Here is a 72,089-nt window from a genome sequence, read left to right as displayed (position 1 = left end):
GTTAAAATACTCTACATAAGCAAATTTCCAGTATGTAACCACACTAATGATTTCACTAAACACATTGGAAATGTCCTTTAAATACCTTCTACTTATATCCAAATACATCCAATATAAAGTGATCAACAATATTTTTGTTGATATGGGTCATTTTTTCCTTCTAAATAGATACATTTAAAAATCATATTTAAGCTAAAAAAAAATTAATTTTCAACACTTCAAATAAGCCTGTAAATATTTTTGTTTGGCTCCTTAAAAAAACTTTCAAAACTATATTATAAGCCATAAAAATAGTTCTTCAATTTTTTTAGAACTATATTTAAAGTCATGAAATTTAAATTAAATTAAATTTAAAAATTTCCATACTCTCTCAGAGTTGAGGGAAGAATCTAGTACAAACAAAATACACAAGTTGTATATATCAATTGCTATCGATTCTGCAATTTTATAAGCTTTATTGGTTAATCAATATATTTACTAAAAATGTCTTATAGATTCAAATTAAATTAAAATGTGTATCCTAAAGAATATTAGAAAACAAACAGCATTCGAAGCCACCGAAAAGAGGCAAAAGGTTATCAACGCACAGCTCAAAAACTTCTCTAGTTTTCATTAATAGTTTATGTAAGGACCAAGAATCGACATTTAAGCAGGTATGGCTTATGTACATATTTTCATCGATATTTGAATATTTATAATCTTGCAAAGCTCAGTTCTGCTATGCATTCATTTATTATTGTGATTGATTTATTAAAATATTATTTGAATAATTTTGTTGTCATTAAAGACTTGAAGTCTTAACTTAGAAACAGTTTTGTGAGTGTATTTGGCCGACCTTTTTATATCTAGTTGCTGGACATGGGATACGCACAAGTTGTACTTGTACTTATATACTAGTGTTCAACCCCGAGGGCTGTGTGCTCTACTACTAAACGAAATTGTTGATTGCCTATTGACAAAAATACATGTAGTACTTAGAATACATATCTGGTATATACTTGTACAAGTATATATATAAATCCTAGGTACGTACCTGCCGGTCAGGTATGCGCATTTCAATTTATTGAAACATGGCAATTTTCAGACTTGGCTGGCACTTTGAGGCGAACTTTGGGATTTATGATTAATAGCTGAGACAGAGCGAAGAACAGACATACAAACCAGACATACACACCAGGCGAGGCGAGAAGATGAATGGGTAGAGCTAGTCGTACAAATGGCATGCAAGTGTTGTAGGCCGGTTCATTTGATTGATGGTCGCATTTGATTAGCGTAATGAGCGGGTGGGCTTGAAGGTGCTGGCCAGATGTGACGGGTGTTGAGTGTTGTCTGGTGAATGATTGGCATATGTGCATATCTATTACAGCTTGTAAATAAGTCCAGAGACCTAAGACTAACACAACACACACGCGATTGCTGCAAGGCCAAAGAGAACCCGATACTTTGTGAAAATCACTCATTAAAGCAGTCCTTACGGCCTGAAACTTGTATAAATTGAACCCTTTTGAGCGAACATGTCAGTTGTGTGTATGTCAGTTGTCAGATTGGATATAAATTAAATCAAATTATATGTCTACTATATATACAGCAATCATGCGATTGTCAGCTGGCATTTAATTTAAGGTCGTGGCTATTATTTATAGCTTTGCCGTCACAGGAAACGTGATTGTCTAATATTTTTTCACCGTTGAATGATTTAAATAGGTAATATAATCATTTAAAATCGATAAACTAGACAACTTCTACTTAAAGCCCTTTAGTATATCCTTCGGCATCATTAATTGTAGTTCATTTCTAGTTCCTTATTTATTTTCCTTATTATTTTCCCAAGTTTTTTCTTCTAAAAAAAGGATATCTTCAGCATTGAAATTTTCAACAATTATATTTTCTACTATTTTATTATTTTTTACAATTTTTAACTCAAAAGTAATGGGGCCTTAACCTTCTTTTACTGAACTTTAATGTGGGCTATAGTTGTAGGGTCCTTTAAATAATTAAAGCCGTAGCCAAGTCGAGCAATTGCAACTGTCGGCTGTCAGTGCTGGATACAGCAAGTCGGACCAAGCCACTTGTCGATCTAATCCATGCCCCTGTCAAGTTGCTTTTTGTCAGGCCAATTAAGCCGCCAAAAAAAGAAGAATAACATAAATACAAAACTGACAATAAAAACAAGCGGTGAAAATTGTTTTTGCAAACGGCACGCGGTCGTTCGCCAACCAAAACAAATAAACAAACAAACCGACAAATAGACGGATGGGTGGATGGATGGATGGACGAATGGACAGACAAACGAAGAATCGTGCTGGCAAACAGACAATGGTCAACAGAAAATGAAGCAACAACAATAACACAGCAATAGCAACAGCAATCATGGCGACGATGACAATGTTGACAAGCGATGCGTCGATTAACTGTTATTTAGAAGACGCTTAAAATGGCAGCCGCGATTTCCGTTGCGCGTTTAATTTTTTCCTTTTTTTCTGTTGACTTTTCTCTATTGAATGTGAATGACTCGCTCAGTCGTACGTTCGTTTCGTTTCTGTTACACTCTGCAACACATTTTTGCAAACCGAAATGTTGTATATATTTCTAAAGAATAGTTGGGAGTGTCTTTAATGTTGCTTTAAGTGTGGAAAATTATTATTTTCAAAAACATATTGTCTGATACTGTCAGCGCAAATCATAAACTGTCAGAGGGACTTCAGCAATTATTCTGATAAGGCGGTTAGAGTTAAGAGGCGGTACGCGATTCAAGTGACTTGCTGTGATAAACAAAAAGTTCATTTCTTGCTGAAATTCAAACAAAATTTCGTCTGAAAATAAACAAAATTTCAAATATTAGGCAAAGATAAGCAAGAGAATACAAAAGTAAGTCCACAAAGAAGACAAGAAACAGATGAATTTTATTGACACAAGAGAACTTACACTAAATAGAAGAAAATGTAATTTAAAAGCCGATAAAACAATAGACAAACTAAAAAATCAAATGTGCAATTAATGTGCTGCAATATATTTATAAAAGGTAATTTGTTAATGGAAATTAGTTTCAATTATTGAATGGCTACAAAAATGGCGTCAAAAGTTCGCAGGCAACACAAACACAGGATTACTGTTTATTCATTTAGATAGATAGCCTGGCCAAACATCTATTTAAAAATAATACCACCAACAAAAAAACTAAACAGACTCCATCCTTAAGACCTTCCTTCCTTCAGAACATGAAACTAGTTATCCAAAAACTTTTATATTACACAACATTTTAAACACATTTTTAAAACATACCACAAATATAAGATAAATGTGAAGCCGTCAGTGCATATCCAAAAAAAAAACTTAATGATTGTCCCGAGGGACAGATTTTAAATTAGAATTTGGATTCAAAAATCTAGAGAGACATACATATCTTTTTAATAAGAAAATCACTTATTGATAAATCTGATTTAAATAATACTGCCCCGGAGAAAGACGTACTTAGAAGAATTATATTCTATACATTAACCAATGGCTTTAAAGGTCTTCGATTTTTTATATGTAAAAAGGCCATTACTCTTTTGGCAGGAAAAACAGAAAACAATCAAATCAATTGGGCATTAAATAAGTTATTTTTCATGCCAATTCCTAATAAACTAGCAATATAGAAATTTTCTTCTATAAATGATGCTATAGCCAACCCTCCAAGATAAAAGGTAGTATAAATAAATTCACGGACAAAACTGTCGGTTCTGTTGCTTAGTGTTGTTGCTGCTAAGGTTTTTGTTGATGTTGTTGTTGTTGTTGTTGTTGGAGCAACGTAGTGTGTGGAGAGTAAATGAAAGTACTACAAATTGACGATTCGTTTGTTTTTGAAAAAGGAAAATCACAAGTCAGAGCTATATAGAAGATTTTGCTCGCAATTTAATGCTCCAATGGTTTAGTTAAGCGCTGTGAAAACGAAATAACGACAACAAAAACAACAACAGCAACAACAACGGCAAAGAGGGCAAGTCCCATGTAAATGCCATTGGGCACCTCTGACTTACAAATATAAACCCTTGGCGCAAACTTTCTGGGCGGGCCATCTTTTTTCAATTTCGCAAAGCAAAGCTTCTGAGAAAATGGGCTGTCTGTCCCTTTTGGATTTATTTCTGGGTTGCGGCAAACAGGACAACATTTATGAAGTAATAAATGTTGCGCAATTTCTTTGTCATTATGAGCACTGGATGTTTGTGGAGCTTAATGTGCCACCATAGTGAGATTTTGGAATGAGCTTGGTTTGTCGGTTGGTTGGTCCGTTGGTCGGTTGGTCGGTTGCCGACTACTGTGGTTTCTCTCTTTCTTTGTCCAATGAAATATCTGAAAACTTATGGTCGAGATAAATGTCGACACTTGATGCCAGACACAGCAACAGCAGAGACAACAACAACAAATTTCAACCTGTGCCGTAAATTTTGTTTATGACACGCCGCTGGCAACATCAGGTGGCCGCGCTGAACTTTACTCCTGACCCACCTGTCTCGCAAGTGGCCTCAACCTCTGCCTCAGTCTCAGTGCTGCAGCTACACTGGCAGAAGAGAAAACAACAACACAAACACAACATCCATATTTTCCATATTACGTATGAGCTTATCAGTTTCTGGAGGTAATTTGTTTTCCTCAATAACACATTAGACCGACGCGTGGGCGAGGCAACAATCTTCAATTGATCCCTGCTTGCTTATGTGTCCCGCTTAGTCTAGGCTTTAGCTAGGAATACTCCAAACCAATTCTACTTTCTTAGATTATTCTTAATGCAACATTAATGCGTGCAGATATGTATGTGTAAACAATTATGTGTGTATGACGCTTGACGATTTGTTATCTACATACACGTATACTTGTATGTGTGTTGCTTGAAATAGTTTTGTTTTAGAATCTGCAATGCTGCCTAGTTGTAATGAAGTTGTAAAGGTAACTAAAGCTAACTTCTGAGGAAACGTGATAGATTTCAAAATCGTTGTGCATATGTATGTATTCCTATTTATACTTAAATTACATACTCATATGTACAACTAAAACTTGCGTTTTTTTTTGGGAAATTCATTCTTGTTTTTAACCGACTTCATAAAAAGAAAGAGGTTATCAATTCGTCTGCATATTTTTTTTTTATGTTCGTATCCTCAGAGCGTTTTTGTTCATTCTTGTGTTTTTTAGAAGCTAATACTTTCCGTATGGTCATGAAAAAACTACCATAATCATTCCTCATTTAGACCAAATAGCTGAAAGTTCTATTCCTGAACAGACAGCCTGTTACTTCAGAATCATGCTTAAAACATTAAGTCACTTCAAATGACAAAAAAGTATTCACTGAATTAGATCCGAAGTCTGTTTTTGTTTTTGTTAAAATTGTACTTTTTATACCAAAATATGTACTTAAAATAATTGTGAAGCGTTTCTTACACACTAATTGCTTAGATCATTTCAAATTTCGACGATATGTAAATGCAGACCTTCGAATATAATTTAGTTTCATAGATTAAAGACGTAACTTTTTGTTTTAATTGCAGTTAAAATAGGCCTTCGAATATTATTCAGCTCTGCAATTACTTCAATTTGATGACAGGACCAAACAAAATTTCGCACATTTTTCCCAGCAATTTAAAAATTTGCATTATATAAAAGTATTTAATATTTCAACTTACAAAGACTTTAGAAAAGTTACGTACAAAGAGTTCCTTTTCCAGTTTCCTAGAACAACAAATTGAAGAACGCCTTTACATAAGTAGTATGTAATTAAAAGTGTAACTTTTTGTTTTAATTGCAGTTATTAACAAAGGAAAGTTTTCGTGTTAAGCCCGTAATAAGTTTCAAATTCCTGAGAAATATTTTATATGAGAATGCTCATAAGTTCAGGTGAACAAATCAATTTTTCCTCGTGTAACTAAGAGTAACAACAAAAAATGACACAATTTTCTACTATTGCTGATGCTGTCGCTGCCTCTGTCGCTGTCGCTGCCGCTGCCATTTTGCAATCATTTTCGAAACTGCCAGAAATTGTGACAAATGTAACGACCTTGCCGTGGCAGTCGAGCAACGAACAAACTTAAATTTGGTAGCTCGCTAACAATGTGCGTATCTCCACTGGCAACGGAGGGTATGAGTGTGTGTTGATGAATGAGTGTGTGTGTGTGTTTGTGTGTGTGTGTCCTATATAAACGAATTTTCGCTGTAACACATGCCCAAATATGCAGCAGCAGCAGCAGCAGCAACAACCAGAGCTGTGTGCCTCTTTGTCTTCGTTCCGTTGTTGCTGCTGCTGCTGTTGTTGTCGTTGTTCTTTATTTAGTACATATTGTTGTTGCTACTATTGTTGTTGCTCACTTTGCACTCTCACTTTATTGCCTTTCACTTGACGTGCAAATTTGATGCCATGCGATGGGTCCTTGGGTTATGTGAGCCAGCAAAGAAATGCTTTGCGTTTCGTCCCATGCCAACGTTATGTGCCACTCGATTCTTAAATTGGTGCTTCAAAATTTATGCGTCTGTGTGTCTGTGTGTATGTGTGTGCTAAACTCGATTTTTATTTTTATTTTTTTGTGCACTTTAATCAAACACACATATATTGAATAATGCATACAATAATAAAGCAAAAAGCAAAACAAGAGTAAGAAAAATCCAATTGTGGGCGATACGTTGTCTGGCATTATTTGTGTTTTCCAAAATATTTCCATATTTCAGTACTCGAATGTGACTGAAATTGCAACTCAATTATGCAATCTGTCGATTGCTAAGCCATTGACTTACTAACAGGACATACACCCGAAGTATACGTTATGTTTTCGCTCAAATATTACGCATACGCAGCATGTGCGTCAGCTTATGAATAATAATTTAAATTGCAAATCCTTATTGCAAGAGAACGGTAAACGATAGAAATGCAAATGCAACAGAAATACATAAAATATAATACCTTCAACAATTGTTGTCTATTTTTTATAACTTTTTGTTTCTCTCTGAAGTTGTAGTTGAACAAACATATGTGTACATACATATGTATTTTATTCTATTGACTTAATAGTTTATTGTTTTTTATAGAATTTAGTTTAAAGTACACAGGATATGCATGTTCAGTGACCTGATTAAATTATGCAAATAATATAAATTAACAACAATGATGCCTGGGGTCCGTCACATTCCCATTTCTGCACTCATACTTGTAGATCAACAGTCGAAGCGTCAAGAAACGTAGTCGCCTTGGGAAGCCTTAAGGCCCATCGTTCTGCAGCTTGCTAGTAGTTTTGTTGAAAAATTCCTATATCATAAAATGATAATACAAATGCACTATTATTGAAAAAATAACTGAACGCACATGTATTTTATTAGTATTTATAAATGAGACTTATAGAATTCATTTATTATGGGCAATAAAACAATTGCTGTCGTTGCTAGCTTTCGCCATGGCAGTCTGTAATCATTAGAAAGAATCGTTTTTCGCTCCTCTGTCGACTCGTTTAGTTCCCATTCCATCAAATAAATTTCTATAAAACCCACCATAATATATAAAAAAAATTGATGTTGCTCTCTTTTCACTCACAAGTCAAGAGCAATGAACTGCGTGTACCAGAATTCAATTCAGATGAAGCAAAAATATGAGAAAATTCAGACACAACCCACTTTTTTAAAAAAATAAACGCTTTTCATTTTTAATGTTTCCAGCAAAAAGTTGTGTTTTTTTTAAATATTTGCCTACAATACTTGGAATTGTATTTCAAAGCCAATATTATCATTGGCAGTCAAACAGTTGTTGGCATGCAGATGTAAGCCCCTTTTTTATAAGCATTTGAATATTTTTTATTAATATTTGCATAATTCGTAAATATTTGCTGTTAAATGCTGCAATTAAGTTATTTAACATATGGACAAAATCGACCAAAATTGGAATTGAATGAACATTTTGTATTCAATTTGTATAATAAACAGCTTAACACACATTTGACGATGCAATTAGAAAGGATAATTAAATTGAAAAGGACTGTGAAATTTGTCATTTGGCAGAGAAAGTTGTTATTTTGTATTTATAAATGTATGTTTATTTATTTATTTGGTCCAATTGTATTTCAATTTAAATAAATACTACCACTAATTTCGATTGGAAATTTCATTTCGGCTAAAAAGTTATTATCAGTGATTGCTTAATTAATAAACAGCCGGCTTAAAAACTCATACCAACGCTGTATTTGTATATTTGTGTTTGTAAACTGCTCCAAGTTGTCAGGGAAGAATGTGTGTGTGTCACTCAAGAAAACTTAGGAACGGCAACAACTCAATAAACGACCAAGTCTTGGACCTAAAAGTTTAACGCTTGTCCTTTTCCCCATACCCCTGCTCACTTGAGCTTAATAAAGACAACTTATAATGGCCCATAAGCTGTGCTGTAACCCTTTTCTCTTTTTTTTTTTTTTGGACCGGACCCAAGCTGAATCACAAGGCAAAAGAAAAACGCAACGCCATTAATTTCTAGACAGGCAACAGGCACAAGGCATGGATGCCAACTGATAATCGGACGCTTTCCATATGCCCTATGCTCGATTTGTCGTTCCCCATTGCCTTTTGTGTGTTCTGTCTGCCTCTGCTGCTCACATAATTATGCAAATGTCAGTGCACAGCTGAGGCCGACGCTCGAGTTACGCTCGGAGTCGCTTGTTTCCGCAGCCCTGTCAGTGATAGGAGACTATAGATTTTTTCTCATTGCCATTGCTGTTGCTGTTTAAATATGGCCAACGATGTGAAGAGGCAAGGAAAATTGTGTCAATATTTTCTTAGGTTCATGACACGCTTGACGCATACGCCCCAAACAAAGTGTACTAATGTGAGTGTGTCAGTGACAGATGCTTTTAATTCAAACAAATTCACTTCTAATTTCATCTAAACACGATTTTGGCGTGCCACTTTTCTGAGGTAATTAACAAACATGCAAAGCCCCTCACCTCCGAGCACCTAAAACACGTAAACACAATTCGCAACTTTGTACTACCCACATTGCTATTACAGTTGAAGGAGCAAAACGAACACGAGTTCGCAAAAACCCAAACAAAAAGCGTAAATACATTGTTTAGAATAGTATTCGGAAGAATTGAAAAGCGTGCTGGTCATAGCCTGCTAGCTATTTAGTTGGTCCCTTTAAATTGCAAGCGGTTTATAGAAACGTCTGGTTTTAAAGCTACAGACATTGTAAGTGCATTTTCCTCTTATTGCTTCAGATAATATTTGATGTATATGTATTTGCTATTTGTTGGCAAACAAAACCCATGAACATATTGCAATTGAATTAAATTTTCTTTCTTTGCAAGCTTTTTTGGTGGTGGAGAGCTCTAGATTTTATATACTTTTTTAAATTATTATTATTGAAGAAACTGCTTGAAGCTTAAAGACCAAGAAATATTGAGGGGTATTGGCATATATCGACAGTCAATGTTTGTTGACATAAATAAATAAATAATTCCATAACTTAGTATTAGAGATGCCAAATTCGAACTAGCTGGGAAAGTTTGTTTTGTATGCAATTTCAGATTGTTAAATCGTTGCATCAATTTTAAAATAGATTGGAATTATTTTCTATTCAGGCATTTTGCTAGACCAATAATTAATGAAAAATCACCCTAAAGAAATTGCATCCATTTTAAAATAGACTTAAAGAATTAGACAGACATTTTGCTAGTCCAATAATAATTGAAGAAACCATTAAAATTTTATTCCATTACCTTTGACAAAATAATTGCCGTCCAAACTGATTTATTTATTTAAATGTAGGCGGTTGTTTTATTCACACATAAAGTTGCTGATTAAGAATTGTGCTTAGCAGTCCACTGTAATGGGTAACAATTTTTTATTTCTGTCAAGACTTTCACAACAATGCGATATAAAAATGCTAAAAACTAAAATTGCGACTTGCGTGATTAGGCTGAAGGGTGCTTAGGGTGCGTGTGTGAGTGTGTGTGTGTGTGTGTGGGGGGGCAAGGGCAACTTGAAGTGCGCTGTTAGCCCCTTGCGTGTGCGCATTTAAAATTAATTAAAACTAAAAACAGCCACCTACACAACACTCCCTCGCACTCCCTGAACGAGGGAACTGAAGTGGACTCCGTCATTTTGTGCGCGCCATTGCCGTGTGCCATGCATAATTAAGAGGCGCGCAAATGGCAGGCCATTTCCGGTGCCATTCGCGTGGCTACAAATTTGGGCATCGCGTTCGGTCAGCCAACCACCCAGCTAACTTTATGCTGCAGCCACAACCACGACACATTTTGCACATTTTAATGCCCTGTCCGAAAGTTTTAAATTTGAAACGGAAACGTGAGATGGAGACCAGAGACCAGATACCAGACCAGATGCCCCAAAGCCCGTCTGATTCGCCAGCTGCTACAATTCTAATACGTATAGATACATATTTTCATTTTGCCATTTTTCACAATTGTTTCGTTTTGTCCTTGCCACAAACAAACACACACACACACACAATATCCACACAAATCATATTTAGCGTGGTAATTATTTATATTTCTATGCAGCAACAGGAGTAGCTGGACAGCAACATGGCAGGGCGCGTCGGCATCATTAAAATCATAAATCACAAATAGCGTCGAAAGTTGAACTGCGCCTCGCCCTGTCATTCCTGAAATTATGGACATTTTCGGCATAGACGCGACGACGTTAATCTTAATGTCGATGATAACAGTCTGTGCGTGTCCTGGATGTAGAATAAAAGACGGAAAGGGGCATTTGACAGCTGGCTACTGAGCATGAAACTCGACTAGCATTAACGTTTCTGGCAAATCGTCGACCGCTTTTGAGGAATTACAAATAATCCATCAGGTTTCAATTAATGCCTTTCAGGATCTTTAAAAATCAGTGAAGGCAGCTATGGGGGGATAGCTGTGCCTTTCAAAAATGTAAAGACAATAAAATAACTTCATAGAATAAATAATCAAATTATTTGGCAATCCATATTTTTTATGAAACAAAAATTTGAATTTCAAATCAACAAGGAATTAATTTGGCTTTTATATTATGTTTTAGGTTTTAAAATTAAGTAACTCTTCAGACATATTTTAAAAATAGATTTTCTCAATTTTGTTATCAAATACTAAAAAGTATTTTCAAACAGCTAAGTTCTAGAACAAGGAAACTATTATGTTTCCAAATGTAAGAAATTGTACGTATTTTATTCGATTCAAAAGAAATGTAATTCATTATATTATTTGAGATGTTTTCTTTGTGCCTTGTACAAGTATGTTTAGAGTGAAAATAAAAATCAAGTTTTCCATTTTCCATCAATTTTTGCATTTATATAAGTACTGCAACAAAATATGTAGAATAAATTGAAAAAGTCATGAAACTAAGGATTTAAAAACCTTTGAATTTGATGCAAAAATTGATTTACACATTTTTTTGTTTGTTGTCGTGATGGAATCAATTTAAATGAAATCAAATGGAAGTAAGCTACGCATTGGCTTTCGGCCTAACTCTGTTCTTTGGCCAGCCAGCCAGCTAAGTCTCAGATCAAAGCAAACAATTTGTGCGATTACATTGTGCTGCCATTGGGCTCAGATGTTCGATTTGTGGCAAAAGGTCACTCGCTCAAAAGGTCGTGCGGCCCAAGGTCCAACACTGAAGGGCCACAACTGATTTACATCAGCTTAATTAGTTGAAGTATTTGCATAAACCATTTACAACGATCTAAAACATGCGTAAAGCTATTTGTTTAGGGCGCCTACTAATTCTTTGTTATTTTTCTTTTTTGATCCAAATGTTGGCAAATTATGAAAGGACTGCTCAAAGAAAAAAAGGGCACAATAAGCTGTCAAATGTGTGTGTTCTGGGCTTTGGCCAACCACTGAAGCAAAGTTGTAAATTTATGGGTTTTTAGTTTTCCACCACAAGGTTAGCATTATTGTTCTGGTCCGTTTTAATGGTTTATTATGTTTATTAATTCATAATGCAGCAGCAGGCTACAAATAACAACAAGAATCGCCAACACGATAACGTACTTTGTGGTGTGGAATATGTGACCCTAACATGCCAACAGTCAACAGTCACATTTTGGACATTAAACATGACGTCTGAGGTCTACCTACATAGGCAGGAGCACCCTAGCCCTAGCTAAATAAAAATTGTAGTGGGTGACTGCACTTAGAAAAAAATTATCCCATTTCTAGAAAACTAGTTCCAAGAGGTGTAAAATGCTTTCGTCTCTGTCTTTTGATTTAAAAGCCTAATTTTTGTAAAATAGCATAATTTAGTATTCAAAACACTCTTTTTAGAGCAATATTTTTGTATAAAATAAAAATATTTTTAATTAACAAAATACCTTAAGTTATAAGGAAAGGCAATAGATATAGACTTATACATAGTTTATTAATATATTTTTATACTCTGTACATGAAATGTACAAGAGTATATTAGGTTTGCGGGAGGTAAAAAATGTAACATTATGTATTTTTTTGATTAGACCTAATATATAGTACTTCTGTACATGAAATGTATGTATAAAAAACATATTTTGTTGGTAAAACAAAAAAAATATATATTTCAGTTTTGGGATCCTATAATTCCGTAACACCAAGTGCCTTCCACTCAGAATATTTAAACTTTACCAAATAACTTTCTTCTAGTTTCTTCTTATCCGTTCAATCTGGTTAGATTCATTGCAGCTATCTAAACATAGCAGTACACGATTTTATGGGATGCTCATAAACTGCGATTCTTTAAACTTTGTTTTGAGTGCATAATCTGTGTGTGTATGTGTGTGTGTGTATTTGGGTGTGGATGTGTGTGTTGCTACCAACTTTATGTCCTAACCAAGCTAATAAAACATTGTCCAGGCACATGTGTTGGGTGGGTTCTGTGGCTTTGAGTTGCTGCTGTTGCCACTATTTCGTGGTCTACTGGAAGCGGTTTACGTTTTAGTTGCGTGTGATTTCATGCGCAGGTGCGCGCATAGTCCGAGCCCCAAAAAGTATGCAACAGCCTGTGAGAAACCGCATGTGCTCGAAAATTAAATTTTGGTGTCGCTGTTGATTTTGTTGGCCAATAAAAAACACACACACACACACTAGACAACACGCAAGAGCAGAGCTGCGACGTGCAGATAAAAGTGTAATTAAAAATCGCTATTGTTGGCACACAAAACGAAAGAAATCCTGCTTGGATTTTTATGCGTGATGCGTGACTGTTTAACTGGCAATGCCTTATAGGCACGTGTATATCCCTCGCCCCCACACACACGCACACAACCACATACACATGCATGTTTGAATGTGTGTTTCGTGTTTAATGGCGCTCTGTCCCCTCGCTTTTGCCTTTCTACTGAGCATAAATATAAAACAGCCGCCGAAAAGCCGCCCGGCCACAGAGCCTCCTCGATCCCCATTCCATTCGCTTCCTTTTGCTCGCCCATCAGATTTTATTGTCGATTTAATTGGAATTTTAGCTGCTACTCCTTTGTTCTTAGGCCCCAGTGTGCAATTGACTTTCAACATCTGGTATTAGCATAATAATACCAATGTTTCCCTTTAAGTGTAGTTTAATTAAGCCGCCTGCCTCCAACATAAAGTGTTGCCTAATTTAATTTGAATTGTTTCGAAAATATATATATATATATATAGTATATATATATAAATAGAGAGAGAGAGAGTGAGAGAGAGAAGAAGCTGGATCAAGGACGCTAAAGGATGCGCACCGTTTATTGGCTGTTTGCGGGCAGCAAGCCTATAATAGATTCTAGAACTAGGCAACAGAGACAACTAAGTGGGTATGCAAGTATCCAAAAAGTAAGACAAATTGTATGTTACATAAAAATTAAATTGTACGAAATACAAAAATTATAGAAGATGTGTTGAGAAACGAGAGGCGTCTTGAAGAAAGCCGGGTACGATAAATTTTATATACATATCTGAACATATACGTGTATAATTTACAAGGTTCATGATGCTCGTATATACAAGTATAAAGGCAATCGTGTAGTTCATATCCTATTTCGAAAATGATAGTTAATAAAGAGTGCGTTCAGCAGTTTTTCCATAATTGCCGCTTAAGACTAAAAAAAGGGTAGCTATAATTAATTGCATCCAAGGTATTGTTGGGGTTCTCAAAATTGGAAAGTGTCTGTCTGATTTTTAAAATGCATGAGTGTTTATTTCGAAAACACTTTAATTGAAATCGATTTTCAAATGTTCTGACACTTAAAAATATTTTACACATACTTGTATGTACTTGTATAATACTTATATTTATTTTAAAGTACCATAGTTCCGTACATTTGTTCTTAATTAGATTTAAGTGCAATATAAAATATGCGTTTAATAAATTTGCTAAAGAACTTTAGAGGAATTGCAATACAATTTATTGTCCAATCCTGTTCACACATGCACATATACGTGTATGTACAGGGTGCGCCATCTTTTATGTCGGTATGCAAACATTGAATATCCTTGAAAATAAACAACCGATTTTCAGAATTTCTCGAACTGAGTTTTTCAACACTGGTCTACTCAAGTCAATCGGTTCCCTAATGACAAAGTTATTCAATATCTACATACCGACATAAAAGATGGCGCACCCTGTATTTATTTTAGGGCTCAGCTTTGTTTGTTCAATTTATGGCGCGGCTCAGTTTTACGAGCCTTCAAGGCTTTTTGGCATTGTCTAAGCATTTCAAATCCGAACATTATTTTTAGACCATGGCAATGTTCTTTAAGCATACTACATTAAATTCCTCTACTCACACATTGAAGCCTAGTGTGCCTCAATTTTTGTTAATATCCGTTCACACATTTCTACTCAAATCTGCACAAAATAAAAAAAAGGAAGCCATATGTGTTGCTAAAACTATTTACATTCAATCACATTTATTTGAAAATTTCAAATTGATTCCAACAAAATAACCACTTAAACCCAAATTGTTGAAAAAAAAATGCTAATACTACATACTACATACATGAATATAAATTTGAAAACTAATAACAATTTTTTGTGTGCTCTTTTTTCTTTGTCTCTTTTCATCAACTAACTTTTGTGCTGTTTTTATGCCACACACACACACACAAACACACTCGTACATACGTCTATACATACATGTGTCTAACACGCTTCCTATTTTTGCGATCATCACCACTAACTACAACAACAACAACAACCATTTCATGTACAAACTTGCCACTCAACTCTAACTAACTAAAAACTTGCAATAAATAATAACGAACATCTGTTCGTCTGTTTGTCTGTCTCTGCTGTCTGTCTGCCACTTTATTTTGTTATGTTCCACACACACATAAACATACTAACACACACACATACACGAACACACAAACCAAACCACAACAACAACAATGATAACAGGCTCTTGCGCGCTGAATTGTATTCGCTGAGACGCAAGGGTGCGCATAAAGTCGGTGTTGGAGCGCCGCTTGATGCTGCCACACAAGCACAACAACAACAACAACAAGTACAACTTCAGTCGCAACAACAACAACAACAACAGAATACCATGCAGCAACAACAACAACTCGAACAAATCGAACAGCTCGAACACAACAATCACAATCTACACGACTCGAGTCGCCACTGCGCCCGTTGCAACACCGAACTGGGCCGCATCACAAATCGTGGGGCGCCCTGTCGCGTTTGCAAGTTGCGCGTTTGCAAAGCCTGTCGCGAATTCACCAAACGCACCACGGATTGGGTGTGTGTGGTGTGCCACAAGCAAATGTAAGTCCAACTCCTGCTCTCTTCCAACTACCACACTCACCTCACATTCTGCCACAACAAGCCACTCTGTAACACGTGCACTGCCAACTAGAACATACTCTCACACACACACAAACACACAATCATTCACTCACTCACACACACACACACTAACACACCATAGCCAGATAAAAAAATGTTGTAAATTGGATGCAACTTTGTATAATTTTGTGATTCAAATTTTTGGTTTTGCATCTCGCGCGACTTTGTTGTGTTTTGTGCGCGACTTTGTAGCGTTTTTAACCGCACATGTGGGCATCTGCAAATTGCACAACATTGCTCGCTATTCTAAAGGTTAAAACTGTGCGCCGACCAAAAAATATATGCAAGGTTTTTATAAATAATTTGTGTGACAAATTTCCTGTTTCTAGCATCTATTTGCAGTTTTTTTAATACCTTAAAAGTTACTCCAAAAAAATATACAAATCTCTTGCATGAAGTGTTTAAATTTGTTTTCATCTCAATTATGATGTCACGTTTTTAATACTTTATTTTTTTATTCATACATTGCTTTGTTAACACAATTCAATTAGATGTTCCTAACAACTTATGGACAAATGTTTGTGAGGAAAGTGCGATGTTTTTTCGTCCTCGCACGATCATGCACGCACACACACGTGCAGCTCCAATTTAAGTTGCAATTTTGTTGTTGTTTTATTTGTTGTTTTATGCAAATATTTTCCAAAAATTGCCAGCTGTTGCTTTACATGCTTTTTTGTTGTTTGTCGCTTCAGAGTTGTTGTTGTTGTTGCTCGTTATTGCCCGCAGTATTCCACTCTTGTTGCATATATTATTGCAAGCTCTTGCGTTTCAGTTTCCATTTCATGCTTCTTATCCTTTTTTTTTATCACCCACAAAGTGCAGCCCTGCTCTAGTAGTTGTTTGCAATCTCATACCCACATATTTTCGTTATAGTGTTCGTTTATGCCCCCAGAACCAACACATGCAACAACAAGCCATTGAAAATTCAATTTGCACGTGAAACCCAAACGAAGCTCTATGCATGAAGTATTGCAGTTTCTGATAATTCCTCTTTTCAATGCGATTGTAGAAACATATTTGCGGGGGTTGGAGCGTTCAGAACGCTTTGAGGACGACTTGATTAAAATTGTGCCTACGCTTACATTGGAATGCCGGAAACTGTTGAAATTTCGAGAGAATTCCGTAGAAGCTTTGTGCATTCTAAGGATGATAAATTAACATGATTATAGGCATTTTTGTGTGGGTGTTTGCGAAATGCATTCGTAACAAAAATGTGCAGCTATGGCAGTTGTACTAACAAGCAAACATTTTCCGTTAGTCAGCTTAATCCTTTTTTTTCATAGCCTATCCTTTAGAAGGTGAACAATAGCCGGCACTCTCTTAATTGTCGTCTTTGAAAGTAAATAGTTAAATTAAAGAAAAAGGGTACATTTCAAAAAGCCTACACATTTTAAAATAAATGTCATCTAACTATTATCAGTATTTAGAAGAATATTCAAATTTCATAAGTACTTTTACCTCCACTTTAAAAACTGTTTAATTAAATAAAAATAAAGATATATAGTATTTATGGGTAAAAATTTGAGATTCCACATTCCATGATTGTTTTCCCTCGAACTTGAAACTTGACTAACAAGGACTGTATTTTTTCAAATGTATTACAAAGTTCGTACAATTTTAAATAAATAAACTTTAGAAAATTCTTACTTATGTTTTTACATTTTGTTTCTATTTGTGTTAAATATTCTTTTGTAACTTTTTTACTGTTTTCGTGGCGAAAAAAATGCTAATACTTTTAAAACATTTTCAAATTTGTAATGAAAATAAATTAAATATTCGTAAAACGAATAATTAATCATGATAGCTATTTATTTTTACTTTTACTTTTACTTTTTTAGAGCTTTAACTTTTTGTCAGTTAAGGAGAAATTTAAATTCGCTTACAGTAAAATGTTGTCTGCAGATTGTTCTTAATTTTAAATTAGTTGAAAAATGCAAACTTTTTAATTTTATTAATGTACTGCTCCATCAAAGTCCGTCTGTGTTGTTTTTCTGGCCAACAGCAAAATATACTGTAAAGAAATGTAAAATATAATGTACAAGTATTTTTAGTTTGACTTGCCATCAGGCAAACCAAGATTAAACAAACTTTATTATAAACATTAGCTGATGAATGAAATAATCATAAATATTACGATATGGAAATAAATTAAAGAAGCAGATTGCATGAAACTTACAATCCCTTATTCTACTTACTGTGCAAAATTAAGTAAAAGGTATATCTATAATTACGTTTATATAAATGTTAAGCATACGCCCCGTGCACAAGCCACAGCCAACTTTTGTTAACACTGTAGCAGTGACACTTAAAAAGGTGCTGATGCTGCTGATGTTGCTGCTGACGTCTGCCTACGCAGCAAACATCTCAGTCAAAGTTCGGCGTTAATTGCCAAGCCCAGGAATAAAGCATAGGCATACGAGTAAAGCAAGGCCAGACAGAAACTTGACTAATTAAAATGTGGCGATGATGAGCGCGGCTGGCACAAATGCAAATTGAGATAACGATTACGATTAAGAGCTGACACTTGGTGGGCTATACATAGAATTTGCGAGGCGTTATTTTAAACAGTTTATGCTGAGGTGTACCGCCCACAAGAGCCGCGCCTCAAGCTGCGGCATTCAACTGTGATTGAGGCTGTTGTAGCCAGACGTGCGTTTTACCAAATTTGGCCAGGCCCGTGGTGTGGCAGAAGTCGCTCGGCAGTGGCCGTCGAGCTACCAAGGCCTAACACCAACTACCAACAATTTGCTGCAAATAAATCGATTTGTGGCCACGGCTGCCGCTGCGGCTGCGGCTGTGGCTGCTGTCGTGTCTGATTGGAATTTTTCATAAACAGACTGGCTGGCTCTGCCTGTTGGCTTCGACAGTTTTTCTGAATGCCAACGACACACAAACGCACACACTCACACACACGCATACACATATTTAAAGAGATAGACGTGTTGACGCCTTCGCCAGCTGCCTCGCCCCCAACCAAACAACCAAGCAACCAACCACCCGTCTTTCTTATTCAATCTTCAGTTTATTGTGTTGGTGTTGATGTTGGTGTGTATGTTTGTTGTGTTGCGTTTAATTTCATTTTTTTATTATTGTTGTTGTTGTTGTTGTTGGTACTCTTAGCTTCCAAGTCAGTCAGTTTGCTGTCAGCAACTGCCGCAGACGCACACAAAATACAGGCGATAGGAAAAACTTTATCCGATATATTCATTACCTAGCACCTACTACTTGTATATGTATAAATATATATACTATATATGTATCAATATCTATTTACCTACCACATGGATAATGTTCGGTGAAGTCTTTTGGTTTCTCAAATGGAATTGGTGTTGTTGTTGTTGCAGGGAGATACAAGCCGCCAGCGGTGAGTGGTTGAAGGACGCCTACACTTTGGGCTCCTGTGGCGCTGTTGATCATCTAAGCACCAGCGACGTGTTGAGAAAGAGTATACGACGCTCCTGGACCATATCAAGTGAGTGGCTCAAAAAATAATAAAATATTACTTCTACTGTTTAAAATCTTTAGAGGTTGGTGTTTTTTTTTCTATTTGAATTTAATTGAAATTTAATTTGGAAAATAGATAGAAGAACTCTTTGATTAACAGAATAAACGAAACCCAATAGGAAAGTATATTTAACGAATTGTATTATTCAATTCAAAAAATTGGCAAAATAAGGATTAGATATGAAATAGATATCTGTTTGTTATTTTGAATTAAATGAGCTTTAATTGAATTGAATTGAAATTTAATCTGGAAGATAGATAGAAGAACTCTTTGATTAACAGAATTAATGAAAGCCAATAGGAAAGTATATTTAACGAATTGTACTATTCAATACAAATATTTGGCAATTTAAGGACTTACATCTAAAGTAGATATCTGTTAGTTATGTTGAATTAAATGAGCTTTAATTGAATTGAATTGAAATTTAATCTGGAAGATAGATAGAAGAACTCTTTGATTAACAGAATAAACGAAACCCAATAGGAAAGTATATTTAACGAATTGTACTATTCAATACAAATATTTGGCAATTTAAGGACTTACATCTAAAATAGATATCTGTTTGTTATTTTGAATTAATTGAGCTTTAATTGAATTGAATTGAAATTTAATCTGAAAGATAGATAGAATAACTCTTTCATTAACAGAATAAACGAAACCCAATAGGAAAGTATATTTAACGAATTGTACTATTCAATAAAAATATTTGGCAATTTAAGGACTTACATCTAAAATAGATATCTGTTTGTTATTTTGAATTAAATGAGCTTTAATTGAATTGAATTAAAATTTAATTTGGGAAATAGATAGAAGAACTCTTTGATTAACAGACTAAACGAAAGCCAATAGGAAAGTATATTTAACAAATTGTACTATTCAATAAAAATATTTGGCAATTTAAGGACTTACATCTAAAATAGATCTGTTTGTGATTTTGAGTTAATTGTGCTTTAATATTAAAGAAATTTGGTGGCACTTTACTTCTAAATCGATTAAATGCAGCTTTGAAACTCTGCAGTTATAGCCTTAACTATAAACACCAGCTTATACTAATTATAATTCTGTTCTGATTTAGATCCCGAGGACGATCCGAACAATCCGAACGCACAACAACCCGTTGCCGACAATCTCTATCCACAGCAGCAACACCTTATCGAAGCCCAATCGGCCGGCAGCTATCCCTCGCTGACGCATCATCAGCCTCAGACGCGACATCAGCACCACATCAACTACAATACCGGTAGTGCCATCGGCATCAGTGGGATTGGCACCAGTGTACCCGCCCCCGCGCCCAGCAAGTGGCAAATAGGCAGACGCGTGCTGCGTCAATCAACGCTGCCCAGCACGCTGAATAACGATCCGAATCTTAGTGGCAGTGGCGCCAATTTGGCCAACTATAATTCAGTTAATTTGACAGCACCCACATCCCCGCATCAGCTCCAAAAGAGTCCGCTCTATCCGAGTGCTTACAACAGCGACGACGTCATCCACATGAATACAAGTGATTGCGACAACTACGTGCAGCAGCAGCAGCAACAACAACCCGTGACCGTACAGGAGCCAAGTGGCATAGTGACGCCCACGCACCATCGTTTGCAGGTGAGAACTAAAAGATTTCAATTTATTGGCATCTAGAAATGTACACAAGTAAAGCTTAGAGTGTCTTCGTTTTAAAGGAGCTCATCAGAGTTCAATATTCTTTCAAAGTCAACTTTTAAGCAGCTTTCATGTTTTCTTGCATCTCAAATGCTCACTAGTCTCTTCCTTTTCCCTGCAGGCTTTGCAAGCGGTGTCCTTAATTATTATTAGTTGTGAGCCTTCGAAATGGGAATACAAAGCTATGTCGGCTCTGATTCAATTCTGTCTCATTAACAATCCTAAGAGTTTCTATGTGTTCTTTGCCTCTTTTGTGGAGCTCTTCCTTAAACACAAATTCCGCTTAGCTTCTAAGCTGTGCCATCGCTACTTTAATGCATTGTGTTGCGCTCAGATGCCGTCGTTTAGCAATTTTGTTTATAAAAATCAAACTTAAAGCAGTCAATAAACTCTGGCTGCTTGATCTATCCGTTTTTAAGGACGATGACGGGCTCAAAACTTTCCATAACACCATGCCCCTGCCCCGACGTTTGAACCCAGCCAACCCTTTCTGCATTTCCGACACTCTTCGACGCCTTACTTATTGCTCTTAAAGCTCACGAATTGCTCTTTATATAGTCACAAAACAGTAGACTATTTCACTTATCGTGCTTCATCATATTTGCAGGTGCGTCGCCAGTCTACGCTGCCTGCTAATCCATGCCAGCCCACACCCTCCATCTACATGTCCACCTCGCCGAATCGCGTGTACAGTCGCTCGCCGGAGCGCTCGCCGGGTGATCAGCAACGTTATCCACCCTTCATGCGCCAGACCTCGTTTCCCTGCACGGACTCACCAGCCAACTATGGCAGTCCACAGCAGCAGCCACAGCCACTGTCACATCATCGCACCAAACTATTGCCCAGCACCGCCAACCTGCCCTCAAATCAGTCAGCAGTAGTGCAGCAATCGAATCCGGCAGCCCCGCCACTCAACTACGACTCACAGGCCTCGAGCATGGCCAGCGACGAAATGGATTATGGTCAACAGCCTATGCCGAAGCCACGCATGATGCGTCAAGCCACGCTGCCCAATCCCGATCAGCATGTCAAGCTGTTGCCCACATCTCCACCCAAGCGGCAGACATCACCACAATTTCGGCGCTCGCCCGAGTTCATGCGCCAGCAGACACTGCCCAATCCGGAAGCTTTCACGGGCAACACCCTGACCGTGCATCCGCCACCAGGCCCCAATGTACCACCCGCCAAATTCATGCCTATCTCACCGCGCAGCAAGCAGAACTTTCTCTTCCCCAGCGTCCAGAATCCGCGTCAATTCCTATCTCAGCAAAATGTGCCGACTGTGGGCACAGAACTCGGCAGCGGTGGCAGTGTGGCCAGCGGCGCAGGCGAACAATATTCCAGCAGCCAGAGCGTAAATATTCACTCTCGTGATCCACACTCCAAGATGATCAAAGTGCGCAGTCACAGTAATGAGGAGTACTCCAATACCAAGGCACATGTGCATGCAGAGAGTCGACGTTTGTTACCCGAAATACCCACGGGCCAGCGCTCGATGAGTCGCTCGCCCAGTCGACTGGTGCGTCAGGATTGCCTCAAGGATGATCACGGCTCGCGCACCTTCGGCGAGGCGAAGCAGCAGTTCCATCAGTTCCCCGACGTCACCGAGGAGCTGGAGAATCGGCCCGAGTATGCAGATTACTTTGGTGATAGCAGCACCAGTTTCCTGGAAGCCGAAGAAGTCCAGTACGAGAAGAACTACAATGCTGGCTTTAGCAGTGAGCCGCGCATCATCTACAACGATGGCTCAGACGAAGGTAGCTATCAGCCGAATCAACGCCCCATGGTCTACAGTGCCGAGACTGTGTTGACTGCTGAGGGCAGCTATGGCGGAGCTGGTGGTGGCGTGGGTGGCTATTATCCAGATATGGGCACACCACATGGCATGCACGGCGGCGCGGCTCTGCCACGGACTCCCCAAATGCACAATCGTTTGCGCAGACGACAATCAAGAGAGTTACAAATGCAACAGGAAGAGCTCGCCCAATTGAGTGGCCTAGCCGGTACCCACGATATGGGAAACTCCACTCTAGCAGCTCCCAGCGCTCAGGATAGCAATACTGAGCAGCAAGAGCGTCGCAAGCCGGAACAAAAAATGCGCTCCGTATCCGAGGATTCGGGCGCCAAAACCGCGCCCAAGCCAGTCACAAGACGCTCCTTCTCACATCCCGAGAAGGATACACAGGTGAGTGAGGTGAAAAGAGTGTAACTAATTAAAAGCGTCCATTAATGATAAAGAAATTCTGACAGCGAAAGCAGTAATCGCTTTGAAAAGCTACCATTCGTTTGATACGATTTTAATCATATGAGAATTTTCTTACCAATAAACGTTTGTTCTAGTATTTAGATTTAATTAATGACATTTTAAATTCACAACTAACTCTTAAATAATAAAAGTTGGGACAAATGATCGATTAATGGATAATAGCTTGGCAACAAAAGTAAAGTATAGCTTTGAATACAACTTCATTAAAGTTTTCAGACTATCGATAAGATATATAGATTTTAAACAATCCTACTTAGGCTGTATTGATTGGTGAGTTTTTACATACTATATTATTACAAATATTTTAAATAAAAATTGTTTTGAATGTCGCAGTAAATTATGGAAAGATAAGGAAATAATCAATTGAAAAAATAAGAAAAAGGTAAAGAGAGATTGGAGTAAATATTTCCTTTTAATTTTTTAAAATATCAAAAAATTTGGCAACTGTACTGCAGAGAAATAAACTTTTAATACATCTTTTCCGCAGTTTAAATAATTATGCTTAGGATGTTCGAGTATTTGAATATTATTACAAATATTTTAAATCAAAATTATGTTGAATATCGCAGACAATAATGGAAAGGGGAATAATCACTTAATTGCGAGTTATAAATTTTTAAAGATTCAACAATTGTGCTGCAGAGAAATAAGATTTTAATACCTATTCTAATTTTCAAACTATGGATAAAGACCAACATCATTCGCTCTCCACGCTTTAAGCAATTTTTATCCAAGATCAGTCAAGGATTTCAAACATTTATTAAAAATGTATAACTTATCGCAAATAATCGAAAACTGTGGAAATATCCCACAATTTTATAATCGCATAGCAGCACTACTACAAGTAGAAGTGCTGTTTAGAAACCCTTGAAGCTTATTAATGTTGCTACCCTAATTAGATGCTTGTTATAATATAAAAAATACCCATATAATGGTACATTTTAAATTAAAACTCTGAAAAACCAATCCAGATCAAAAGTTCTGGAGCTGCAAACCTTTCTCTAAATCAAATATATAACGTTGAACATAATCGAACATGTTATTTTCCAGCCACCAAAGAAAATGGAACCCTCTAAAATTCCCAGCCCCCGTCCCCTGGCTGACATTCTAGACAAGACACGTGCTGGGGCCTCCAAAATTCCACAGCCCCGTCGGCGTAACAGTCGCGCCGGCATTGGAGATGACGAAGGTAAGTTCGTAGTGCATTTGCGTAGCTGCTTTTTTGCACCGGCACGCCAAGCCATCCACTAAAGTGGACGGCAGTAGAAACCTGTAGTTATCCGATACATAAACGGCTTTTGCACCCTTTGCCATCTCTTCCCCCGCCAACAACAAACAAACACAAACGTTGTTGAACCCACAGGTAGCACACACCAACATCACTACTCCTTCCATCAACTCCTTATGCATAGAAATTCAGAATCAAACATGCGAATGAACAAAACGCCACTTCCTGTCGCATCCACAGCCGCTAAGGATGACGAAGCCCACAAGTCCCAAGAGACGGCTACGGCTGCGAATGATGTCAAGGATGCGGACAAAGACACAAGCGGCGCAGCGGTAAGTCTTCTCCGTGTACAACTAAATAATCCTGAAGTCTTGTAACATACTCTCCTTTTATGTCCTCCCATCTAGACGGGCGCCCACACCAGTACGCTCGGGGAACAGGAGCTGCAGAATGCAGTGGAAGCGGCAGCCGTTGTCTTCAAGAAGGTTGTCCTGCAGCGGCGCAAGGAAAAGGAAAAGGCTGCCGAAGAGGGTAAGTGCTAATGATTTAGCATTTCTGTGTCATTTTACATTAAGTACCTGTATATACAGTGAAGGCTTCCATGGCGGACATATCATAGAATATATTGAGAGAAATATTTCAATGCAATTATATCTCTCTGTTGTTTTTTTGTGGTTTTATTTGTCGAATTTTTATCTGATAGAAAATATAAATGTATAAATCAATATACGCCAACAAATTCAAGTAACACAATCATATTTAAATCCAAAGCATAAAAGGCTAAGTTGAATTGGCTCTACACAAGAGAATTTCTATCAATCTTGTTTAAATTAAGCTTTGCCAGGCATGGTAGGGATTTCATTTAAATTTTTACGAGTTGTCGTTTAAGTTCAAGTGTTTTTTTTTTATCAAAATGTAAGCTCGCGATTTCAAAATGTAGACCCCGTTCTATGCACTGTTGAAATGTGCGCCAAATGGAAGTTTTCACTTTATATTTAAGGTGTGGGTGCAATTGTGTTCTTCTTTTTTTGTGTGTATGTGTCGTTTCTAATTAGCTGGTATGGTCTAGGTAATGGTAATGGCGATGGTATCTCCAACTAACAAACTCGTTCACTCTGTGTTGGGTTTCGCTTTTTGTCTAATTTTGCACAATTAATTAAGCTGCTTCCACCTGGTCGCCAATGTCGTCGCTGTCCTCGCCTATTGTCGCTTTGTAAACGCTCAAGTTTCTCCAGTCTCTCCCCGTCGCACTCTCTTTATCTGCCTTGGTCGGCACTTATTAACTTTGTCATTATCAGCGGCTTACAACGCCATCAGCAGCGCCAACAACAACAAGCACTGCAAAGAAAAAGCAGTCAACGACTTCATGTTCCTTGTCATCTAAAGGCAAGGATAAATAATTTGTTTGGCCACTCAATTTAAATCATTTAGCCAGTCACTTAACTTAAAGAGAAGCACACAGATTTATAATTGAAACGAATTGAAACAAAAGTATTTGAAGTACGTATTAAAAATAATAATGCTAATACTAATAAGAAACTATTTGGGAAGGAATCACATAAATAAAATACTTACACACCTCAATGAATCGAATTGACAAATTAAATTGGAGTTATTCGATCATTTTGATGTCGTATTAAACAGTAAGCTTAAGTCTGGCTTCCTTATATTTACACTTAAAAACCAGACCTTAATTATCTGCATATTTTTATTTAACAAATATAATTCAAAGTTATAATTGCTAACACTTCTGGACTCTCTAAAGTTTATATTTTTCACATCACAGTTCAAGAGTTTTCTAAACTTATTTTGAAACAATTTTTCACGCGGCCTAGAAGTATGCTACACTTTTTGTTCACCTATCCAGCGCTTAAGGGATTTGTACAGCAGACAGAGCACTTTATTACATCTTTCTTGTCACAGCCATTTTGTTTTTGCCTGCCTGAGCGGTGCTAATAGTTGCTTAGGGACTTCCGCCATGGCTTTGGCTAACTGTCGGACAGCTTTACATGCTCTATACATACGTCCATACTTGTAAGAGGCGTGTAAGTAGGAGTACGGTCTGGCACTTCAAACGAATTTTCCACGCAAAATTAAGCACAATACAAATATAAGCCGCAGGCAAAAGGAACTGAATTTTCTCGCCCACCTTCCGGCCACTTCAAACTGTTTGCTCTAATATCTGTGTGTGCGTCTGTGCCTGTGTTTGCTTTGACATTTTTGCGCAAAATGGCAGGCAATTCATAAATCGGCCCACGCAGCCGCCATGCGTCAACAAAACAAAACAAAAAAAAAACATTTCTGCTAAACTTTATGCGAATATTGCGTGGTCGTCATCACAGCGACCGAATGCCCCCATTTTGTTTGGCTTCAGCCGGCTACGCCGACGCCTTTCAGCTTTTGTTATGTTTTAATTCGGTATTTTCTGTGTGTTTATTTGCTTGTGGCTGCCGTCAGCATCGCACATGCCGCATGCCGCATGACACACGTGCAGCAAAACGACACGTCGTCCCCGCTTCCTATATTTTCTTCACAAAGCGCAAAACTTGCAGCCTCAAAGCAAAGCCTTGCCAATGTCTGGCTGGACCGGCTGACAAAAATGTGTATGCCCCGCTAATCTTATCTCGAGAACCTACTGAGTGTGGGTTGTGGCACATTCAACACTCCCAGCACTGTTGGAATGAGCATTTTTGGGTGCTACCCTCTCCTCCCCACTGTACTCGTATATGTTAAGCCCTTGCAACTCACATTTACCATGCGCTGTAGAAATTGTTTGCTTTACGTCTACCCGCAAAATGTTTCGAAGCTGTTGCACGTTACCACATATTGGAATTGAGTTGTTGTTGCCAAATACAAACACTTGATGCCGTTCTCAATTGAGCACCAACGAACGCCCAATACAACACAAAGTGGCCGCTTCAAAAGCCTTTCGGCAGACTTTGGTATGCACTATAAATATTAATAAATTGCAGTGCAGGGACTCATCTTTTTGCAATCCGATTTAGAAATTGCCTAAGTAAACATTTCTGACCAAACCACTAAGGATAGAGATTTGAAAAATGAACTTAAGTTTCCTGCAGTAAGTGAAGAGAATGAAGAGAAAAACAACACTTGAAAGCTTTAATATTTTAATCAAAAATGGTATTTAAAATTGCATGACAAAGATACATAAAATTGAAAACAAATGATTTCAAAGCTTTTTTGCTCTGATTTAGTTAATTCTATTTTGTAAAAACTTTCACTCGACATTTTACATTTAGTTTTCAAATGTTTGTTAAATGTTTTCTATTTATTTTTATATTTAATATTTAGATGGCTTCCACCAGCTTTGGCCGTTATGTTATTATTTGATACCAAAAGCTACAAAAAATAAAAACCAAATAGCAAGCAATCCCTTCAGTCCGCACACTTTTCAACCACCAAGTTTTGGAAAGTCAGTTATAATCTACTTCATTCATTTAATTGTAACAATCTTTCGAAATATATTTTGGGAACTTAAAAACATTTCTTACATTGCCAACATTATGATCTAAATTTCGGAAACAAGTCCGTTTCAAGCATTTTCGAGTTATGTATTCAGATACTACTTATATCTTCGAAACTACCTGCAATTATTGAGGCTGTATCAGACTATATATCGTACATATAATTATAATTATGAGTGATACTAAATTTATATAAAAATACATAAATAATAATAAATTTTATCCACTGTAAAAAGGTAAAGGGGTTTCTTAACACTACTAATATTTATGTAAATAATACATTGGGATTTCATGATTTTGCGTATCACTAACCGGTGTAGTTTACTTTGCCTCACTGTATAGTAGTTATATTTAAGCGCTTGACCCATGGCTAAATCATTATCATTCTGGTGCTGGTATGAAGAGTAAGCTAACAAAAACCACCCTAACCATAATCGTAACCCTAGCCCAATAGCGCACTGTTTGTGCACCTGCGAAACCAGTATTTGGGTAAATATTAACCCTAGAGTGGTGTTGGTAACCAACCGTCAAGCTTCAACAACTTCCGGCAACTGTCTAAAATGAAAACGAAATCCACCCCGCTACTTTACAGCTCTGCAGCACGAGCAGCGTCAGCTGGCGGTCATTAGCGATGATGCCATGGAAACCTCATCAGAACTGGACTTTAGGGTCACAACAACGGCCCACAACAACAGCACCGGCAACAGCAGCGTCGGTCCGTCTCAGTATAGTGTTGAAGCTGACGAGTTTAAGCTCGTCTTTCTCAACTCGGATTCATCATCGTCGTGCAAAGAGGAAGAAGAAGAAGAAGAGGAGGAGGAGGATGATGAGGGCGATTATACCGATACGGGATCAAATTCTTCATCAACACAACAATGCCACAGCATAGTGAGCAATGTTGAGGACTGCGATTGGGATTACTTTGAGCCCTCGATGATTGCAACCAGCACCACAACGACTACCACCATGATTGCCTATGCCTCTAATTCCAATTCCTCCACGACGCCCACACGTCCGCCTAGCTTGCGTCGGCAATCACATCAACGTCAGCGCCAGTCTAGCGATAGCAACACCAACTCCCCCCTGGACTCGCCTCTGCTGCAACGCCGCCAGCTGCGAAGCTATTGCTCCCAGATACGTGAGAGCGACACCGGCACCGATGAGGAGCTGCTGATGCAGGGTGGGGAGAGCAGCTCCCAGACCAGCTCCGATGGCCACTATGCCAAACAGCAAACATCAACAACGAGCTCGCAGCTACCATTGGGCATCAAGGCGCGGCTCAAGGCGCGTTTCCTGAGTAAGGAGCACCACCACAAGCACTCGGTAAATCGTTGCAGCTGCAATGCTCAGCAATTACAACAGCAACAACAACCACCCCAACAACCACAATATGTGCCCATACCGGTGCCTGTCCCCATACCAGTGCCGATGGCCGCCTATCACAACTGGCAAATGGACAGCTTCGCCTCGGCCGGCACACCTCTGCACACACTCGAACAGGACGAACATTTCTGTGCCTCGTTGCAGCAATTATGGCAGGCAGCGGCGGTTGCAAGCGGCACACCACAGCAGCAACAACAACAGGCCGCAGTGGCTGCGGCCGCTGTGGTGGCTGCCTACTCAACAGCGGCCAACAATTACCAGCAGCAATTCGCCGCGGCCAGCAACATGTTCGATCCAACGCCGCCGAGCACAAGTCGAAGTTGCCAACAATTGCCTACGACGGCTGCGCAGCTGAATCCGCTCAGTACTCAGCGTCAGCGTTTGGCCGGTTTTAAGTCCTCGGCGCCGGAGCTGAGCGCCTCGCTGGGCTCACTGATGACGCAGTCGCTCTGCTCGAATGCCTCATCAGCGTCGTCGTCCGGTTACAGCAGCCAGGCAGGAGGGGGAAGCGTCGGACAGCAGCCAAGCACAGCCGGCAGCCTGGAAACTTTGGACACGACCAGCTCGACGCGCCGAATTGGCCAACAGCGGCAACAGCAGCAACAACAGCCAACAACATTGGCAACAAGTTTAGTAGCATCGCGTTCGCCGTCGTGTGAACAACAACAAGCGCGTCTCGTCTCGTCGCCGGTCGTCTCTAATTTATCGACCGATGCCGCTACGCCCACAACAACATTGAGATTGTGTAATGCGCGCGATAAATGTGAAAATAACAACAACAACAACAGCAACAATAACAGCCATAATTATAGAGCTCTAGTCACACAAACGACTGATAAGCGGGACGCGTTTGCAACTGCAACGGCGGCAACAGCAGAGCTAGAAAAAGCCCACGAAGCTGAGCAAAATTTCAAATTATTGGCAACACACACACGTACAGGTAGACAAACTTACCTGGCAAGTGAACAAAGTGTGGACGCAGCGGCAGTGTCGAGGGGTAGATCAGTGGAAGTGGAAGTAGACATAGTCGAAAAAGAAGCAGACGAAGCAAATATACATAAAAATCAAGTACCAAGCACAGCAACAGCAACAGCAGCAGCAGCAGCAACAACTACAACTACAATAGCAACCACAGCAGCAGCAACAGCAACAACAACAACCACTTGTAGTGCTCCTGTGCTAATAACTCGTTTGAGCGTCAGCGTGAGCGCTGATACCGCAGCCCGCAGCCCGCTGCCCACGCCAAATGAAGTTGCAGTCGAAAATGTTGCTGCCAAAACGGCCAGCAGCAGCAAAAGCAACAGCCACAACATTAACAGCAGTGCCTGCAACAACAGCAACAACACAAAACAATCGCTAGACAAACGCCCAGAAAATCAAACAGAACATGTCACCACAAAAATAGCGACAAGAGCGACGCCAACGAAAAATCGAAATTGTTTAATTAAAAATCAAACAGCAACAAATATGTCGCTGCCAAGTGCCGACAATATTGAGGGTGAGGAGCAGCAACGATTGCTCGATGCTGGCTACCTCCGCAGCGAAAGTTATTGCAGTGCCGATGAGGCATCCGCAGCCAGCAGCGATGAGGATTTAGGCGGCCAGGGTGCGGCAGGCAAGCCCCGCATGGCCGTGCAACGCAGCTATGATGTGGCAGTGGCCATGCAAGAACAGCAACACCAACAGCAACAACAAGAGCAGCAACACCACAGCACCACCGATGAGGCCAGCAGCAATAAGAGTAGCAGTAGCAGCAGCAGTGCCAGCAGCTCCAGTTCAGAGTCCTGTGACTCCGATGATACCGGCACTGTGGCCGATCGCCGACCCAAGCGTCGTCGCTTCAATAAGGTGTTCGTTGTTAATCGGGGTGTGGGTGGTGGTGCGGGTGCACGTGTGCGGCGCCACAGCTCTAGCACCGAAGGGGACTCGCTCTCCTCCTCCTCCGACGCCAATCTAGAAGATTCGTCGGACAATGATACCGATACGGAGCGCACAGATTGCGGCATAGTGCTAAACTATGTTAAGCAGTTGAAGGAGGAAGATGAGGAGTCGAAGGAGGAGGAGGAGAAGAGAGCTGATGCTGACGCTGACGCTGAGGATGATGACGACGATGAAAGTGAACGCTTGCCGGCCAACTCAAGCGTTGAGCTTGCCAACTGCATTGTTGTTGTGGGCGGCTGCACCGACAATGCTGATGTTGTGGTGCTGCAAGGCATGCGGGCATTAAATGCCGAAGAGGGGAACGATATTGGTGGCACACTTGCCAAGAAAGTGCCAGTTGCCGTGCCAGAGCAATCAGAGCAATTAAATGAACTAGAGAACGCAGATATGAGCGCCTTGCAGGCCTGCGATGAGCTCCACAGCATTTCCAACGATGTCAATCGCTTGCTGGCCCTCCATAAGCAGAATTCCCAACTGGAACTCAAGCTCCAACAGTTGCGACGTGGTGTGGCCGAAATCAATGAGGATCATTTGACTGGCACTGGTGTGGCTGCCACCCCCAGCACTAGCAGCAACGAGTGCCCGCAGGTGGTGGCGAAGCCAACTGAGTGCAGCGACAAGTCGACGGACGCCCTCTCTGCGGATTTGTTGGCATGCAAGAGTGAGCAGAGCAGTGTGGCAAACACTTCCGAGAAGCACAAACAAAATTCTAATGACGACATACAGCAACGAAAGCCAACACTAAAAGTTTCAGTTAACAAAGAAGAAGAAGAAGAGCAAGAGGAAGAAGCAGCTGAAAAGGTAACCGGCATTGCTGATGATGAAGTTGTTTATGACGATTATTTGCTGCTTAAACAAGCAAACGAAGAGCAGAGCACAACAACAACAAAAACATCTACCTGTGAGCGGCAGCAGGTAAAAGCAAACAGCGATAATAAACTGGCAATGCGAACAGCTGTGCAAACCAACAAAAACAACAGCAACAACAACAGCAACAGCGTCGGATATAAAAACAGCGAAGGGGCCACAACAAGCAGCAGCGAAGCGTGCAAAATAAACGAGCAACAGCGAAACGACAGCAACAACAGTGCCAGCGTCAGTGATGTTGATTACTCGCTAACTTCACTAGCAACAACAGCAACAACAATAACAGCGAGTAAAGCACCTGAGCAGGTAAACAGCAGCAGCAGAAGCAGCAAGAGCGATAACACCAAGAGAGACAAACAACAGAGAGAGCAAGAGCCGTCACTGGCACTACCTGTTGCTGCTGTTGTTGTTATTGCTGCTGCTGGTGCTCATGGCCAAGCCGACTGCGCAGCCGAAGTGAAGTCGAAGTCACAACAGCAATGGCCGGCAGTTGAAAATGAAATGTTAAACGTTGCGGTTGACGAACAAAACGCGCGCGTAACTAAAACGAAAAACAATAACAACAACAAAAACAATACGAACAACAACAAAAGTAACGATAATAATAGTGAACATTATGACGATTTCGCAGCACAAAAGACAAAAACTGAAAACGATGAATTTGTTGTTGTTGTAGCCGCTACCACCGCAGCTGGCGATGATGACGTAGCAGCGGGCCATAACTTAAATGTGAATGTAAATGCGAATTCGAATGTGTGTGTAGATACGACGTCGCGTGTGCTTGAAAGTTGTGAAAACACGTTAAAGCCACGGATGGGTGGCGGCGGGTTGTGCGGGGCGGACAACGATTACGATAAAATATTTGGGCGAAACGACAATAAATACAAAGAATTGCCAATGCAAGCTGCAGCAACAACTACTTCTACTATATCTGAAGCAATTGCAACAGCAACAACATCAACGACAACAACAAAGCAGGCACTACCAATCACTGCTGCTGCACCTAAAAATTCGCTTTCAGCCAAATACCGTAGCCTAATAATGATTACAAAAGACAATGAAAATGCAACACCAGCAGCAACAACAACAACAACACCAGCAACTAGAACAACACTTTGTACCGCCGCGACTACAAAAGCCTTGGCTGATTATGAAATAGCCAATAACAATAAGTTGCTAATGCAGAGCCTTAGTCTCTCCATGCTAGGCGATGAGTCATTCCCGTATAGTGCCAGTCTTGAGGAGCAGCGCGTGACGCCAACACCATCGCAAGTGAGTGAACGCGAATCATCGCGTGATTCCTACAGCGTGGATTCACTGAACAACGAACCCTTCAGTCCGAGCACGAAGCTGGTGCTGGACGATGGCCTTGCCGATGATGATTCCTGGGTGGAGGAGCTCAGCCAGCGTGGCGATGAAGATGATTTGAGTAATGCCACGACCACGCCCACAGCCACCGATTCAGAGGATGCTGAGGGCGATGGCGACTTGACGCGTGCACTCTATGCAGATCGTGAGGAGGAGCTGCGTGGCTATCATCGGTCGGCCATTGATTTTACGCTGCACACGATTGTGGAGGAGAGTTGCGAGGAGAGCGAAGTGGCCTCCACTAGAGCTGACAACGAGCTGGATGCTGAGTGCGACGGAGAGGAGGAGGAGCTGGCAGAGCGAAGACGTCAGCGTACATTGCAACACCATCATCGCCTCTCTGCCTCTGAGCTGGAGAAATATTTCTTCTTTGGTCTGGGCGATGGCAAGGTCATGAGTTCCATAGACACCCGTGGCGATGACACAGCCTCAGAAGTAAGCAGTGAGTGCTCCGAGAGCTTGGACTCATTGCCGCACGAGGAGCAGTTGCTCGATGGTGGCAACAGTGCTGCCGACCTGGCTTCCTCACGGCTGGAGAAATACTTTCTCTCCGGTTTTATGGGTTTCAGTGGTGGGGAGAAGCAAGCGGCAGACAGCGACGAGAGCGGCGGCAGTGTGGGCAGCGATAGCGAAGGACATCCCAGTCCCAGTCAAAGACGCAAGCGCTTAGTGCGAGCTCGCGGCACACCCCGTTCCCACAACTCCTCTCTCGACAACTTGCTGCTAACCGAAACGGCAGCTGGCTCAAATGATACGCTAGATGCAGCGGCCACTGCTGTGGATGATACCTCCGAGTCGGAGGCGGGCTGCGACGATACGGTCATACATATGATCAGTGCTGGAGAGCGAGCATCGGATGGCAGCTCTTCAGACACCATAAAACGGAAGAAGCAATTGCGCAAACGCCACGACTCACTCGATGAGAAGAAGCTGTTGCATGAGGCAACGACTGGCGAGACCGGCGTAGGTGCCACCGAGTGTCGCACGCCCACACCAGGCGCCATGGGCATGGGTGTGGGTGTTGGTGGGGCTGGAAGTGTGGCGCAGGCACAGGCCAAGAAGCAGCAGCAACATCATCATAGTCGAGACAGCGGCTTTGTGGGCAGCAACGATGACTTACTCAAGAGCCCCGAATTTGAGGGCAACAATGCCAGTGGCAGCAAATCTCCTACACAGGCGCTGGAACAGATTACCGAGGATCGCGAGTTGCCGCCAGCGTCGCCAACTGTACTGCTGTTGCCCAAGGATGAACAAGCCAGCACATCAGCGGAGGGCGCCACACGTCGGGCGAACGTAACACTATTGCCTCCCGTAACCATCAGTTCGAATCTGGTGCGCAAGGATAGCTTCAACAATTGGAGTTCCGATGAGGAGACCAATCTCATGATGTCCAAAATGCGGCAGTTCTTCAAAACACTCATAGTGGCCACAGCGAATGCGCAACAGCAGAGTTCCAAGCCCCCCACGCCCAATCAAACCACGCCCACAGCCACTACACAGAGCACACCCAGCTCCATGCGTCGCATGACACGCAACCGACCCGCACAGCTGGTCTATTTTGAGAACGAACTGACGCGTCTGATGAAAACGGTGCCCGGCATTAATGACGACCAAGTGCGTGAGATAGTCGAGTATCTGAGCAGCGAGGATACCTGGTCGGATTCCTACGATTCCTCCGATTATACCAGCTCGGATCCAGAGGGCGAGCACAAGGGTCAACTGAAGGCGCAAATTTCGGCGAGCTGTCAACAAATTATCAACAAGTTCGAGGTGGATGAGGAGGGAGTGCGAGGCGATGGTGGACTGTTGGATGAAACGCATGCTTTGCATGGACTACACGGCGAGACGGCACTGGTCTATCAGAAGCTAGTCGCCTCCTTTTCAAAAGTGGCCGTGGGCCATGTCGAAATGGTACCTGATGTGCAAACAGCGCCTGAGAAGGGCCCCGAGGACCAGGATCAGGCATCAACAGGTAGCTCTCGTTCACCACAACTCTTCGCCAAGGTTATGCAGCACATTGGCACACGATTGGTGGCTCTGATGCACGAGGTGAGCAGCGGCAATGAGACGCCAACGCCAGCACCCAGACAACAGCCACATCATTACCACCACCATCATCATCATCACAAGCAGCGGTTGCAGGCCAAAATCTCGGCCACCACCACGGAAGATGAAGAGGAGGAGGAGGAGCAACAGCAGCTAAAAGATAAACCGGAGCAAGTCAAGTCCCTGGCCATCAAGCCAGCTTCACATCACACGGCTTATCAGCAATTGAAGCTGCGCAGCAAGTCACACGATTTGCTCCTGGACGGCACACCCGCCAATGCACATCCGCCCGCTTCCAACGCCAGCTCATCTGCAGGTGGCGTCAGCCAACGTCCGCACCACCATCAGTCGAGCAGCGGTGTGAGCGACACCGCTGGCGAGGAATGCGGCATGGCGAGCGATTATGAGCGCTTCTCTTGGCGCGGCAGTTTTGAATCGGCATTACTGGCTAATGGCGACTCCAGAACGAAGCTCAGTCAACTAGATCGGGACAATTCATCATCTGCGTCCGCTTTGGCAGTAGCAAAGCGCCGATCGGCAGGCGATTTATTGTTCAACCATCAGAGCTTAAGTCGCGAGCAATTGGATCGCGTGCGCTCCTGTGGCAGCATTGGCGGTGGCGACGCCCATCATCATCAGCTCGAGGCAGCCCCCGCCAAGCCCTGGCTATCCTCTTCTGTCTCCTCCTGCAACGACTCCGCCAAGGATGTGCGACGCTCCAGCGTGCCCGACGCCATCTACGAGACGGACTCCAGCGATGAGGGTGGTACACCACAATTTGCCGGCAACCGTTCCACCTTGCCACGCAGCCTAAACGGCGCTCAGGTAGCCAGCACTAACTCGTTACCCCGTCTTCCTACCACCTCGACGGGTGTGGCCATTACCAGCACACCCATGACCAAGTCGCAGAATGCGCTCAATTACACACCATCCTCTACAGCGTCGACGGGCAGTGCCAAAAGTGCACGCTATCGTTCGCCCGGCCTGGCGGCACGTGCCGCAGCCGCCTCCGCAAGTGGCAGCGGTGGCTCTGCTGCCGGTGCCACATCAGTCAGCGGTGGTGGCAAGAAACTGGGCGGCGGTCTACAACAGTTCCTCTACTCGAAGCGCGACGCTCGCAAGCGTTTGAATATGTCAGCGGGTGAGTTGCTATTAACTTTAATCGTTGCCACACCTAGGGCGCTCCAAATACTACCGGGTGGTCGATACACTGAGAGAAAACTAAGTGTAATGCTATCTGAAATTCGACAATTAGAACTCTATTCAGAATGTATGTATTACAATAATACAGGGCCGTCACATGCTATCGAGGTCGTCGTGTTATATTATTTTCATATTTATTGGTTATATAGGTAACACGATTATAGATGTAACATTTTCTAAATAATATATTTTTAAAGTTTGTCAAATCAAATGACTCAGAACCTTTAAAATGCAATCAATCATAAAAAGAACAAAATTTGAAATAGATTTTAAAATTTGTTTACTTTTTTTTAAAATGCCTCAATTACTCAATTAAATCATTTAATTCAGATGAAATTTTATGCAATTTTGCTCAGATAAAACACAAAATTTAACTGCATTTTTCGGTAGAATTTTCTCTTGATTACAGTTGTATGATGAACAATAGCATTTGAATCTTGACTTTACCAAAACTAGAAATTTATAAAGAATCAAATATTAAACAAAGAGCCTTAAATGCAAGACAACTAATATTGTTTTTGTAGAATTGTGGGTTTAAACTTTTCCAAGTTTTTAGTTTCCAATCCGTGAAGCATCACTAAAAATATAGATATTTTATGCAAAAGCAGTTTAAATTCTAGTAGTTTCAAATGTTTCACATAAAAGAAATAGCAGAATTTTAAATCAAAGGCATTCTCATATTTGTTTATGAAATGGCCTTTCGACAAATAGTTCAACTGAATTTCCCATTTCCACAAAACTCCATCTTCAGTATTAATGTTTCACAACCTAAGGAAAAAACACATTAATTAAGAATTTCTCTGCTCATTGATCATTTATCTTAATTTAAGGCTTGATTTTTGTTGCATTCGATAAGAGGGCTCAAAAATATATAATTGGATTTACACTAAAGTAGTTACAAATGGTTGAGAAACATTTTTCTTTTGTGAGCTTAGCCGGCAGGTAGAAACAACTTTTATTTTCAACATTTTCTCAAGTGACTATGGTTTGAAGTTTCTTGATTTGCCTCCGGCCTGCGACATGGTCAGCATATTTTCGTGCGTGTTGCACAAATTGGAAATGCCTCGCCTGTAAAATTTCGATTAGCCAACGCCTCGCCCCGCCTCGCCCCGCCTCGACTTGCCTCGCCTCATTCTCTTACATGCAAACGCGTTTTATGCCCAAAAATGTTGTTGCTGTGAATTCTTGAACTTGGCTGCTTGGCATGCCAACATGGCATCTCCACAGCTAACCCTTTTGCTGCGAAATCTGTTGCTTGGCCCATTACCTATGGCCTTATGCCATTTAAGCCATGCGTATTCGCTGTGCGTCCGTTCGGCTGTAATAAGGTGCCCGACGTTAATAAGGTTGACGTTGCTTAGCAACAGCTCAAACGGCCATATTAAGTCAGATCGGTACATGCGAGTATATGGTGAGTTATGCCTATAATGGATGTGTAATTTTCCGCTATTGGAAATAAATAAGTTGTAGCCTTAAAAGATAGTCTTGCTGAAAAGAGAGAGAGCAAATATTGAAAAAATATAACAACAAATAAATTGATATAAATTATTTATTGTCTCTGATCGTGGTATTAAAATTGTAATTTCCTTGCTTACTTAAAGCACCAGTCAAGATATTTGCCTGAGCAGTTCTATCGTAATCTGCAAATCGTAACATTAATGGAAAACATAACTAACTACTTGTAGGTCTTTTATTTGATAGCAACTTGATTTAATTTGAATACCATTTTCACTTTAATCTATTGAAACAAGTCTAAATTGCTATAAATACTCGTATGATTGTATAAATAATTTATACAATTTCTTTAACATTCTGCTGCAACAAAGTTCGAAGAAAACACTTTCTCTCTCTACCAAATAGAAAGGAAAACAACTCAAGTGCTGTGAAATATTTCCAAGCGAGTAGCTCACAATTTTAATTAAGTTTCAAACTAGTTTCACAATTTTCTCCATCAAATTCTACATAATCATTCGTGAATGGCTGAGGCACAAACCCGGTTCTAGACAGAAATGCGCCAAGGCACAAAATTGATTTTGACGCCTTTGTTCAACCAATCAGCTTGAAACAAATAAATTATCTTTAAGGTGCATACAATTTACATTATCACCGAAAAAGAATGTCATTAATAATAGAATATCTGCAGTATTTAAAATGAATTATAAAATATCTGATTTGTATCTTACTTTTAACTTTTTCTCTGTTTATGAATACTTTTTGAGTGTCCCTTTTCAATATTTTTTATAAATAGAATCAATTTTAATTAAATGATAAACAGCTTAAATATTATTAAATCCAGTCTATCAATGCAATACCTTGGCCATTTTAAATGATTAAATAGTTACAAAAAAACAAAATTAAATATAAAGTAGGAATATTTTATCAAATAAAGGAGCAAGTGTGTTTATTCATTCTTTGAAGACACCAATCATCACAACTTTAACAAAAAAGTACTGCAAATTAATGAAACAATTTTAAAATAAATAAATATTATTTGTGTTGCTAAAGAATGAAAGAAAAAGTGTATGAAAAAGTAAAGTAAAAGAAGTAATCATGGTCACAATATATTTTCAAAAGCAGCGCAATATAAGAAGATTGTAGTCTTCTTCTTAAATAATCTATTAAAACTTAAAGCCCATATATTATGTTGATTCTGAACCCAATATGCCCGTCTTGTGATCTCTTTAAGCTATTCGATTGATTGTTTGGTATACTCTAAGGTATGGTGCTGAAGGCCATTGGCTTGGCTACAATTTTCTTCTCAATAGTAGAGAGCTGTTTTGACCTTTTTAATGGCTTCACTGTAGCGGCGAGTCACACATGTGGCTGTGCTTTGCCAGCTTTTGCCCGAAACCCACTCAATCAAGGTCAATTAACTGTATCCATATTAAGCCACGCTGCTCGTCTACTGTGGCTATCATCATCATCGTCATCATCACCACCAGCAGCAACAACATTAACAGCAGAAGCTGAAAGCTGAGCGCGAGTTCCGCTTGGTGGGGGCGTTGTCATCGTCTATTTGTTATTTGGCCATAAAGCTATTAAGTGTGTATGCGTGTGTGTGTGTGTGCGCGTGTGTTTGCACTACAATTATATTTCGCCAGCACATTTACCTTGCTTGGTCAATGGAACTCGAACTCCGAGCTAAAGTTTTTTTTGCAGACGGGCTTTGAACTTTCAAGTGAGCGCCCCTCGCCTTCTAGCCCGCACCCCTGCTGACTGACTGTTGCTTTTTATTATTTTATACATATGTATATACTTTTTTTCGGTTAATGCTTCAGTTGTTGTTGTTATTGGCTTCACGTCATTTTGTCAAAACAATTTAATTTTGTTGGCTCTAGCTGTTTGCCAGTCGGCCGCAAAGTAATGAAGTATTTGTATGTGAAGCTCTTGACATTTTGATAAAGTGTTTACTTATTTATTTCCTGTGTGCCATATAATTTTGAATAAAATATTGCTGTACTCGTATGCTGGTGCTCCAATTCATTGCTATGAAATAGACTTCATACTGCAGATGGCTTTTAATTGTTGTTGCACGGAAGTTGTTGTGCGTACACACAACATGCAACATTGCAATGCTCGTCCGGCATTTTAAATAATTTACAGAGCAATTCAATTTCATGCCCAACATGCCTAGGCTTCCGATATCTTTTGAATTTCAAATTACCGAAAACAAATAACAATATATTACAAATTACAAATTTACTTTGCGTTTTATATTGAGTAGAAAATGTTTTCATTCAGATAAGGAGATATGTTTTGCAACTCTTTACTAAGTGTAGTTCTCGCTCTTAACTTTTTACACTTTTCTGCTGAAAGAGAGTAATTAAAAAGCAGATATTTTAATACGAGTTCAACACTTTAGGAAATAAGTCTTAAGTGTTATTAAAATCAAATAGCTCAGTCATCAGTTTTGAGCTATGTTTTTTTTCATTTGCGGTTCTTTCTACATCAATGTTTGAAAGCCACTTAGGAAACTGATTCATTTGCAACCACTTTTAACAAGAATTGTAACAATAACTATGATTTTTATTCAACTGCTGGCCTTAAAAACATTTGCATTATTAAAATATAAAAGCTGTATAGTTCTCTTTATGTATTTATTTGTTTATTTTTCATTCGCAACTGATTGCTTCCGCTTTTGTTAAAACTGTTCCTCAGCGACACATGGTGTACGAGTACGAGTATTTATTACAATTTCTCTTTTCGAAATGTACGAGTATTAATAAAACTGGAGGAATAAAATAATTTCTATAATGCAAAGAACTTAGAAACTAAATGTTGAAAATCTGTTTAAAAACTATTTAAAAATGTTCTTTTTATACTGCCTTTATATTTTTGGGATCAATGTAAATGTTGTAGGTTTCAGTTGAAGCTTAAACTATGTTCAGACATGCAAATAATATTGGCATATACTATAAATAGACTCTAAAAAGATAGTTTCAAAGAGGTTTTCAGCATCTAAAAACTATATTTCGGTGTAGAGTTGGGTTTTACGAAAATAACATCTTCTATACCTGTTTGATCATACCGTAAATCCTTCTTTAAAAACTTCGATAATATGAACTAATTTGGACTTTACATTTTTACTAATTAGTTTTTCTTTATGTAAAATTATTATTAAAAAATATTTTTGTTAACTTTGTTTCTACTATAGTACTTACATGTATATACGTGACTTGACACGATTGCCCATTTCCCATAACAGGATTCTTTCTTAATTTAAATCATTTATAAATGTTAATTTTTGAAGAGTTTTCCTTCCTTACCTGCCTGATCATACCTCGAAGCCATATTTTAAAGCTTCTACATTCTGAACTGATTTGGTATATCTAATTATTACTAGAATTTAGTGTAATTAGTTAGAGAATATTTCCTTATGTGATTCTTCATTAAGGAATACCTAAAATTATTATGGAAAAATATTTTCTTTAGATTTGTTTCTGCTTAATATATAATGAATTGACTTGAATTTCCCAAAAAATGAATGTTTCTTTGCTTTAATTATTTGTAAATGATAAGAAAAATGATAAAAAAAAATGACAAAAAAATAAAATTTTCATTAAATAATGCACGATGCGTTTAAAAAATAATTTATGCATATGATCAATGGAAAAACTTCAACAAATCCAACTCAGTTCCATTCTAAGGCGAAATAGTTCGTTATAATAATGAACGTGTGGTCGACTTTGTATGGAACAATTTTTTGTAGGGGGGGAGGGTGGTGGGCAACGGCCCCCCTTCCTACGCCCTTGTATGACTACTTCTTTACTTTCGAACGCAATACTATTTTAAACAAATATTGAAATGGCACCCTTTTCCATATTAATAAGGGGCATAAAAATTAAATTCTTTTGCATGAAATACATAATTTTATTTAGTGGACACCCTGTATTAGACATCACCCTTTCTGATCGGCCACTCACTTCTGATCGCCGCTAATTTAATTGACCCCTTTGGCCGGTATATAGTATGTACTTGTATGTACTTGTACATGAAGACAGCCATCTTATTCACTTGTCACTTATTGTTGGAATCGTTTCGTTAATTGCATTTCCATTGCTCTGCAGTGGTGACCCCCGGGTTCAATATTTAAATAATTGAATAAACCTTAGATTTTGTTCGCCGACTGACTGGACATGTGGTCCATAGATTCTTGGGCGCTCAGTTGCTCCGCCACGCTTAACGGCAATTGACGCGCTCTATAAGTCCGAGAAATCTTAATAAAAAATCAAAGTGGAAAACGCAACAACCATAGCCAACAACAACACAGACAGGCCTGGCTCCCAAGCTACCAAGCTATATGGCCATAGTCAAAGCTAAAGCCAAAACCAAAGCCATAAGCCATAATCAAGAGCAAGTGAAAGTGTTCGAGTGTTTCGCCCAGATAGACGCCTGTTTGATTTTTTCTCTGTTTGCATTTCATTTGCTGAATTTTTATGCCTGCCTGCCTGCATGCACGTTTATCGCTCACTCGTATATTGTTTACGATTTATGCTAAAATGGCGTAAATTATAGAAGTCTCGCAATAAGTGTTTAAATAGGCCCGTTCGCCATTCACTTAACGGCATTCGTCGGCATTTTAAGGTCGCATTTGTCAACAAATCGTGACTGAATTGAGAGAAATTTTAACGGACGTACAGCAATTTTAATAACTCTACGAGTATATATATATACTATATATTTTTTTAGGTAGAGTCCACATTTTCAATAGGTATAATGCGACAACATGCAGCTATATCGATATAAGGTTGTTGTAAATGTTTAACTGGGCGTTCCTATCAGTATTATCTAATGTGTGAGGCTCCAAATTGTTCAGAGATATGACAAATGTGTGCAGTTTGTTGTTTATATAAAAATAATCTATTGTTGAGAATGTATTTAATGTACACCTAAGTCAGAGCACTAGCTCTCAGACAAACTTACTATATCTTTAATCCGTATAGTGAGTGCTCAAAATCTGCCCTTTCCATCATCTTGTACCAGATTATCAATCAGTTATTCAATTTCCAATTCTGTAGCTAATGAATGGATTATGTAGAATTTCTAGGAGTAGTATAAGCAACCAAAGTTTTTCCTCTTTTTGTGCTGCTTATCAGCTCCGTCCTATAGTGTATACAAGAGGTCCTCTATAGGCAGCACTTAAGGTCTAATCGCTCAGCCACCACAAAGCAATAATCTTTCAATTTATCTTTCGAATTGGGTTCAACTTTTCAATACACATTGCAAAATTATTTCACAGCTTTCAAAAAACTATTAATTTGTATTTTTCATGCAAGAGATTTTGTATAACTTGAGTTGAATTTCGTATAACCACATATCGAGACTTTAACCCGAACTGATAAGGGACGTAGTATTCCAATGTCAACTATAATAAGAAACTCTTTGTTCTTTTGACAAATTATCTGCGTGTAGCTGCGAAAGTAGCCTCATAATACAATTTTATATCGTGGCTTAAATTCAAAAATAAAAGAATAATTAAATCTTATAGCGAACTCTTCTCGTCGTCAGTCATTTTCACATAAAAAAATAAGCAGCCAGTAGCACGTTTGTACAGTGAATTTCTTTAGAATTGATTACCAAGCATTCGCCAGATAATCTGCTCTTTAAGAAACTCTAGTTGCTTATATATTTTTTTACCCTTTGCTCAGAAGCAGAAATATTTTATGAAAAGATTTTATGTCCAGAAGGGAAATCAAAAATTTAGTTTAACACAAACCACATACAAAGTCTTTATTTTATATAGCTGCCATAGAATGAATTGGTAGAAATCAGTTTCTCAGCGTTGTTTGATAGCACGAGTACTGGCTTTTTAAATTTTCCATCATAGGTTGCCCCTACCTTATATCTTTGTGACTGGGATTTCCAATAAAGCATAAAGCTAGGTATTTTTTTCTTTTACGGAAACTAAATGTCGCAAGTAGAAAGGTGTGCTCGCTCCATCGACCTTGTAGACGCGTCCGTTTTGATATTGTCTGGCAATTGCATTCCATGTGACCCATATTCCGTGTCTTTTATTCTACATATACTATAGTACAATATAGTTCACACCTCGATTTTGCGGCATTCTGGCATCTAATTACGTGACCTGCCGTTGCCCACAAGGTTGCTGTCTAAGCGTTATTTTTCGTTATTATTGTTATTATTACTATTTGTTTGGTTGTTCAGTTTGCTAAAAGTTCAGGGTCGTCACTTCATTGACTGTTGAACATTTTTCTAAATTTTATTGAATGAGACAGACCGGACGACCAAAAATATTCGTTGCTTCCCAGTGACGACTCATAGTATAGATAATAGCCATTAAAATCGTGTCAAACTTTCCATAGTTTTGCACACAACTGTGATTGCTTATCAAGAGTTGGAGCTTATCAGTTCGGTTGAGGCAAGGCAGGCGGCAGACAGGCATAATTCAATTAAAAACAACAACAGCAATAACAAAGAAATGAAATGAAATGAAATGACTTTTTTGCAGTCAGCTTTACACTTTTAAAGTTGCTCTAAAAAACAAAAATAACAACAAAAAAGAGATCATGAAAAAATTGACGCGTTTAATTGGCCACAAAGCGAAACTAAAACGCAAAGAGGTGGTGCCAGCAACAACAACAACAACGACGACGACGATGACAAGAAATAAAACGCCGACAAAGCCACTGAAGAAGATTTCAGCGCCAGCTGGCATTCACAATTACAACAAAGTTGTTGCCACATCCACATCGAGTGGCATCAACAGCCTGCCGAGCACATCGGCGGGCAAGATACAATATGCGGCACTGAATCGCATGCGCAACAGCAACAACAACAACAACAGCAGCAGCAGCAATAAACATAAAGAGCGTGTGCCACCCACGCAACGCAGCGAACGCAAGTGGCAGCGTCTATGGGACGTCTCTGGCTGGTGGTGGTGGTGGCGCCGTCGCCGACACCGCCCCCGGAGGCAGAAACGTGACTTCTCCAATTATTGGAGCCACAACAACTCTGGCAACTCCGCCAAGTCCAAGCGTTGGCGCTGCTGCTGTTGTTGTTGCGGCTGCTGCCAGCCGCATGGCAACTTTAGCGCCGAATCCGATGACGACGATGACGACATCGACGCCAAAGTCGCCGCCTATATGATCGAGTTGAAGAAACGGGAAGCGGTGGCAGCGGCAACGACGTCCACAATAGCAACAGCGACGGACAGACCAAGTACGCATATAGCTGAGAGCAGCTTGAGTTTAGATTTTGTTGAGATCGCCAGTCTGCCGACTCAGTCCGTGGTGGTGACGCGGCGGCGACAGCAGCAACAGCAACAAAAACAACAGCAGCAGCAGCAGCGACGCGCCTGGACTTGGGACGACAGTTTGCGTTCGAATTCGGATCGTTTTCTGGAAACGCTCGAGGAGGATTTGTTGACACGGGAATGTGTGGCTGGCGCTGCTGCTGCTCCGCCTGCTGTTGCTGCTGCTGCTGCCGCCACATTCTTGCCGCGTCGCACGCCACTGCAAGTTAGCTTCTGTGAGGCAGATCTGCGCCCAGGTAGGCGGGCTCTGCGGCATCTGGCCTTTGAAAATTTACATTTCGACTGCACAATAAGATATGGTTTATTTGGATATTTAGGCGCATATCAGAAGACACCAAGTCACGCGCACACAGTCTCGTATATAAACACATATCGTCACGTACTTATCGACACATTTATCAGCACGATAAGCTTCAGTTAAGCTAAGACGTTCAATTATTTTACATAAGTTATGTTATGTCTCTAATCTGGGCTTTCTTTCTATAATTTCTTTTGATTTATTCGTAATAAATGAACTCATAATTTAGTTTGGTTCACAAATATGCTAAGAGTTTTTTGGACCTAGGAAGCCCCTTTCGGGCTCATAATTTAGTTTCATTCACAGCAATACTAAGAATTTTGTGGATTAAGGAAACCCTTTCTTTAAAGTTAAAACAGCAATCTGCTTAAAAATAATATCATAATTCTATGCCGAATGTATTTATTTTGTATTTTAAATAGACTCGAAAGAGGGATCTGGGATTTCTATAGTTTCTTTTGATTTATTCGTAAATATTGAACTCATCATTTAGTTTAGACTCTTTTTTTTGGACTCAGGAAACCCTTTCTTTAAAGCTAAAACAGCAAGCTGTTTAAAAAAAACATATCATGATTCTATGTAGAATGTATTTATTTTGGGATTTCTATAGTTTCTTTTGATATATTCATAAATATTGAACTCATCAATTAGTTTGATTCAGAGCAATACTAGGAGTTTGTTGGACTTGGGAAAACACTTTCTCGCTCATACTTTGATTTGATTCACAGCAATACTAAGAATTTTGTGGATTAAGGAAACCTTTTCTTTAAAGTTAAAACAGCAATCTGCTTAAAAATAATATCATAATTCTATGTAGAATGTATTTCTTTTGAATTTTAAATAGACTCGTAAGTGGTACGTCTGCGACTGATTTTTATTTACTTGTATTTATGGCAAATCTAACACAAATTCAAATCAGTTGACAGAACGCCCATTTAATAAAGTTGGCACATAATAGACTTCCGAAAGAAAGCGACTAAAATTAAAATACCATGGAAATTAAATGAAAGCAATAGGGTTTGCATCCTCAAAATAAAGCTTAGCTCCGCCTTCGCGCGTTCAATTCTTTATTACAAATTTTTCTCTTCTTTTGCTTGTCCACTATTTTTATTTTTCAACGAGCTAGCAATATGGCCATAACAATACTGTTTTCCACAAAAAGAAACCAAACACAACAAAGAATTTAACAAAATGAAACATCTACATAATGCTAAAAGGTTGGGAAGTTCCGCTGGTTGTCTTCAGTTAAGATGGCTCACCTGGAAAGCCTTTTTTTTTGTGCTCCAGTAGTTCACATCTATAGACGCAAAATTCAAAGAGCAGCATTCAAAATGGTTGTCGTCCACCACAATGCCCTTTCCAATGAACCCCTTTTAGGCACAATTTTTTATGTTAAAATTAAAGTTTTTTTTTCAAAAAACCACACATTTTTCATGTTTGTTAATATTTAAGAATAGGTTGAATGCCAGATAGATAAACGTAATTTCTCTAATTAAACCATAAGACTTGGTTCTCTGACAACCGTAGAGTGGATTTTCGAATTCTAAATATAAATTTTTAATCATATCTTCGATCTCTTCATCCAAATTTGACAAAAGAAATCAGTTTCTTATAGCTTTACTGCAAAAATCCGAAGAAAAAAATTAAAAAAATGTATACTTTCAATTTCTCATATGAGTTTATGAAAGTCAATCTACAAGTATATTCAGAATTAGGGATTTATTTTATTATTCAATTTTATTTAAGAAAGAATGTCACGTTTTGAATAACATTAAGAGTTTTAATGGTTTAATTGAGTATTTCAGCGCACTTGCTATAAACGAGTCTATTTCTAGACACTCATTAAATATAATATTTCAATTGCTGAAATCCTTAATTTATTGAAACATGAGGCACTCATGAGTATTTATCTAATTTTGACATTTGTTTGAAATCATTTCAAATGATTATTACTTTTTAATAAATGGATTGCCTTAAACTCTCAAAAAGAGTTGCCTCGAATACTTTTAAATGACAAACAATGCATACTTATAAGTTTTATTTAATATTAATATTAAATGGTAATATTAAAGGAACTAATCAATTTCCTAATCGACCATTAGAAAGGTTAGGGGAGTGGTTTTCACTTGACAACCAGGAGTACAGAAATGAAGCTAATGATAATGCTTTCAAAGTTTCATTAATATTTGTTTAGTAATGGAGTCTGTTTTTGCAGCCGCTTTGTAGACCAGTGTAATGAACGAGCTAGCCAGTCTTGTTGCCATTATGCTTTATCAGCGGCTCAATCTAATAAATGAGCTGCGATTTTTAATCGCATCAATCGCATTGATGATCGGATCGATCGATGAGTGTATCTGTGTGCGTGTGGAGATGATTATTTATCATTAGAAATAATTGAGGCGCAAACTGCCACAATTTCCATTAACATATATTATATTATTTTATTGTGATTATTTTCCATTTGTAAATTTCGCAGAAGAGGCCAAGGTAGCGGCCGAGGAGCTGAGTCGTTCACCTGTGATGGGGCAGCGAAATGATGCCGCCGGCAGTCCAATACAGTCGCGCGCCTCCAGCGAGGCGTGGCCGGCACAATCGGATGAGGATATTGATCGTCTGGTGGCTATGCATCAAAATCGTAGCAGTCTTAGCTCCCTGGGTGTAAGTTTAAAAATAAATTATCTAAATACGAAGGAAAATAACAACTCTGACTTTTTCCTAACAGCTACGTTCCGAGTCCATGGCCAGCGTTTATTCCGGCGCCGGCGAGGGCCGCTACGGCACTGTCGTGGTCAAGGGTCAGGTGGAGTTTGCCATGCAGTACAATTATAAGCTAGGCGCCTTGGAGATACACGTGGTGCGCTGCAAGGATCTGGCTGCTGTCGATGCCAAACGCAATCGCAGCGATCCGTATGTCAAGGTTAGTTTGCAAACTAATCAAACCTTTTGGGGTTTCTGACTGAACCCTTTTACTTTTCTTGCAGGTCTATTTGTTGCCCGACAAGTCGAAGGCTGGCAAGCGGAAAACCAAAGTCAAGAAACATACGCTCAATCCCATTTTTGACGAAACATTACGTTTCCACACCCCAGTTTCCAGTCTGGAGGCCCGCACCTTGTGGCTGACCGTTTGGCACTCGGATATGTTCGGACGCAACGACTTCCTGGGCGAAGTAAGCGTCAATTTGCAGGGACGGGTCTTTGACAATCCCCAATCGCAGTGGTATCTGCTCCAAGAACGCGTAAGTGACTCCGAAAAATAATCCCATTGAGTCCCAGCTAATTAACATTTGCTTGCAGAGCGAACCTTTCGATGAAGTCGCCACCTATCGCGGCGATATTGTGGTGGGCCTGAAATATGTGCCTGCCGAGAACCTCAAATCTTCCATATTCTCCCGTGGCTCCTCCTTAACCGGCAGTAGCTCCAATTTGCGTAAATTCGGGGGCAGCATCAAATCGGTCACCTCCAAGTCGGATCGCAGTGCCAAGGGCGGCCAGCTGCATGTGCTGGTCAAGGAGGCCAAGCACTTGAGCCCCATTAAGACCAACGGCACCTGTGATGCCTTCTGCAAGAGGTAACTGGACTACTACTATTTAGGATTAACTTTATTGAAATAATTTGTTTTTTTAATCTATCCAGTTACTTGCTGCCTGATCGAACGCGCAGCTCGAAACAAAAAACGCCAGTTGTGAAACGCACTCTGCATCCTACATGGAACTATGCATTTGTCTATGAGGATGTCTCGCTGGAGGACTTGTCGGAGCGCGCCTTGGAGCTGACCGTATGGGATCATGATCGCTTGGCCAGCAATGAATTCATTGGCGGCATTCGTTTCTCGCTGGGCACGGGTAAGCATAATTATATAAGTCAGCAATTTGTTAAACAGGACATTTAGTTGGTACGAGGGACGAAAGTTTTGCTTTTCAGTTAATTCTGTGTCAGTTCTTGTAGACTTATTTTTGATTAATTTTAATGTATTGATCGAAGTACCCAAAGGCTAAGAGGGAATACAGTTCATCACAGGTTCGCAAGCCACATATGCCGTAGCATATACATTTTTTTTGAGATCCTTTAAAAAACAAATAATGTATATGAGCAGAAAAACCTCTATTTATTAAAAAATTTTAAATCACTTATTAAAAAATGCAGAAAAACCATTATTTACAAATAAATAAAACAGATAATTAAAATTGATGTACATATCTGAGCTAATAGGAAAATCTATGTGGCCATATATGCTCTGTAAAAAAAATATTTAATGAGAAAGGACACAAAGAGCCGAAGAGAAATAGTATTCGTTTAAAGGCTAGCTTAAAGCAATATATCCGCTTCATCTTTTTCATGAACGATTTTTATTAATAATAATATATTTTTATTATAAGTACACATTACAAAAGTTTGCGTTGTTTTCTGCATATTTAAAAACTCGTTATAAAGTTTCTATCTATGTTGGAGGAATGTTTCAAAATATTTAAATTATTTACCTTTTTGATTTGAACACCTGCCCTCAAAAGTATGCTATGCTTTCTTCAATTCGCAAAGCCTTTCTGGCGTCTGTCATAAAGCTTAAATCGCCTAGCAGAACTAAATAAAAACTGATACACAAATTACTCACAATAATTTAAAATTTTAAATATTTTTACTTTTATTTAAACATGTCTTTCAACTAATAACCATATCCCTCTCTCTCTCGCTGAATAGGCAAAAGCTACGGCCGTCAAGTGGAATGGATGGATGCTACCGGCAAGGAGCTGTCGCTCTGGCAGAACATGCTCGATCGTCCCAACTTCTGGGTGGAGGGCAGTCTGGTATTGCGCTCGAGCCTGGATGGAATACGCGCGTTGCCATAAGCAGGTCCACAGACATTCGCAAACAGACTCCGCTTCTTACAAGCAAATGCTAATTAAATGCTTGGCTACAGAACAATATTATTACAGTTGCCGTTGCACAGAGCTGCACCCTGTATTGTATTTGTATTAATTAAAGAGGAACAATTATTGTATTATTGATGACGATGCTGATATTAGTCTAGGACGAGCATGGCTACGCTTGCCAAGAATTGAAGCAGACACTCACAGTTCGAATCAATTTGCAGCAACAGCAGAAATAGACATTGTGTTGATTTTTAGCGTTAATTGCAATAGCAAAGCATACATGTTTAATTATACAATTGTAATTGTTTAAAACGGCACCTTTGGAAGATAGCGCGTTTCAAGTTATTGTTATATACACACAGCATACACACATACGTAGTGACCGGGGCGTTTGTGTTCGACGCCCCTCCCCCCTTAGAGCGATTTTCAAATACTCGAATATATTGTATTGACGATGACGTTGCAAGTTCTTAAATCTAATCTAAGCAGCACTGCGTTCAAAAAACAAAAGCAAACAAAACAAAAACAAAATTATTTACTAACGATAAAGAAAAGAAAACTGAAAAACAAACAAACAAAATCGTAAAAATGTTATCAAATTTGTAGGCACTAAGAGGGCTATATGATATATGCCATAAATTGTAAGTTGTGCGAATTGCGAATTGCGAATTGCTCATAATGATAATGATGATGATAATACTATACTGATGACGATGATAAGGAAGAGCAGTCGAAGCTGCCTAGTGCTTATAATTATTTTTTTCTACCGAGAACTTGCAATTTGCATATTGTATGCATTAAACTATGATGTATCTATAACTAAACCGATATAATAAACTAAGCTGCTAGACATACATTTGTAAACTTGGCCATGGCCAAATAAGTTGATGAAAACAAATAAATAAACACATAAACATAAATAACCGAAAAATACAAAAGTATCCATTTTTATAAATGCAATTTTGTTTCATTTTCGTTTCCCATTACTACATAGTCTAGCACTTAAGTGATTTGCATTCTAAACACAACATATACATACATATTCCTGCATCATCACGTACATATGTATGTGCATGTTTATATCTCAAGCATATCGCAAGCTTTGTGCAAAATCAGCTAATCTTCATAAGAGCCATCCGACCTACCTACCTACCACCTATTTATCTATCTACTATACAAATAAAAATGGAAAATAAAATCTATTTGTTGTTGAACTTTTTTACAAGTACATGTGCATGGAAACAAACAAAAGTGAGCCGTTTGGTCAAATGAATAATGAAAATGTGTTAAGAAAACTTTAAAGAAAAAAGAATTAAGAAACCATACAAAAACGAATCTTATGAATGCTTTTGGTGTAAGTTTATAATAAACAAAAAATATATATTTAAAAAGTACATACAGCAAGCAAAGAAAAATCAATAATAACATTGAATGGTATTTAAAAAATTTATAGAAAATGTTTTTTATAAAGAGAAATTGCTGAATCACTCGTTGCCTAAATACCGCTTGTCTTTTATACTCGATGTTTTCGAAACACACACACACACAACACAACTCAATGATGATGATGATTATGATGATGATGATGATGATGACAATGTAATGAATGGTTTATGACAAGAAAAACTTTCTCTGAATCAAGTCTCAAATGGAATAAAAAATTGACAAACAATAAGCAGCAAATATTGCAAAAAGAAATGGTATTTAGTAGCATACATAAACTATAATATAAATTTATATATAAGTACATATATACTCGTATAAGAGAAGAACTTCTGATGTGCTTGAAAGTTAAAGTTGGTCAACTTTAATTACACTTTAGATCGTATACATACTATATTTATTTGAGATCCTAAAACAAATCACACTCTAGCACACAATGCATGTATATTTTTCTACTCGACTTCTTGGCTTAATGAGAATTTATCCTAACTAACTTTTAGCTCTAACTAAACTAAACTTAACTAAACTAAACTTAACTGAACTATCCAAGCCCAGACCGAATTGTGTTTTAACAATTGAACTTCAATTGGCATTATGTGCGCATATAATTGTAAAATGAAAAGCAAAAATTTACTCACTCACTGACATGGTGCTATATACTCTCGTACTTACATACTGGTATACTACTTACTATATATGTATCTGTACTGTAAGTATCGAGAAATGAAAAATGAATCATGAAAAAGTCTTTTTACCTTTTTACTGTTTACTCGTGTGTACTCGTGTATATTTCGGATTCAACTGAACTATTGTGAACACTAGTGTTGATTATACATACTTACCATATACATATTATGAGATACATATACAAGTACATACATATATAGAGCTAATGCTAACGTTACTGCTATGATAATATACTATAATATGACTTAGCATTAGCTATTTCTGATCAGCATTTTTGCATATTCCGATTGACATTATAATGTTGAATAATTATGTTACATAGTTGTGGTATTTAAAACGGAATATAAAACATATACATACTAATATTGTATAAACAATGACAGCCTAAGATGCTGATTACGGTTTATGATTAATAATAATTATGATAGGCCTTTATAGTTTAATAACATACTACAGTTGGTTGCCGTTGCTAATTATATGCTCTAACTATACAAGAAGTCAAACATTTATGGGCCAAGCATATAGAATGTTTATTATAGAAATCTGCTGGCATTCACAAAAATTAATGGTTAAATGGTTTTTATTTTTTATGAACTCCGCTCTAGAAATTCTTTAAATAAGTTAATGTTTAAGCCCCCATAATTATACATATATATTAAATACATACATATATTTTAAAGACACAGACACATCAGGCAAGTAGTTGCGTTGAGATTTTCGTAAGCAGGACAAAGAAGCAACCTCCACTAAGTAATTTGTAAGACTTTCTAATAAAATCCACACGGCATAGGACGTGAAATTAAACAGTTGGCATAAACATTTACATACATATATATAAATATATGTGTAAATGTGTGTACGTACGTATATTGACTTATAAGTAATTAAACTTAAAGCGTACACAATTACTTGTAAAAAAGAGTTTATATGTACACACACACACACACACACACATTTTGTTGGTCCCCTCGACTAACTTGGCCCAATTAAAATTCGTTAGCGAATATCTGGGGTGCGAGAGCGAATTCCCCATAACTTGTGTTAGAAATTGTGAACAGAAATCAATCAAATAAAAGCAAATTTCACATCTATTGACTACTTTCGGAACTAAGAACAAACAAAACCTTGTTGTTGTTTTTTTTTTTCCCACAAGGACGTGCTAGAATTTTCTGTCTTTCAGCAAAACTTTCTAAGTTTCTAAAGGCTTTGTCTTGGACTGCATGAGCTCCAGTTCTTCGATGGAATGTGTGCTCTTGGTCTCCTCCTCATCCGCTGGGCGTCTCCAGCACTCGAAAGACAACATCGACTCGCCTCGACCAAATGCCTCGCCATCTGCCAACGTAATAGGCAGCTGTCTGGAAAATGCATTCAAATTAGAACATAAATAAGTTAAATACCACATATTTGTATTTCGAATATTGTTAAGCACCTGTTCAGTGTCTCTGGCAGGCGGAGCGTTGCCAAGGCACACACCATCAGTACCACGGCCAATATCAGCGATGGTCCGGCCGCAAACTTCACGCCCATGTGTATGAGATATGGCGACAGAAATGAGATCCCAGCGCCCGCCACATGGGCAGCAGCCAGACCACGCGACCGCACACAGGTGGGTATGAGCTCCGAGGAGTAGAGCGAGGCGCAGGTATAGCACATGGAGCTGCCCAAACGCATGGGCAGCGTCAGCGCCAGGAAGAGCACGAACTGGCCCTGCCACTGCTCCACAGACAGCGCCACGGCCATGGCGCAGCAGAGCAAGCCAGTAGCCAACATGGCCAAGATCACAGTAGCCTTGCGACCCAATCGAGTCTGCATATGGGCCTGCAGCACTCCCGCTATCGGTATAACGAGGCCGAAAAGGGAGAAGACCACAAATGGCGACAGACCCAAGCCCTCCACGTTTCGCGTAATGGTGTTGAAGACCAGAACGTTCAGCATGCTGCAAGAAAATAAGGTTGGAAATTTATTATTGTGCTACGCTTCTATTGCCAAATAATTTGCCAACAAACTCGCCAGAAGATTCTCTTTTTCATTTTATCTATGTTACTTACATATTGATATTCTTTAATTTATAGAATTCTATACCATCGATATCAACAATAGAATATGGATTATGTGTATTTTTTTCTCTCTAGCTCTGATCAGAACCGGTAAGTTGAATTATCTTTTCAATCGCGCTATATACTTCTAAAGTTTAGGATGAAAACGTGATCTACTAAACTAAGCTCTAGAACCATAAATCGAAGCCGAAAAGCGAAAAGGAAAGAATTTATTTAACGTAATATACAGGGTGCGCCATCTTTTGTGTCTAAACATTGAATAACTTTGTCATTAGTGAACCGATTGACTTGAGTAGACCAGTGTTGAAAATCTCAGTTCAAGAAATTGTACAGAACCAAATTAAATAAAAATATCTCATAATGAAAATTGGCCAGAAAACCTTGCATATAAGCTCTATTTTTCATTTTAAATACGTAGTGATATTTTGAAATCTGCAGAATTATCTACCGTCGATATGAACAATAGTATTTTAATTGAATTATCACTTTAATGAGACTCCTAAATTGTTTTTATAGTTCCGGATAAAACATTGATCCACTAAAATAAGCTCTAGTTTAAGTTTGGCAAAAGTTTAAATGCTGTTAAATAATAAAATTCAGATTTTTGTTTTCATTTTATCTACGTATTGATATTGAAATCTTCACAAATATGTATATACCGTCAATAGAATACAATCGAATGTGGAATATCTGCGGTTTTTCTCTCTAGCAGATCAGAACTGGCATTTTTGAATTATGTTTTTTTAATAAGACTCCTAAATTGTTTTTATAGTTCCTGATAAAACCTTGATTCACTAAAATGAGCTCTAGTTTAAGTTTGGCAATAGAATCCAACGATCGAATAAAATGAGCTCTAGAGCCAGAACTCACAGCCGAAAGGCGCAAAAGGTTAAAAAATGCCTTTTTCCCGCTTTTTTTTTATAATTATAGCAATATGAAAAATTGTATCTATTTCAATGCAATGGCTTCTGTTGACAGGTTGGTAGCACAGGCAATTGCCGTTAATTTTAAATAGCATTTTCCAAGACTGTCACTTACTACGAGTTAATGACTAGAATTATGCAAATTTCAGATATTTCAGTTGCTTCAGCTTGGCTGACTGGAGAGAGTTAACAATAATGCATTTTAAAGGCACAGTTGACATTACTTTTGAATGCTGCTAGAAATTAGTGTATTTAGCAAATGTATATATAAATCATGCTGCAATAATACCAGAAAATGGTCTTCTAATTATCGGGCTTATACTCTTTACGCTCTGACAATACCTTATTTATAGTCATATTGTATGTGCTTTTAAAAACTGATCTCAGTTCATACTCACAACATGAATCCCACGATGAGGGCGGTGCGTCGTAGGCGTGGCGTTCGAAGTATGTCCAGCAGCCGGGCAGTTGGCTGCTGCTCCACATGCTGTCGCTTCTCGGCACAGTGGCTCCGAAAGGCATCAAAGTCGGCTGCCGGCACCTGCCGTCCATTGAAGTGCGCTATGTACTTAAGCCTGGCGATGGCGCTGTCGGCATCATTGCGCGTGATCAGCCACTGGGCGCTTTCCTGGACCACAAAGTAGAAGAGGGCCACCGCCAGCAGACTCAACGACATAAAGGTCAAGTAGATGCGCCAATTGCCAGCCAAGACGGCCAGCCAGGAGGCTGCCAACGAGCCCAAACAATTGGAAACGCCCAACGTGATGTTGAAGTGTATGTTGCGCATTCGCGGCGACAGATATTCAAGCACTAAACACACACAACTGATAAGCTGAGATGGCCAATGACGTCATCATTCACTTACCCAGTATAAACATCAGATAGAAGTTGGCATCGGCCGACCAGCCCGATATGAATCGGCAAACGGCGAACTGCGTCAAGTTGGCAGCGTAGCTGGTGCAGAAGTCGCCAATAAAGCCGCATTGGTTGGCCAATATCAGGGTCGGCACACGGCCCAGTCTGTCGCCCAGCAGGCCAAAGGTCAGGGTGCCCAGCAGCGAGCCCACAAAGAACAACGACTGACCAATGCGCGCCTTATAGGCATCATCGCACACCCAGTTCATCTGAAAAGCAAAGAACAGAAGAGAGTAAATATTTTAGCTGCCCAGCCCAGGCACAGTGGTATGAAAGCGAATTTACAAATATTTGTTATTATAGTAGAAGAAGAAAGTTCAATGTGTTCTCATTAAAATATAAATATTGTTTTCAAAACGAAATATTTAAGCTTTTTTCAGAACTTAGGAAATAAGCAGAAATTGTTATTAAAAAGAAAATCCAGAAAATGGAAAAATCGCAGCTGTTTCTTGAAAAATTGAAAAAATTTGCTTTTGTTTTCAATTTTTCAGTTCAAAAAGAAAAATTATATCGACATGAATGTATAAAATTAAATCCAGAAACCTTCAATATAAAAGAAAATGGAAAAGAAATCTTTATCATAACATTTTTTATTAAAAAATGTTCACTTTACTTTTTCTCAACTTTAAAAAGTATTTCCCTATATTTTACCGGGTTCGAAATGCTTTCTACGTCCTGATACATAGAGGCATAAAACAGTGGATTTACTCGATAATTAATTACTATATAAAACTATTTTGGCATTATTTGTTCCACGGTAGGCAACATATTGGCACTATATAGTAAATATAGTTATGTGTATCCCAGCATAGAAAGTATTTTTAGAAATGCCGAATGTACCAAACGTATATTTCAAACGAAAGAAAGGAAAATTTAGGGGCAGTTCACACAGACATGTTTAAATTTTCGTTTCAATTTGTTTAAATCACTTGTTTTTAAAGAAATATGTAGCTGCTTGGTGTGTTATGTTGATTAACTAAATAAATATTTAAAATAAATTTAAAAATGTTACTAAAATTTGTTTGTATTTGTTTAGTTGTGTGAACTAGTCTTTAATATATACTATGAGACGCTACGTGAATTTTATAGTATTTTCGCCCGCAATTCGCATTTGATTTTTTAGAGCTTATATACTTGTATTGTTATTGTGTTTCTAAAGAAAAAAACAAATACAACGTTATCTTAATAGTGAAAATGTGTTCATACCTCCGCATTAATGCTCCTAAAGCCGTAGTCATATTTGTAAATCCATTTGGCGCATCGCTCGCTGCTCACAGTTACATTATCGCCCTCGATGGCATCCAGACGTGTGCAAGAGGCAAGTTTGCCAAACGGTTTGTATATAGCCTCGATTTGCGCATAGCTACGATTCTCCAACAGCGGATGATGGCACCAGTGCTCGGGCACAAAGCTAATTATGTTCTGGGAGTAGTAGTGGAGAGTGCTGGTGAACGCAATATAGCCAAGTAGGCCCAGTATGAGATACTGATAACGGCCCGAGTCGCCGCACTTCGCCAAAATCTTGTCAAAGTCCATGGCGATCCGCTGTAGCCGTGTCGAGTACGCCCGGAGATTCAACGGCGCTGACTGACCCAACAAAAGCTCGCGAAACACTTGCTGTGATTAGCGTGATTCCGCTTATCACTTGATGCTCTAAAATATAATCGTTTTATTACTTTTTTTTTAGTGCTTTTAGTGCTCTACGCTCTTCGATAAGCGGCGTCTTCTCACAAGTGCGACCCGAGCATTCAACCCGGCTGTGCCGATGCAGCGCGACGCCATGACGCCAAGTTCAAGCAACAGTAAACCCCAAATAAAGTGGCACAGTGGTTCCTAAGGAAGCACACGCGCAACAACAAAATTAAATCGGTTTCTGATCCGCACTTTTCGCATATTTTATAGAGTTTTTAAGAGCGACACTCTATCGATAAACAAGTAAAATGTGCCACTACCGATAATTTTTTGATCTATTCCACAAGCTAAATTACTAATGAATATGTATTGTAATCTATTAAAAAATAATAACAATACTGTTGCTAACAACATTTTTAAAGAATTTAAAATATTTATATAATACTTTAAATAATTATTTATTTAGTATTCCCATATCATTTATCTTCTGACAAAATCATTCATTTGGGAAGCTTCGAAGCGCTTTGCATAAAAAATGTATTGTTATTTCGCCACTATATGGAGAGCTTCATTGCGATTTCTTTTTTAATTGTCAACATTGAACACTTAACGATAATGTCATAGAGCCAAACGACTTTCTTGGTTCTTTATCTATGTTTGTTAAAAGAATTGAAAAGATAAAGATATCGTAACTATGTGCTAACTTTTACTGTCGTTTGCACCTTAAATTTTATAGTAATGCCTAGCTTTTGTATATTTTTTACTGTTGATAGCAGTACTAGTTATGAGAAGCCTCAGTCGAAGATTGGGTCTGTAACTATAGAGAGACATGCAAATGGTTTTCACACATTTTTGGCTTACTTGTAAAATTCAAATATATGGAGTGCAAATTATTTGTGTCTGATCATGGGCTACATACTATATTTCAAAATTGCCTGATTTTAAAACATGACTTACCTTAGTTTATATTCGTAGTTTTAAATAATTTGTTCAAAGTTTTAATATTTTTCTTCTCACGACTCCCAGCATACGTTGTAAGTTGATAGTTTATATTTAAGAAATGGAAATGTCTTGTGTAGTATTGGTTACTTATAATAATGGGCTTTAAAAACAATTTCAAAATAAAAACTCATACTTACAAATTCACACTGCAACCATCAATCAAATGTTTCGGCTTTATTTTTCTTTTTATCAAGTTCCACTGTACTATAGAGCGGTTGCTTTTGATTCATTCAAATTTATACTTTTAATTAAGCGTCTCTTCCTATTCTCAATTCCCGTGTTGCTGTTCCGTATCGGCGTTTCTACTTAAGAAGCGCAGTCTTTACTACGCCACTGAAAGTCGAACATGCGCTCTCCCCGCTCGAACAGTTCGCAGTTTCTTGTTGCGTGTCTCAGGCAAGAGTGAACACACACAGTTACCAATAGAGAAGAGCAAGCACAGCACTTTGGACGACAGCGACTTCAAATAGTCGCGTAAGAGTAGTAAAGTACATAAAAAAAAAACTGACGATGTATCCGTTGCCAATTGTTGTTGGTATGAGGTCAGTGGCGAACCGAAGGCCAGAGACCAAGCAACCGGAGACGCCAAAGCGTACATACAAAGTACATCGTAAGAATGATCGAACAGGCTGTTCAAAAACGGAGCCAACTGAGAGCACAAGACTCTTCGACGGAGAGAGCATTTCATTGATAAAAAAAAAAAGCACCACACGACCGAAACAAGACTGCTGTACGTAAGAGCATTTAAAGAGAGCATAAGGAATGGCGAATTGCTGGGTCCCTCCACATCGGCCACAATGGCTGTGAAACGGAAGCATGTGATTGTGTTGGAAAAATTAAGCATTTGTGAATGAAATTTCTGCTTGACTTACAAAATCATGAATGACTTCAAAGCAGTTTTGCACTGAGTTATTCTTTAACAAGCTTACTGACAATATTTGCAAAATGCCACAAAGTCGTCTTCACTGACTATTCGTCTTTTGGCTTTGGCCGCTCATTTCATAAAAATTAAATAAAACAAATAATTTTTAAAAATTGGTTTCATACTTAAGTATAGTGAATATTTCCTGTGTTACGGTATGACGTACTAAGATATTTACATTATTGAACTTCTAAATATATCCCAAATATACACCTGATTCTGTTTTTACACGGTCTTTTTTACAGGTTTTTGATTTAAAATGGTTTGAAAATTACAAATTGATTGACGACTTTATTCCATTTAGCACGTTTCAAAATAACATTCCAGACTTCTTCTGGAACCAATCTACCGTGTAAAAACAGAATTATGTACTTCAATTTAATTGAAACCCTCCAAAACTAAACTAAAGAAATTGACAGATTCATCTTTTGATGTTGTATGTTATGTTATGTTTACTGGGGATATCGAAAATATCAGCTGAATAATTATATTAATTTATATTAAACAAAAAAGACACGACGTATTCAATTAAAAATTGAATTGAATTGATGTGCGAGAACAAACTGGCAGCGGTCGCTGAGAAGGCTGCAGCATTAAAAAGCTCGTCTGCACTTAAAAGCTCTGCCTGCAAAGTAAGACCAAGAGCGCAGAGATCGTGAAGAGATGAAAAAAGAGAAAGAGAGAGAGAGACTACGCAAGTAAAGATATCATAATTGCAAGCAGAACCAAAACAAACATACCCCAAAAGGCATTTGATCTTGTTCATCGGTTTGTTTTCTTATTAATTATCAGTTTATTTGAAAACATTCATTTAAACGAAACCATCTCTATGAAAATATACACATATGTATGTACATATATGTTTTTTATGTGGGTTAAATGTATTTAAGAGTAGGGCCCGCATGACAGTAGCAACCATCTATTCTTCTTTGATGGATCATTAATGATTTCGAAAAAAAGAACGACAATGCATTTTATAAAATTACTTGTGAAGTTTCTGTAAATATAAATATTGTATAGAGTATGTCGTCTTCACTGACTATTCGTCTTTTGTTTTTGGCCGCACATTTCATTCGCTTCACAACTCTTTTATTATTGCCGCCATTTTTTCAGCACAATGCAGTCGAAGATATACAAAATTACAAACAAAATTAAAGGAGAAAATAAAAAATAAAACCAACATTTAAATTTAAAGTAATTTGACTTATTTTTCGAATATTTCAAACCTTTCTGCTTATACTACTTTATTTTATTGAAGCAATGTGAGGTGAAGAAGAGTTCAGATATCCCCTACTTTTGAATGAAACTCGTTAAGTTATCTTAAGTATAATAAACCTTATCAACACTAATATTTTTCTATATATATCCCAAAATTTAACGATAAAAATAATTTTAGTTTAATTAAAACCATCCACAACCAAACTAACGCTTGTACGCGAACCTCTTACGATGTAAAGGTTAGCAATTAAAAGCAGCATCATGCATAACTTATTATTTTAAACGTGCATTATTTAATCAAAATTAGATTTTTTTATATACTATTTTTTACATACTATATCAGAAAAGGAAATTTTTTTGTTTTAGTGGGAGTGACTGGAGTGGAGGGTATTTAAGAATCGACTATATCGTTATTTTCGTCTCTTATTCTTCTGATATAGACGCATATAACATGGCGGTACAAGTTTGTTTGGTTACAGGGTATTTCACTGTCGGACTGTCACTTGTACCAATCTTCCTTTTTTTTTAGCAAAAATTCGTTTCGTTTGACTCAAAACTATTTCACTGACTTGCAGTTATTGTTTTGCAAATTTGAGCTCTCTTGCCATTTTTATTATGCTAAGTATATGTTATTAAAACTTTCTGCATAGATATAGAAATTGATATTGATTTAAGTAATACATTATGTACATAGAAATTTGTCGATATGTATATACAAGTATATTTTTAAATATCAAATCATATATTAAGGGCTTTTTGTAAAAGTTCAGTATTTGAAATAATAGATTCTGGACCTATTGTTTAGATCTTTAATAAAACATATCGTACACTCCTCTAAAACATCTTTATTTTGTTGTATTTGAAGCTTGCTTGCCTATTTATTTGTTTAACTTTATTAAGCAGCAATATATATTGTATATTTTTAATTAAGTACATATGTTTATTGACAGCCCATACTTTTGATTTAATAAATAAATCCATTTCATGTTTAATGGCATCTAATCCTTGAATCTGTCCGCAAGATTTATTTGTTTTGCAAGGGTAACCACAGAGAAAGCCAATTTTGCCACCTAGAAATCGAGAAAGTTGTATAATTCTCCAAAACTAAGTATACTTATAATTATCATTAATTACGGTTATGTTAGAGTTCAAACAAATGGTGAAAATACCGCCTGCTTTAAAAATGATGGGCCTCTGAGCATTCTGAATAAAATATAGTAGAGTCTTTCGATAGCGCCGACTAGCGTTTATCCAATTCGAGTGGAACAAGTCGCTGCCGATCTGCTCGCTCTCATACATTATCGAATTACATAGGAAGCAGAACGGAAATGTCTCTGCCAACAGACCTATGACGTACACGATAGTGGGGGGACCAGTCCAAATGTCCCAAAAGATCATCAGATTAATCAGAGAGATGCCCAACGAGACGCCAATGAGCAGGAATTGCACAAAAATCGTACCAGAAATGATGGGCCGAAGATTATTGCAATACCTGAATCAGAAACTTTCTCTGAGAAAAGATTCAATATAAGAAAAACTTCGCACTTACATAATAATCAAGCGATGGTCGTCGATGCATTTCATCAGCTCCGCATAGTTTTGAGGTTCGCTTAGCTCAAGGTCTGAGCGCAGCTGAGTAATTCGCATTTTGAGAGTTATGATATGTCCACGGATAATTAACATATAGACGATGGGATAGGAGTCAGCCAGCTGTTGCATGAACACACAGCACGACATCATGAAGAGCTCAATAAAAGCAGAAGTCCAAAATTTTGCTGAGCTCTCGCGCCAATTGACGAGGGGATTATAAAATTTCCAGGCCATCTCACCTTGCAATACGGCACCCAGAAATGTCGAAATGATATACAAGACGTACAAAATCTGAAAGTACATATAGACCATATTGCAGTTGGCCACCGTTTGGTGAACTTTGGCACGTTGATCATCGGATATGCAACGCTTATCCAGGCGGTCCAAGAGAATATTTGCCTGCTCGAATCGCCAAATGCCCAGAAGTATAAAAGTGACCTTAAAGACACTACCACAAGAATTCAGACCCACTTGCACCGAATTAATGAACTGGGCCGGTGTAAAGCTGTTCAAGTCCATAAAGTAACTCCCAAAGAACGCCATGGGCACAAAGCACAGCCCGCAGATTAGCGTCGTCAGGGTCCACAGTCTGTAAATTCTGTGCCAGTGCTCATTTTTGGGATACATCCAGCCGGCTGCTCGCATTCCGCGATCCATGTAGATAAAGGCATCTCGAGACTGCACAATTTCCGATAAAGGTGCTGGCTTTACAAGCGGAAAAACCTTGTGGAGCATTCTGCGAGTGGAGTGCTCCGAGTTTGTTCAAATTTTGATATGAAACGTTGACTCAAATTCTTGGGCTTAAATATCCAAAACTTTGTTTGTTGTGGCTCTTAAACGCTGTCATTATTGAGTGGAAGGATATATGAAATTATGAACACGTGAACAAAAAGGATGACTTGCACGATGAAAAAATATAACATTTTTTGCAATTACACGGGACATGTCGCACGAGACATTTTGTCAATCATGATATATTTCTGTTTTCCCATTGTTTGCATTTTTTACAGAATTTCATATAAAAGAAGCTTAATAAAAATGATAATATAAATTGGTTTTCAAACTAAAAGCAGCTCCCATTAGAAAAATAACATATTTTATAAAAAATATTTATTTTATTTTATAATATAAATCATTGTTTCTTAATATGTATAGCACTATTTGTTGATTTATTAAATAAAATAAAAAATAGCAAAAATACCAAAAACATCACATTTTGCTCTCCACCGCCCACTATTTTCGCCTCAATATTTATTCATCCAAATTTTAATCATTTTTTAAAAGTATCTATGTATACTATATACTTGTACATACAAAAACTTATCATAATGTGAAAAACAAAATTTCAACTTTTAAAATTTCACACTCACGATATTAATTGTATCAATTCCACGATCTTATTTTTTAGCAAGTGTGCTTTTTTTCTTGCATTCGAAATCTCTATATGAACATATTTTTATACCCTGTACCCGTAGGGTAAAAAGGGTATATTAGGTTTGTGCAAAGTATGTAACATACAGAAGGAAGCATCTCCGACCCCATAAAGTATATATATTCTTGATCAGCATGACGAGAGAAATCAATCTAGACATGTCCGTCCGTCTGTCCGTCCGTCTGTCCGTCCGTCTGGATGAACGCGAGGATCTCAGAAACTATAAAAGCTAGAATAACCAAAGTTGGCATCCAGATTCACCTAGGTCCGAGAAAGGACGAGTTTATTTTATTTTTTGGAATTTTCCCCCCCCTTCCCCCGCTACAGAATTTCGTCAATAGCGTCAACATTTCAAATGCTACCTAAACTAAACTTTGCACACATAATTTATATATAATTGTCTACTGTTGTTCAAAATTTTTTTTTTCAATTCGGTCAATTCTAAGAAAAGTTATTAGCGAAACAAATTCTCGCCAGTACAACCTCCACAAACTGCAGCAACAAGTTCGTTCTTCTTATTCCTCTTTTTGCTGCTGCTATGGGCGCATATAACTCAGTGACGGAAGTTTACCTGGGTACAGGGTATTACACTGTCGGGCTTTCTCTACTGTAGCGTTCTCTCTTGTCGAATATTTATTTTGTTTTCCATTTTTCCCTATTTTCCATATTTTGAATGTATAGTGTTTTTGTCTAGTGCAAATAATGTCATGAAGGAGGCGTGGACCCTACAATCCCTACAAAGTATATGCAATGTTATATGTGTTTCTTTTCCCTTTTGCTCGAATATTTCAAATGATTTTTAAATTTTTCTTTATCTGATTGAATGAAATATTTGTAAATGATTTCAATAATGAAAGTGAATCGAACTACTACATAAGATAACATTAAAATATTTGTAGTTTTAATGTGTCGTATTATATATGTACATCATAAACGAATTAGAATCAGCGGCCAAACCCGACACAAAACCAGAAATGGAGTATACCGTAAGGCTCGTTGTGAAAACAGTTAACAATTTAGCCACGGAACCACACAAATTGCCTAAGATCAAGGTCTTAACGCGTCCAATTCGATCCCCGATACAACCGAAAACAATAGTTCCGAGTACCGAGCCATCGAAAAATAAAGATTGGCCAACTCGTGACTTATATGCTGAATCGCAGACCCATTTAAACTAGAATTGTAAGTAAAAAATATTAAAAACTATCGGCATATTACAAGTTCGATTTCACTTTCGATAAAATCATGTTAAAAACTTAAGAAACTCTGGTGAGATTTGAATTGCGTTTGGAAAGCTATATCACCACTGCGTTCATGCTTCTGTATCCATAATCGTATTTGTAAATTCCTCGATCTCTTCTTGAATGGAGCATATAATGCTCCATTCATGATAGCACCAGTGCTGAAGCACAAAGGCGATAACATACTGTGAGGGGTAATGCATCAGTACGACGAACGAAATATAGCCCCTAACAGCCAAAAGCAGATATTGATAGCGGCTGTTGTTGCCGCACTTGGCGAGTATCTCATCAAAATCCATGCTGAAAAGCTTTAAACGGGTATGACAAGTTTCAAGAATTGAATTAATGCAAAATTTATTTGTCACGGTTCTAAGAACAACCAACCGCTCTGCAGAACATCAAAGCACCGTCTAAGATATTTGTGAAAACGCGTGGCTATATTTGAGAAAATATATTAAACAAACGCTCAGCCTCTACTTATATCACATATATGTATTTATATTGATGGGTCCGGCCCACTATGCAGCGATTGCTTTAGACTCAATCAAATTAATACTCATTCATTCATTCATTAAATACTAATTAGCAGCGTCGTCCTACTCCGCTCTCATGAGTTTCTCTCCCGCTTCAGTGGTGTTCACTGTCTCCTCAGTATTCTTGTCTCGCCTCAGAAAGTCAAACATTCGCTCTCCGCGGCCGAACTGCTCGCCATCGGCCAATGTTATGGGGAGTTTCTTGTTGCGCGTCTCAGGCAGCAACAAACACACATAGCCACCCGTTAAGAAGAGCAAGCACAACACTATGGACGGCAGTGGCTTGAAATAGTCGCCCAATAGTAGTATATACGGGGATAAAAAACTGACGATGTATCCAGCCACGTGGACCGCTGCCAGTCCTCTCGAACGCACACATGTTGGAATGAGCTCGGTGGTGAACTGAAATCCTGCGCCCGTGCACACCGAAATGCCGAAGCGAACACACATCATGAGAGCGATGAGCAACAGAATGTTTGTAGCGCCGTATTGTGAGAGTACAAGACTCGTGATCAGAGAGAGCAGTGCACTGATAAACATGGAGAAGCATACTGTCGGCTTGCGGCCGAAGCGAGACTGCAGTTCGGCCTGCAACAGACCCGATGGCAGCACTGTGAGAGCATTCAGAGAGAACATGACGAACGGTGAAATGCCCAGACCCTCAACGTTGGGAGCAATGGTGGTGTAGCAGGAGCATATTATTACGCTAGGATGGAAAGCCGTTGTCAATAAAATGTATTGAAATAGCAATTGCATGACTTACAAAAGCAACAACAACTTGAAAGCAGTTTTGCGCATGCGCGGCGTCTTGAGCATATCGATGAGCTGCGTCTCTTTTTGCTGCGTCTTTGGTGATTCAGTTTCGTGAGCTATCTCACAATATTTGCGAAACGCCTCAAAATCCTCTTCGCCGACTATTCGTCTATTGATTTTGGCCACTCGTTTCAGTCGCTTCACAGCTCCATCGACATCATTGCGCGTGACTAGCCATTGTGCACTTTCTTGGACCAAAAAGAAGAAGCTGGTAATCACCAATAAAGGCAGTGAAGAACACAACAGAAAGCTCCGCCAGTAACCAACCCAAACCGCCAGCCAAGCGGAGGCGATCATTCCAGCGCAGTAGGAACTGGTGTACACAGTACTCAGGGCTCGATTGCGTAGCGAGGGCGAAACAAATTCAACCACTGAAAGAAAAATTGCACTATTTAAAGAGTTTCATTTTTTTCATGGCTCGAATTTTGCCTTTTTCTGTACACCTGTAATTCTGTTCTTACACTGTCTTTTTAAACACGGTTTTAATTTAACAAATTACAACACGTTACTTATGAAAATAAAAAAGAAATTAAAAATGTTATATATGGTTGGACGACATTATTCCATTTACCACGATTTTTAATAACATATGATCAATGTCTCTTTTTTTACTCGACTTTTTTAGGAACCAATCTACCGTGTAAAAACAGAATTAGGTGTATTTTTTTCGCCGAATGCTAAAAACTTTTCCACTTCTGAATAATAATCCATTGTTCAACTTTCAACTGTTTCTATAGAAATTTTTGTTCTTATGTATTCTTCTTTTCATTTTCTTTTAGAAGCTATAAATGGTAATAGTTTCAGAATTTTAATGAGATGTATGAAAAGTGAATATCACAACAGTTTTTAAAACTACTTTGGCCAGCACATTGAAAGCATTTCGAAGTCAACTTAAAATTTCCAAAAGTAAGTGAAAATTTTTGAGATTGAACGAACAGCTTCAAAACAACTATAGCCATTTATCTTTGAAATTTATATAAAAGGATTATAATGGCAAACATACATTTCTTTGGATTATAGTGATTATCTTTCAATTTTAAAAAAATTAAAAGTTTTTCAATATTTTACAGCTACAAAATATTATTTTCTTGACATTGTGAAGCACTACTCACCCAATATGTACATGATATAGGTGTTGGATTCGGCGGCCATACCCGACACAAACCGACTAATGGAGAATCCCGTGAGACTATTTGCGAAAATGGTTGAAAATTCTCCCACGAAACCGCACAAATTGGCGAAGACCATGGCCTTAACGCGTCCAACTCTATCTCCGAGCCCACCAAAGATAAGAGTGCCGAACACAGAGCCCACAAAGAATAAAGATTGGCCGACTCGTGCCTTATATGCCGAGTCGCAGACCCAATTAAGCTATAAAAAAAGATGCTTGATAAATAATGCTAATAACTAAAGTTTCACTTTCGTTTAAGCAAATTCATTTCCATGCAGAGATTTCAGTTCATTTCAACCGAATAATGGCTTTAATGCGCAAAACTTGATATTACCTCTGTGTTCATGCTTCTATATCCATAATCGTATTTGTAAATCCAACGCTCACAGACTTCGCTGCTGACCGTGACATTGTTGCCCTCGATTTCTTCCAGGCGGGTGCATGAGGGGCTTTTAAATTGAGCATAAATGGCCTCGATTTCGGTAAAGCTGCGGTTCTCCAGTTGCTCATGATAGCACCAGTGCTGAGGCACAAAGCTAATTATATTCTGTGAGAAGAATTGCATCGAATTGACGAACAAAAGATAGCAATACGCTGCCAAAAGCAGATATTGATAGCGACTGTGGTTGCCGCATTTGGCGAGCAGCTCATCGAAATCCATGTTGAGCAAGTTTGGCAACAAGTTTGATAACTTTTTGGATCTTTAATCAACAATCAAGGTGGGGGCGTCGCGCTTTTCAAAAACGTTCGACTACTCTCCGAAGCCGCCAAACACCTACTGAGGCGTTTCGTGAACTAGCTACGATTAGTAAAGCTTTGAGAGAAACTAAACACGCGTGGCTCTATTTAAGAAAACATATTAACGCAGTTCTCATTTACGATTCCAAAACTGATAAAAGAGTTCGTTATTTATTGGGCAAACGCCATACTTATACTTAGTAGTCGTCTTTCCCAAGTCAATGTTTACTAATCAAGTAATGCTTACTTGATAGTTAAGTGCATCGTTCTGTTTTCACGCGATTATGATGGACTGATTGTATTTTAAATAAATGTACAATAGAAAACCAAACAGGAATTCTAGTGTCGCGCGGGCACAACTCTTAAATACTCTATCCCTTCCAGACCCCACGCCAAGCCATTGAATATTTGTTTATGATTTTTGAAATATATGGCATTTATATTTTATAAAAATATTTTCCCAATGTCTAGGTTTTGCAATTTTAATATCCTTCATGATTTTTTTTTTGCAACAAATGACTGAAATTCATTTTTAACACTAAAAATTTTTTTACAAAATTTTAAATGCGTTAATTTCACTGTTTATTTAATTCTAGATTGAATTGTCTTTTTTATTCTGCAGCTTGTTTTGTCAAAACTAAAAAGTTTCTCGAGAAATTCAAGTAACGGTAAAGGGAACCGCGAAATAATGTGAGAAACAAACGTAAACAATAATATGAACAATCGATACGTTTAGGTCTTATAAACATTTTTCAAATATAAGTAGAAGTATTTTGTACATAAGAAGGTAAAATCGATCAAAAAAATTTATGTACAATTAAAATTTCACTTTTTATACCCTGTACCCGTAGGGTAAAAATGGTATATTAGGTTTGTGCAAAGTATGTAACATACAGAAGGAAGCATCTCCGACCCCATAAAGTATATATATTCTTGATCAGCATGACGAGAGAAATCGATCTAGACATGTCCGTCCGTCTGTCCGTCCGTGTGGATGAACGCGAGGATCTCAGAAACTATAAAAGCTAGAATAACCAAAGTTGGCATCCAGATTCTCCTAGGTCCGAGTAAGGACGAGTTTATTTTATTTTTTGGAATTTTCCCCCCCTTCCCCCCGCTACAGAATTTCGTCAATACCGTCCACATTTCAAATGCTACCTAAACCAAACTTTGCACACATAATTTATATATAATTGTCTACTGTTGTATAAAATTTTATTCATTTCGGTAAATTCTAAGAAAAGTTATTAGCCAAACAAATTCTCGCCAGTACAACCTCCCCAAACTGCAGCAACAAGTTCGCTCTTCTTCTTCCTCTTTTTGCTGCTGCTATGGGCGCATATAACTCAGTGACGGAAGTTTACATGGGTACAGGGTATTACACTGTCGGGCTTGCTCGACTGTAGCGTTCTCTCTTGTTTCCTTTCAATTTTTTAAATTTCTATAATTATTCTAAAGGGTTATAATAATAAAAAATTAAAAAAAAATGTTTTTTTCATTTAATTAATTTAAATTAATTAAATAAATTACAATCCTAAACACAATACCCAAGAAGGTATAATCGATCAACATTTTTTTTGTAAAATTACAATTTCCTCTCTTTTTTGCTTTCCACTTTTTAAATTTCTACTTATAATTATTCTAAAAGGCTATAATAATAAAATATTACAAATTTTTTTTTAATTTAATAAATTACAATTCCAAACACACAATACAAAAAAATGTTTGTAAAATTAAAATTTAATCACTTTTTTCCTTTCCACTTTTTAAATTTCTATAATTATTCTACACAGTCGGATTCGTTATTAGATATTTTTGTCATTTTTTTTATTTCTTTAGTTTTACCTATCTTAAGTTCTCTATGGTATTGAACATCGACTGCACTGTTTGTCGATGGAAATAAATAAAAAAAAATAATAACAAAAAAATTTCAAAGTAGGGGCACTCGACATTAGCTTGATTTGAGTTTAGTGAAGTGGCTCATATTCTAAAGTTTTATACATATTATAAATTTATTTATAATATTTATTTATATGTATATAAAAACGATTAGTACATAAAACACTCTTAGTAGCAAATATTCAGTTAATTGTGGAATCGTAACAAAAGTATGGGCTCATGTATTTTTTTTAATGCCTCACTCTATATAATCTAAAATATTTAAAAAATTTTTGTCATATAGTTGCCTAAGAAATGCTCGATTCAAAAATTTATATTTGTTCTAAACACATTTCAATTTATTTCGATGTCTTAATCAGGTTTTGGGCTTGCACGTTTCTTATAGTGCCTCAGCATAATCTGAAGTGTTATCAAAATCATATTTTCGTTAAATCTGCTTTAACTTAATTGACACTAAGATAGTTCATTTTATTAAAGAATTCTACCTTATTTACTTAAAAAAACGAATCTGCGATAGTTTTTTTTTTTCTAAATAGCTGGATAACTAATATTATAATGTTGAGCAGACATTTGTTGAGGTGAATAAAAATGCACAACTTGCGAGACCAGAAAATTCAATTTCGGAGCTACAAACAAACTTTGAATCGTCTGTAAATTTTGTAGATTGGAATGCTAGTTATGTATTTAAAATGTGATTTGGTATTCATTTCATTCGATGTATGCGATCTGGCTTTAGTCTTTTCGGATAGTCTTTGTAAACCAGTTCCAAGAGAAGAGCAACTTTTAAGCGACCTCCCAATTCCGAAACAGTTAAAGCGGAATTCAAAAACACAGTTGATTAGTTGGTGACAAAAGAGAAATGATTTAAGCAGACTGAGCTTTTCAGATAAAACTGCGTATGCATGTCTTAGCTCCCAAATTCAATTTTAATTCATATGCAGCGGGAGATGACAACTTGTTGTTTAAAGTTTTCCAGCTTCAAAATTTTTACTAACGGTATATCTATAAGATTATTTTGGAAGGGTGATGACACACAATAAAGAAAACGCTGCAAAATTATAATTTTTTTTTTTGGTTTTTTATTTTATTTATTTTTTAAATGTTTTTTGCCTTCAATTACAATTGCCATTTAAATAATTACTTGCCTACATTTGTTGCCTTTAAATATTTTAGCTCTAAATTAGAAA

The 72,089-nt window shown here is 38.3% G+C and overlaps 5 protein-coding genes across 5 annotated transcripts; 1 reads left to right on the top strand and 4 right to left on the bottom strand.

Moving 5' to 3' along the window:
- Window positions 1–19,079: 19,079 nt before the first annotated feature.
- LOC115620281 (pneumococcal serine-rich repeat protein) lies at window positions 19,080–51,641 on the top strand. Its single transcript, XM_030513455.1, has 14 exons — window positions 19,080–19,093; window positions 19,143–19,270; window positions 20,379–20,902; window positions 21,567–23,144; window positions 24,276–24,414; window positions 24,589–24,785; window positions 24,861–24,984; window positions 28,531–36,684; window positions 48,294–48,475; window positions 48,540–48,734; window positions 48,799–49,053; window positions 49,112–49,386; window positions 49,452–49,660; window positions 50,514–51,641. The coding sequence occupies exons 1-14, from the start codon at window positions 19,080–19,082 to the stop codon at window positions 50,660–50,662; spliced, it is 12,123 nt and encodes a 4,040-aa protein (XP_030369315.1). The 3' UTR covers window positions 50,663–51,641.
- A 2,240-nt stretch (window positions 51,642–53,881) lies between these two features.
- LOC115621085 (organic cation transporter protein-like) lies at window positions 53,882–58,291 on the bottom strand. Its single transcript, XM_030514618.1, has 5 exons — window positions 57,918–58,291; window positions 56,662–56,920; window positions 56,195–56,606; window positions 54,246–54,752; window positions 53,882–54,171 (listed from the first exon to the last, which is right to left on the bottom strand). Exons 1-5 carry the CDS (start codon window positions 58,245–58,247, stop codon window positions 54,006–54,008), a joined length of 1,674 nt encoding a protein of 557 aa, XP_030370478.1. The 5' UTR covers window positions 58,248–58,291; the 3' UTR covers window positions 53,882–54,005.
- Window positions 58,292–63,030: 4,739 nt separating this feature from the next.
- On the bottom strand, window positions 63,031–63,810 carry LOC115620280 (odorant receptor 42b-like). Its single transcript, XM_030513454.1, has one exon. The coding sequence runs from the start codon at window positions 63,808–63,810 to the stop codon at window positions 63,031–63,033; it is 780 nt and encodes a 259-aa protein (XP_030369314.1).
- A 1,598-nt stretch (window positions 63,811–65,408) lies between these two features.
- LOC115620279 (solute carrier family 22 member 6-like) lies at window positions 65,409–66,047 on the bottom strand. The gene is given in 3 exon segments (XM_030513453.1): window positions 65,409–65,681; window positions 65,812–65,891; window positions 65,894–66,047. Coding segments are annotated over 3 exon segments (507 nt in total).
- Window positions 66,048–66,228: 181 nt separating this feature from the next.
- On the bottom strand, window positions 66,229–68,926 carry LOC115621600 (organic cation transporter protein-like). Its single transcript, XM_030515292.1, has 4 exons — window positions 68,600–68,926; window positions 68,207–68,465; window positions 67,045–67,465; window positions 66,229–66,987 (listed from the first exon to the last, which is right to left on the bottom strand). Exons 1-4 carry the CDS (start codon window positions 68,924–68,926, stop codon window positions 66,345–66,347), a joined length of 1,650 nt encoding a protein of 549 aa, XP_030371152.1. The 3' UTR covers window positions 66,229–66,344.
- Between the last annotated feature and the right edge of the window lie 3,163 nt (window positions 68,927–72,089).

This window comes from Scaptodrosophila lebanonensis, unplaced genomic scaffold (assembly GCF_003285725.1).
Source record: "Scaptodrosophila lebanonensis strain 11010-0011.00,11010-0021.00 unplaced genomic scaffold, SlebRS2 tig00000024-arrow-pilon, whole genome shotgun sequence".
NCBI classification, from domain to species: Eukaryota; Metazoa; Arthropoda; class Insecta; order Diptera; family Drosophilidae; genus Scaptodrosophila; species Scaptodrosophila lebanonensis.
The sequence above is the reverse complement of the archived record's forward strand: the minus strand, read 5'-3'. Positions and strand labels throughout refer to the sequence as shown.

Coding starts and splice junctions, on each gene's coding strand:
- LOC115620281 (XM_030513455.1), top strand. Junction 19,271..20,378: donor ACGCTCCTGGACCATATCAA/GTGAGTGGCTCA, acceptor GTTCTGATTTAG/ATCCCGAGGACGATCCGAAC. Junction 20,903..21,566: donor CCACGCACCATCGTTTGCAG/GTGAGAACTAAA, acceptor TCATATTTGCAG/GTGCGTCGCCAGTCTACGCT.
- LOC115621085 (XM_030514618.1), bottom strand. CDS start 58,247: ATGGACTTTGACAAGATTTTGGCGAAGTGCGGCGACTCGGGCCGTTAT. Junction 56,921..57,917: donor TTAGGAGCATTAATGCGGAG/GTATGAACACAT, acceptor TTTGCTTTTCAG/ATGAACTGGGTGTGCGATGA. Junction 54,172..54,245: donor CTGCCAGAGACACTGAACAG/GTGCTTAACAAT, acceptor TGCATTTTCCAG/ACAGCTGCCTATTACGTTGG.
- LOC115620280 (XM_030513454.1), bottom strand. CDS start 63,810: ATGCTCCACAAGGTTTTTCCGCTTGTAAAGCCAGCACCTTTATCGGAA.
- LOC115621600 (XM_030515292.1), bottom strand. CDS start 68,926: ATGGATTTCGATGAGCTGCTCGCCAAATGCGGCAACCACAGTCGCTAT. Junction 68,466..68,599: donor ATAGAAGCATGAACACAGAG/GTAATATCAAGT, acceptor CTTTTTTTATAG/CTTAATTGGGTCTGCGACTC. Junction 67,466..68,206: donor CTATATCATGTACATATTGG/GTGAGTAGTGCT, acceptor TTTTTCTTTCAG/TGGTTGAATTTGTTTCGCCC.